Source organism: Dipteris shenzhenensis, chromosome 26 (assembly GCF_047967505.1).
Source record: "Dipteris shenzhenensis isolate YYH24624 ecotype China chromosome 26, Dip_SZ_1.0, whole genome shotgun sequence".
Lineage (NCBI taxonomy): Eukaryota > Viridiplantae > Streptophyta > Polypodiopsida > Gleicheniales > Dipteridaceae > Dipteris > Dipteris shenzhenensis.
Window position 1 is genome coordinate 3,731,858 of NC_141621.1, and position 72,089 is coordinate 3,803,946.

The 72,089-nt window shown below is 43.6% G+C and overlaps 1 protein-coding gene across 2 annotated transcripts; it reads left to right on the plus strand.

The window, feature by feature from the left end:
• Window positions 1-2,515: 2,515 nt before the first annotated feature.
• On the plus strand, window positions 2,516-49,917 carry LOC147884550 (coatomer subunit beta-1-like). Of its 2 annotated transcripts, none has more exons than XR_015543533.1 (5): window positions 2,516-4,766; window positions 27,742-28,251; window positions 47,996-48,081; window positions 48,176-48,463; window positions 49,580-49,917. XR_015543533.1 is itself a non-coding variant. In XM_087397160.1 (5 exons), exons 1-5 carry the CDS (start codon window positions 2,691-2,693, stop codon window positions 49,597-49,599), a joined length of 2,886 nt encoding a protein of 961 aa, XP_087253286.1. In that variant the 5' UTR covers window positions 2,516-2,690; the 3' UTR covers window positions 49,600-49,917. The 2 variants fall into 2 exon arrangements, 1 of the variants encoding a protein (XP_087253286.1); XM_087397160.1 differs by having other exon boundaries at window positions 48,176-48,369.
• Window positions 49,918-72,089: the final 22,172 nt, after the last annotated feature.

The following is a 72,089-nucleotide window of genomic DNA, read 5'->3' on the forward strand; positions in this document are numbered from 1 at the left end:
GACAAGCAGTTGGTCCAGTTTTTGGGCCCAGTTTGTTGGCAATGCCAGATGCTCAGGTACCTTGCAAATGTAGCTGCACCCCTTAATGACCAAGTTAATATAAAGCCCTTGATGTGCAATGAACAATGTGACCATGCATTTTGGTACTTGAAGCTCATGCTCACAAAAGCATCGATCATTCAACCCCCTGATTGGAAGTTGCCATTCCACATGCTTGTCAACACATTCGACATAGCCAATAGTGCAGTATTGATGTAGCAAAAGATGAAAAGGGTGTTAATGAACTCTCTACTATGCAAGGCTTGACAATTGTCCAATGCCAGATTTTCTATTAAGTTCACATCCCTCTTAGCCCCCCTTTACCCACCCATTCTCTTAGGCATCGACCAACCCAAAAAATTAGATAAGAATCAATCACCTTCAATTGAAAAAGGGAGCATAACCTGTCATACCAATCCATATATCACCAAGTACCCACTTTTCTTCCCTTCCCACGTTTTATAAACCCTTTCGTCACCTCAATCAATGGGCCTGCCATTCAAATAGTTTGGGAAACCATTTAGTTATTAGGGAATCATTTTTGATGCCCACATGTAGAAGCACCTAGCCACCCTTGCTTTTCGGGATCTTCAAGTCCTCCCATGTCCCAGTGTGTAACATGCATCCCACGAAAACCTCCTTAACATGCATCCCATGAAAACCTCGTTAGCATTTTTTCTGTCTCCAACCCAATGGGACTTTTTGAAGCATTGTATTCGGGCCGTTGAGAAACATGGTTGATGATCAAAATTTGGGCATTCCACCCTAAACACATACCCTACTAGCGATGCAAGTTCTCTCTTTGAACCACTCATAGCGTTGTTTCAAAGTAATACCCAAACCAAGGGAGACACCCAAATATCTAACAATCACACCCCTCCTTATCCATTTGATGGGGAGAACCTAAGCCTAATGTGGATTGCTACTCACTTCCATTTGCAATGCGAATGTCTTCTCCTAGCTACATACTAAGCTTGATATTTACAAAAAAAGTGCAGCACATTCCCCAAATTACTTACCATATCCTGTTCTCCACTAACATGGCCACAACGTTGTTAGCAAATAGTTGAGAGCAGGACCAGTTCCCGGAGTGCATAATCACACCATGAATTCTCCCCTCTTCAAGTCCTTTCTTTATTAGAGACATCAAAGGAACAATACGTAGTGCAAACAACAATGGAGCTAATGGGCATCCCTACCTCACACATAGGTCAAACCTACCCACTATACCACCATTTAAACACAAAATTGTTGAGGCATTACGCAAAAACGCATGCTCAACATCTTTACAAATCAGCTAGCAAATCCCAATGCTCCAACACTCCACATAGGTAGTCTCACCGGACTTTATCATACACCTTATCAAGATCAAAGCCAAATAGAATACATTTCTCTCTCGAGGCACAAGAAAAATCCAACATACTCTCAAAAGTATCCTATGCTCTAATGAAATCATTTTGTTCTCTATCCAAAACTGACATACAGAGTTCACGAATTCTTAAAGCCAAAGCCTTGGCCAGCACCTTATAGGACGTATTCAACACATTAATAGGGCACCGATCTCTTGCTTTCATCCTATTCTAATGCTATAGGAAAAGCTTCATCAATCCAACATTTACATGTTCAGATAATGACCCTTACAAGGACAACTACATTTGATAGCTTAATGTCCATATGTTTAGGGACCTCCTAAGGCCGAACCCCAAAAGGGGTCTGCATAAAAGGGGGGATGAGTAACAATTTGGCCAATGTGCATGCAAGATATTCCTAAGAGTCTCCAAGCCACATCGGAAGGTTAGGAAATACAACCCAAGTGAAATAATAACTTGTCAATTGTTGAGAAAAATGGATTCTAAGAGATGACTAGCATAGTCGCATTGGCAATGCCCCACAAGCTCATTGTGGACAGCTTGAGATATACACAACATTAAAAAAACCCTTATAAAAAAAAACCATCACCATAAGCATTTGGCAGAACTCACATCAGTATTTCAAGCTCTGCATATATAAGAACCCTACCAGTAAAGAAAAGATACGCCCCCCCCTTTGCAATCTTTCCCAGCTTTGGTTTGATCTTTTCCATAGGAAATGGAGTTGGAGGATGGTTGCTGGGTGTCATGGTTCACAACATATGGTGGTCATCCAGGTTGTTAATTGATGTCACCAATCTATGATGGGTATACCGATTGGAGGAAATGGGATTTGGCCAATCATGTAGCAGGTTGGCCATGGAGTTGGGGTGGCTTTCATGGGCGAGGCACAAATGTGTGGGAGATCGACAAGTTGGCCATGGAGTTGGGGTGGCTTTCATGGGTGAGGCACAAATGTCTGGGAGTGTAGATCGATCCTGCGGTGCGAACCCAAGGTGTGGCTCCATGGAGAGAGGGGGTATAACTGGGGCGAGGTAAAAGTGAGGGTGGTTAGGTCAAGGAAAGGTTGAATGGTGTGGTCAAATAGCTCAAATGCAGAAGCAGGCATAAGCAGAGAGAGCTGAGCTTCTGAAGAAGAAGAAGCAGAAGCAGCAGAAGCTCCTCCTCTCCATAGATCAAGCTCCGCCATGCTCCTCCTTGTAGCCTCCCCCTTCTGACCTCAGATCTGCCCTCCCTTCTCCTCCCTCCCTCCCTTTCCTCGCCAGATCCACCCCTCCTCCCATGGAGAAGTCCTGTAGCCTCCTCATTCACTTCGATAAAGGCACCCCCGCCCTCGCTAACGAGATCAAGGAGTCCCTCGAAGGCAACGATGTCGGTCGTAAGGTGGATGCATTGAAGAAGGCCATCATGCTGCTCTTGAACGGTGAAAGTGTCCCCCACCTCTTCATCTCCATCGTTCGATATGTTCTTCCGTCTGAGGATCACACTATCCAGAAATTGCTGCTTCTCTACCTAGAGATCATTGACAAGACGGATTCTCACGGTAAGATCCTCCCGGAGATGATACTCATCTGTAACAATCTCAGGAACAACTTGCAACACCCTAACGAGTACATTCGAGGGGTGACTCTGCGCTTTCTGTCCAGACTGAACGAAGCCGAGCTGATAGAGCCTCTTATTCCCTCGGTTCTGGCAAATCTGGAGCATCGCCATGCTTTCGTCAGAAGAAACGCCATTCTAGCGATCATGTCCATTTACAAGCTCCCTCAGGGTGAACAATTGTTGGCGGACGCGCCGGAACTAATTGAGAAAACTCTTTCGTCGGAGCAGGATCTGTCCTCTCGAAGGAATGCCTTTTTGATGCTCTTCACATGCTCTCAAGATAGAGCTGTGAATTACTTGTTGACTCATCTGGACAATGTCTCTAACTGGGGTGATCTATTACAGATGGTAGTACTCGAGCTCATCAGAAAGGTTTGCAGATCTAACCCTGCGGAGAAGGGGAAGTACATCAAGATTATTATCTCTCTTTTGAATTCTTCTTCCACTGCAGTCATGTACGAATGTGCAGGGACCTTAGTATCGCTATCATCGGCGCCCACGGCGATCAGGGCAGCTGCTAATACGTACTGTCAGCTGCTTCTTTCTCAGAGTGACAACAATGTGAAGCTCATAATCTTGGATAGGTTGCAAGAGCTGAAAGCCTCTCATAGAGAAGTTATGGTTGACATGATCATGGATGTTTTAAGGGCCTTGTCAAGCCCAAATCTTGACATCAAGAGGAAGACTTTGGACATTGCTCTTGATCTTATCACTCCAAGAAACATAGACGAGGTCGTGATGACCCTGAAGAAAGAGGTCGTCAAGACACAGAATAAAGAGTTGGAGAAAAATGGAGAATATCGCCAGATGCTTGTACAGGCAATACATTCTTGTGCTTTGAAGTTTCCTGAAGTTGCCAGCAGCGTCGCTCATCTGCTGATGGACTTTTTAGGGGATACTAATGTTGCATCAGCAATGGATGTCATATTCTTTGTCAGAGAAATAATTGAGACAAACCCAAAGCTCAGAGAGTCCATCATTTCAAAGCTTTTGGAGACTTTCTACCAAATTCGATCATCCAGAGTCTGTTCATGTGCGCTTTGGATCATTGGAGAATACTGTATCTCCTTGAAAGAAGTTCAAAGTGGGATCTCTACCATTAAACAATCACTCGGGGAGTTACCTTTTTATACAGTGACTGAAGATGGGGAAGTGGTGGATCCAACTTTCTCAAAGGCACAAGGACAGGTAAGCAGCAGGTCAATTCCATTTGCTGCTGCAACTGCTTCATCGAAGCGGCCAGCTGTACTTCCAGATGGAACATATGCAAGTCAAAGTGCTACTTCAGAAAGTGCGATGTCAGCTCCCACTCTTACGATGGGAGGTGCTGGAGCAAGTGCGAACTTGAGGGCCATTATTCTAACTGGTGATTTCTTCCTGGGGGCAGTCGTTGCTTGTACCCTCACAAAACTTGTCCTTAGATACGAGGATGTGGAGAGTTCCAGTGCACTAGTCAACAAAGCAGTTGCAGATGCTCTTCTGATTATGGTTTCCATGTTGAGTCTCGGTCAGTCGAATGCACTCCCTCATCCAATTGATGATGATTCTTTTGATCGCATAACTCTTTGCATACGAATTCTTTCAAGTCCAAGTGACATGATGCGGAAAGTATGGGTACATAGTTGCCGTGAAAGTTTTGTGAAGATGATTACGGACAAGCAGCATCGGGAAACGGAGGAGACAAAGGCAAAGGCACAAATCACACATGCTCAACCAGATGACTTGATTGATTTCTATCACTTAAAGAGTAGAAAGGTATGCATTGAAACTTGACTGCATATATTCACTCTTCTGAACTTGTAATCATCTTCTATTTTAATTATATTTTTGGATTCACCAAAACTTTCCTTCTATATGACTGAGAGTACATATTATGATTTACACTTATTTCTTAATCGGCTTATGCTGGATGCTATCTTCACGTTTGAGACAGCCAGATGACTTGATTGATTTCCATGACTTAAAAGAGAGAAAGGTATACATTGGAACTTGACTGCATATGGGTATTCACTCTTCTGAACTTGTGGTCACAGGGCGTTATCTTTTGTTTGAATTAGTTTTTCAGATTTGCCAAAAGTTTCCTTCTATATGGTCACCTGAAATCATACTTGGATCGTTGACTGAGCTGCCAGAACTTTTAAGTTTGTTTTATGGACTCTTCCACTTTTCCCTCCATCGTGACTACTGTCTTTAGATGTTGTTTTCTTATTTAAAGCACAACATGCTCCTTATCCTCAAAATAATCGTCCTTGCATGAAAAACTGATGTTGAATAATGGATTGGTAGATCTCATTGATGATTGTCGTAGGTCTTGCAGGGTGCTCTTTGACTATTGCTTCAAAGACAAGTGAACAAGAATGTATGGGCTGAATTTGAATTGAGGGAGGTTGGCTGTAATCTTGATGTTGATTCGTGATCCAATTACTTTACTGATTTGCAGTCTCCTTCCCCGCCTTATGCTGTAGACTGTTGCATTGCTTGTAGCTTTGGCTCTTGCATGCTACCAGACTCTTTTCACTAGTCTGATCTGCGGCTGCTCACTGGACTGGATACATGATTCTGAATGACTGCCTGCTGTTCCTGAATTCAGACTTAGGCTGAACCAGCGTTTGACAAGTTCACAGACTGGGCCACCTGTGTTTTGGTTTGGCCTGCTTGTGACTGGCTGAGTGATTCAAATTGGTTGCCCCTGTGATGGTGGCCTGACTGGCTGGTTTTTCCCTCTTGTTGGTTGATTGTGTGTGTGGGTTTCTAGCATAAATGTCCAACTAAACTAACGATGCCTACCTCCGACATGAGTCAGCAGTTCTGGCTTATTGCCTGACCAGATCACATGCGTCACAGTCTTCCCGACGCCCCTCCCGCCCCCCCTCCCTCTCCCTCTCCCCTCTGCCCAACAAAAAAAAAGGGCAAATTTGCCCCAAAACTTTGAGCTCCACGTTTTGTAATTTTGTCATTTATTATTCAGGGTGCAGAGGTTCGCAGTCCTAACTTCAAGGCTTTAGCCTTATGCTACATATATATATTTTGACAAAGCTGTTTGAACTTTGAAGCTATTGTAGACTAGACTGGAGAGAGTGTTTTCAAGCTCATTTTCTGCATATCAGCATGTGATCCCTCCTCTTCGCCTCTCTACTAGCAGTATTGTGTGTGGGTGCTTCCTATCAATTCAGATAACGGATTTTGCAGAGGCGTTTGAATGAAATGATTGCGAGTTGTCAAACACATATTGGAATTAAGACTTATACAGCTTAAACACAAAGTGACATCATTGGAAATTGCAATATGATTGAGGGGCCAAGATCGCCCCCCCCCCCTTATCCAGGCTCACTTTATTCTTGAAAATGGAGATACAAGACCAAGGTGCAATGCACCTTCCAAACTGATGAACTCAGTGAAAGCCTAGAACCTAGATACAAGACTCAAGAGCATATGTACAAGGTAGACAACAAAAAGGAGGACTCCAAGCTCAGGTTTCAACTCTTGGCTTGCCCAATCCACAAGGAAGAAGCCTGCAACAATCACCACTTACATCCAACATTAGAGGCAAGCACTAGTTTCTAGAAAGATAGTAGAAACAACATGAAATAGTGTTGTAAATGAGATAAACTTGACAATACAAACTCCCTTCATGACTTGACCCTTTTGTAGATGAAGTCCTTGATGCCTCTGAAGCTACCTTGGGTGAGGAGAGTGTGGAAATGGGGTTGGAATGAAAACAGCTTAGAAAAAACAGCCTGTAGGCTAGAGAGAGAAAGCTATTATGGAGTGATAGCTGTAGAGAGAGAGTGCCAATGCTGATTCCAAGGGAGTGGATGTAAGAGAGGAGCTGCTGCTGTTCCAGAGGTGCAGAGAAAGGCAGATTTCTGCAAGGGGAAGGGGCTGGAACAGTAGAGAGAGAAATTCTGCAGTAGAGAGGGAAAGACTGCAGCAAGAGAGAGAAAGGGGCTGTGGCTGCTCCAGGCTAGGAGAAGGAGAGAGGATGATGCTGCTGTTCTAGAAGAGCTGAGAGGGGGCAGATTTTTGGAGAGGTGGGGCTGGAACTGTAGAGAGAGAGTGTGCTGCTGTAGAGAGAGAAAGTGCTACTGAGGTGAGAGAATGGCCTGGGGAGAAGCTGGTTGCACCCAAGGAGTTGGAGAGGTTTTGTTGCATCAACCAAAAGGAGGGAGAAAAAAAGTGACGAATTTTTCATGTAGGGAATGAAGGGGAGAGGCCTTCTTTTATAGGCTCAGCCCCCCCCCCCCAAGGCTTAGAGTGGAAGGTAGACATTTGTCCCAGATTTTTGGTGGGCTGTAGTCCCAAAGAGAACAGCCCACAACCTGTCCCAAATCTACCAGATTTGGGGCCAGACACTTGGCCTGCATGCCTTGCCACTTGCCATGCATGCTGCCATATGTGTGGGACAAGTGGACTGACCTGCCAGCTTAGATTCCATGTGGCAGTTTGCCACGTCTCACTCCCAAAAACCCTAAAATTTCAAAGTTGTCAGAATTCAATTCTGATCGAACCCACGGGTTCCTAACAGCTTGGACTATCTATTGACGTACTCTAAGGTCATAATTGAGCCATATTGAGCTCATTTGTTTGTCGTCTTATCTTGTATCTCCATTACTCTTGGCATGCTGCCATGCCCACACCCAAAGCTCAGGGAACATTCTCTTGAATGATTCCTAGGTCAATATGCAATCTGTGCATTTGATTGGTCCCATGTTTGGGTACTCAGGTGGGGTGTGGTTTCCAGATGTCCCTCTCAAAGAGAGGCCATTACTCTTGTGGGTCACTAATGCTCATAATCCCAAGCAAGGGGGTCCACCCTTAAATGCTAGACCTAGTCCTCATTGTCCGTAACTGAACAGTAGGAAAACATTTCATTTCTTAATAAGCATACTATTGAAAAATAAAAAGAAATAGTACCAAGCAAGTGGATACATGTTGAAGCAGGATGACATTCCCTCCGTCTTTCATTCGGTTGGCCTCAACTGAAATGCTTCCTCATAAGCATCCAGGATTTCAGGACACTCTTGAAATGTAGCTCTGTCCACCCATTGGGCATCGGTGGATTTGCAGTAGAGAGGGAAAGACTGCAGTAGGAGAGAGAAAGGGGCTGTGGCTGCTCCAGGCTAGGAGAAGGAGAGAGGATGATGCTGCTGTTCCAGAAGAGCTGACAGGGGACAGATTTTTGGAGAGGTGGGGCTGGAACTGTAGAGAGAGAGTGTGCTGCTGTAGAGAGAGAAAGCTGAGGTGAGAGAATTGCTTGGGGAGAAGCTGGCTGCACCCAAGGAGTTGGAGAGGTTCTGCTGCATCAACCAAAAGGAGAGAGAAGAAAAGTGACGAATTTTTCATGTAGGGAATGAAGGGGAGAGGCCTTCTTTTATAGCCTTAGCCCCCCCTCTAGGCTTAGAGTGGAAGGTGGACACTTGTCCCAGATTTTTGGTGGGCTGCAGTCCCAAAGAGGACAGCCCACAACCTGCCCCAAATCTACCAGATTTGGGGCCAAACACTTGGCCTGCATGCCCTGCCACTTGCCATGCATGCTGCCACATGTGTGGGACAGGTGGACTAACCTGCAAGTTCAGATTCCATGTGGCAGTCTGCCACGTGTCACTCCCAAAAACCCTAAAATTTGAAAGTTGTCAGAATTCAATTCTGATCGCACCCACGGGTTCCTAACAACTTGGACTATCTGTTGACGTACTCTAAGGTCATAATTGAGCCATACTGAGCTCATTTGTTTATCGTCTTATCTTGTATCTCCATTACTCTTGGCATGCCACCAGGCCCACACCCAAAGCTCAGGGAACATTCTCTTGAATGATTCCTAGGTCAGTATGCAATTTGTGCAGTGTGACGAGTGGGTTGGATTTGAGCAATTGCGTGGTCATGACGCTAGCATGCATGGTCTGAGGGATGAGGTGTACTCCACATCCTGGCTGAGTTTGTAGTTAGATCCATGCACACAAACATGTCAATCTAGATCATCTCGTATCCCAACAGGGTTAGGGAGTACAGCAAGGCAAACAGGCAGGGAGAAGCACGTATGGCTCTCTCATCATCCATGTAGTTTGCAGTGTATTCCCTAGATGCACCCTCTTTATGTCTGACACAACAGGAGATTCATCAGACCATCCGAGGTGACCTATGGCACTTGTACATTAGTAGCAGATTTGGTGTTGGAGTTGTTACAGGCATGCAATCTAACTAAACTCTCACTACCTTGTCACTACTGAGCTGAAGCAGAAGCATGTGCTGAAATAAGATAGGTAATCACATGTGCTTTGTTTGCAAGTGAATTAATGTGGTAGACAAGGGTACAAATCCCCTTGTATTCCTGTACTGTAAGAACAGCCAATGTGGCTTTTCAATGACCACCTTGTAGGGTGGAGTGGTGTACCATGCATGAAAACTACTACGTTCTCCTGCTTGTGCAGTGTGAAAGCGTGAGTGCTAAATCGAAAATGAGAGAGAAGCTCTTTGAACTTGCATCAGATCCATTATCATGTACATACATTTGAAATGCAGTGGAAGACTTGGATTATGCTATGTACTTATTACTTGTGGCCGTTGAGCTTGAAGAGGCTGAACACATCATGTCTCTATTCCTCAATGAAAAGGCTGGCTATGGCTGGTGGAAACTGTAGGGAGGCTGGGTCCCTTGTGGCTAGGGCTGTAGAGGCTGAAGGAAGGGGCTGCTGCCAAGTTATGGAGGAAGGGCGTAGGAGTTACTCAAGAATGATGGATGGGAGGGCCTTTCATTGGCTGAAAACCACCTTAGAGCCTAGCCAGCCTGATAAATGGTTGCTGCTGACCAGATCGGCCAAAAGTCAATAGTGACAAGTCATCGCATTCCAAATTCTCAAGTCTGTTCACCTCCCTTGTTGTCTGCCGCCTCTGCAGGGCCGACTGATGCATGCTGCTGTCCAAATCTGCGTGCTTCTGTTCTCCTTTGCACGGTCTAGATCTAGACATGGCTGAGACTGAACTGCCGCTAGGCTGTATGGTAGCTCTTGTCCTTATTGTTACCCTGAACCTTGACTTGCTTGTTGAAGTTGTGAGAAGTGCAGCGGATCTGAACAGAAATGGAGAGAGGGGGGCTATGTATAGGCAGCCATCCCCTCCCTAGTCTGCTGGTCTACTAGGCCGACCAGTGGCCGACCCACCACCTCCTAGGGTAGACCCCCCTACAGCCTATGGGGCTGGCACACAGACCTATAACAGTACTCCCCTCCTGCCTAAGGAGCCAACTCAGCAGCTCCTCAGCCCTATATTTAGGGGCTGCCACGCAGCCCTAGAGGGGCCTCTACCCTAGGCTCTGGAGCGGACTGGCCTGTGCCCAACAGGGCCGACCAGGCTGGCACAGCCTCCTGCCCTATAAGGGCTGCTGCACACAGCTTATACGGGCTGACCCCCCACCCTCCATGGTCCGACTAGTAGGTCTAGGTGGCTGACCAGCAGGTCGGCCCACCTCAGCCTAGAAAAGGCTTCCAAGGGGCGGGTCAACTGTTTTACGAGTAGCCACGAAGGCCCCCACACCTGACCACCATGAGGCGCCTCATCAGAGGCTGCCACGTGGCATCCAACAGGCCTAGATGGAACCCCAAATGGGGCCTCCACAGTTCTGCCCTCAGCCCTACCCTACTCTACCCTCACGGGGGGCCCTCACTCAACCTAACCGAACCTCTCACGGGCTGGGCACACCCACAAGCAAGGCCCTCCTCCCTGACCTAACCTAGCCATGTGACATTAGGAGATGTTAACATACAACACCCCCTCTCAGCTCCTGGATGGAACATGATCTCCAAGGAGCTGGGCGTGCCGTTAGAACAACTGGAGGGATCTGTCTTTGTGATGCTTCGTTGTGGAAGACCGCCGCAGATTTCGTCAAAGAAGCCCTTATGAGAAGTACAACGGAAATTAACAGAAAAAGAGAGAGAGCACACCTCACACACACACCACACTAAGAGGGAGAGAAGGAAACAAGAGAACTGCAAGTGATCTCTGGCGAAAGCCCTGCTACACCTGGGGAAAAACCTCTGCACAACGGGCTGCTCAAGAGCCAGGAGCACTGCTCAACAACCTCCACAGCTGAGTTGAACAAGGATGGAAGAACCTCTCCATCCCAAGGCTGGAAGGAAAGACACCTGGAAGAACTGCTCGAGGTGATGCACAAGGGGCTGGTCCATGTGTGGAAGAACTGCTCCACCGGAAAATAAAACCAAAGAGGAAAGGGGGGCCCATTTATAGGCAGCCTCCCCCTCCCTAGTCAGTTGATGTAGAAGGGGCCGACCCCTTGCTATAGGGGACGACCAGCCTAGGTGGGCCTACCCATCTCTAGGGCTGTCCACAGCCCTATAAAGAGGGCTCACCCCCAGCCTATGGGGGGGATTGCTCTCCAGCCAAGGTGGCCGACCTGCATGTCAGCCCACCCCCAGCTCCAAAGCCTGCACGTAGGGCCTATAAGAGGCGCCTCCAAGAGCTATCCTGTGGCTGCACAACAGACCTGACATACCCGCACAAATCCGCACCCCTCCCGGGATCTTACATGGCCGTTGTGGTAGCAGATGGATCAGCAAGAGGCACTGGATAGCCACATAGTCTGCCCTCTATCCTACTTTGTCCTCACGGTGGGACGGGGACACCCACAAGGAGGCCCTCTATCTGGACTGACCTATCCTCACACTAGGCGGGCATACCCACAAGCATTGGCTCTCTCCATAGGTGACATCGAGAGATCTTGACCTCTAACACCCCCTCTCAGTTCTTGGATGGAACACAAATGCCAAGGGGTTGGGTGTGCCGTTGGAACAATTGGAGAAATCCATTGTGTGGCACTCCATCGTTGAAGACTGCCACATGTATTGTCCAAGAAGCCCCCTTTTGGGAAGAACATGATCACTAGAAACCTGGTACTATTGCTTCCAAGCCATGTGCTCGATACACTCCTCTAGTCCGGTACTGGTACATTTGGTCATCTGGTACAATAATCCAAGTGTTGGAACTGGTACATCACGCTAAGAGAAGGTATTGGAACAATAATCCAACGGATACTGCCCCTGGTGCAAGGTCTCTGCTTCCCTACATGGGAACTATATCTTAGAGCTAGATAGCCCCTTGTGAAGCCCCCTCTCAAGTCCAAACTGGTACAATGTTGTTAAATAGATGAACTTCAGTGCTCCAATGACAACGGGCACATAACAGCTCACACGGATCAATTAGCTGTGCCTAGGTTCCCGCACTGGCAATCTGTTGACCCATCCGGATTCCAGTCTCTAGCAGCTCATCTAACAATAGCTGCAGTAGAACATTAGGAGACCCCCTCTCGATCTGGCAAGTCATAACGTCAAAAAAAAAAAACATATTGGTAACATATTGCCACCTGAGTCAGTGGGAACAACTCCTCGTGGCTGGAGGTCCTACCTAAAAGACTGCCTCGATCAATGACTCCCTTCCTATGCACTTGATTGGCAGGTCCCGTTGCCACAAACAAACAAGCATTCCTCCATCTAGATTTGGAAAGCCTACTGTTAGTAATAAAGATATGCACACACGTGTCTAGGTCCTAGGGGCAATAGGAAAGGGAAAGGGTGCATTAGAGTGCATTGAATGGTAGGTGTATGGGTCATAGGATAAGGGTAGGTGTAAATGGAAAGATGGAACTTGAGTGACCTCAAGGGACTTTAATGAAAGGTTATCACCCTTTCATTGTGAATCTCACGTAGCATTCTCTCTACCACATTGCATTCATCCGCCATCTCTCTCTCACCTTGCATGTAGGTCGAAATAGAAACAAGTACTCTCACGAGAGTGCTCTTCCCCATTGGAGGGCCAATTGACATTCAAATTCTGCATGCATTGCACACATTTGCATTCTCAAAAAGTCTGGTTTTTCACAGAGCCCATTGCGGTATAGGCTCATTCAGGCTCAGCAAAGCAGAGATTTGGAGCATTGCCTGATGCTTGAGAGGGGGGTAGCACCTCCGCTCCCTCATGATACAGACAGCTCACCGGATATCTAGAGGTTGCATGGTGACACTGCAGGTCTTACTCGAGATATTGGTTGCTGACATTATTTCTACCATGGAACCTCTACGATGAGTGTACTAGTCACTCCACACAGGTGTGCATTGATGTATGGATGGAATCATTGATGTATGGATGGAATCGCGCTCCTAGACCATATCATCAATGCTCGTTGTATCCTATAGATCATGTATTATCTGGTATGGGCTATTTATGGCTCTTTCATTGTTGTTTCTTGCCATGGAATTTTAGCCCTTCTTCGCTCGCCCAAGCCTCTGCACCCGTGAGCCTTGCTCTTCTTTCTGTTTCAGCTCTCAGAATCTGTATCTCACTTCCTCTCTCTTTCCTCTTGGTTGGAAGTCTTTTCTACACCCCTGGGGGCCTGGGCAAAGGATAGGTGTAGCAAAAAATCTTGCCCCTCTCCCATGGACAGCGGGCTGTAAGCAGATACTCAGTCACAGAGGGTATGCCTGGTTGGTGCCAGAGGATCAAATTGGTTGCAGTTTCATGCCTTGAGGCAATTTGAGCATGTCTAGGGATTGGAATTGATGCCTTGACATAGTTAGGTGACACAGTTGATGAGAAATGCCTTAGTTTTGACCCTAGCACTTGGGTACTAGTGGTGCATTGGAATTGGATGCTGGCAGAGGCCAAGTACTGGCTCTGGTAGTGGAAAATGCAAGCATAACAGTATAAGGGTGCGCCGTTGTTGTAAAGCGGAGTTCCACTTTTTGAGGAATTAAAGAAGTACCGAAAGGGGAACCAAGATATTTGGGGCAAGTGTGGTGTCTCATGTAATGTTTCTTTGAGCAGGGGCATTCTAGCCTCCATCTAGTTGATTGGCATGAAGCAATGTGGCTTTGATTGGGATGAAGCAATGTGGCTGTGAAAGGAATGAATGCTACGATAGTTACGGTTTACTGCCCTTTAGGTAACTGAAGGCTGGTTTCAGTCCAATTTTTCTTCATAAACTGTCCTGTTAGGAGATCGTAGATGACTTAGTTGCTCTAAACTTTCCAAACTTTAAAGATTTTATGTACAAAGATCCAAATTCTTTCGATGGAGGGAGAGTTATGTGAATTTAGTGGAAGCTGTTTTGTGGATGCTAGCATTACTTAATTTTCTTTAGGTTTAGAAATTGAGGTCTATGATAGACAACTTGAGTATGCTGTATCATACGAATGCCTCACATCGATTCAAACATCTCTGATATGGCTAAATTGTTAGAATTATAGATATAATTCAGCAGTGACCAATGTAATTTAATAAGCTAGTTAGGGGCACTTTTCCCTCTTTAAGAGGTTTCCCCCCCTAACCGCAGTTAGTTCACTAACTATGGTTAGTGACTACTAAGGTTTTGTCACTAGGACAAAACCTTATCTCTCACTCTTTGAGTTGTACTCTTTACACTCTTCTATTGCAACTCATAGTATGCTGTATCATACGAATGCCTCACATCGATTCAAACATCTCTGATATGGCTAAATTGTTAGAATTATAGATATAATTCAGCAGTGACCAATGTAATTTAATAAGCTAGTTAGGGGCACTTTTCCCTCTTTAAGAGGTTTCCCCCCCTAACCGCAGTTAGTTCACTAACTATGGTTAGTGACTACTAAGGTTTTGTCACTAGGACAAAACCTTATCTCTCACTCTTTGAGTTGTACTCTTTACACTCTTCTATTGCAACTCAGCTCTCAAGCTTTCAGCTCTCAAGCTCTCTCTCTCTCTCTCTCTCTCTCTCTCTCTCTCTCTCTCTAATCTCTCACATTTGGTATTAGAGCAATTGATCCTGCTCCCTGCTTCTTCCCCGTTCAGCTCCAGCCTACAGCCCACGCTCCTGCTGCTACCTTTCGTACCTTCAGTACCTTGTCGTACCTGCTACCTGTCGTACCGTACCTTGCCGTACTGCTCCTGTTGCGTCCGTACCTTCAGTACATGCGTGGTCGTCGTACAGCTCGTCGTCCGTACAAGTGAAGTGACGTACAGTCTGCATTTCCATTCCGTACAGCAAATCTTCAGCCGTACAGTCCGTCGCCAGACTGTACGGTTCGTCGTACAGTTTCGTACAGCTCGTTGTCACCATTCGCACCTACGCGTACCTGCTTCCGTACTTGCTGTACGGTTCGTTGTCACCATTCGTACTTGCGCGTACAAGCCGTACAGCAGGTCATTGTCCATGCTTCCGTACAGCTTCCGTACAGGTCTTGATTCCGTACAGCCTGCGTCATCGCCGTACGGTTCTGTGTAACTGTCCGTACAATCTGTACTCTGTCGTACATCCGCACGTGTGGCAGATCTACACCTGCTTTTCTGTACTCAGTCGTACATTCGTACTTGGTCGACTGTACTCACTGTACCAACAGACACTTGGAGTTCTTTGCTGTCATTTGGGTATTTTCAGGTTCACAGTTACTTGCGAAGCAAACATTGCAGACAGATCTACAGATTTGGTCTGAAATTTGGGGCTTTTGATCAGAAATTGCAAATTTGGGGCTTTTAGTAAATTTGCCCTTTCCTGATTGCAATTTCAAGCTCGAAATTTGGGGCTTTCAGTTTTGCAGTACAATTTCTTGAAGAAATTCGGAGATTTTGTGATTACACTGCAATTTTGCAGTAAAATTTGGGGCTTTTGCAGACAGAGGGCAATTCTTGCAACATTTGAGGCTTTTGATCAATTTGCCCCTTTCTGGTTGCAATTTCGGGCCTATTTTGGGGCTTTTGTGTTGGGAGAGCAATTTCTGGAGATTTCAGTTCATATTGCCTTTCTTGAAGTGTTTTGCAGCACTTTTGGCAGATTTTGGAGAGTTTTTGATGCTTGGACAGATTTCTGACAGTGCAAGTACAGAAATCTGAGTTGCATTTACAGCCAGTGCTTGGCTGTGTTTTTCGGGAGTTGTGCATTTCATTCCCAGTAAGGGAATTCAGTTTTGTATCTGCTTAAATCTCTCTCTCAGATATGGCCCAGCAAAATCAGAATGACTTCCAGTTCGGTGGTCTTTCACAGGAAGACAAGTTGGATGGTACCAACTACTCCCTCTGGAGTTTTATGGTACGCAATATTCTGATTTCTCGCAATTTATGGGATTATGTGAATGGGGGTGAGATCTGACCAGCAGGTATGGCACCTAATACCCCTCCTCAGCAAGGAGGTGGAAGAGGTCATGCACAGGGTGCAGCTGCAGAACAAGTTGTTGGTGCAGCTATAGCCACTACTCCAGAGCAGAAGAGATGGGATTCACGGGATGCCTTAGCTTTGTCATGCATCTCTCTTTCAGTGAAAAGATTTATCATTCCGCATATCCGGTCGTGTAAGACTCGAAGGCTGCGTGGGATATTTTAGAAAGCATGTATGCAGCCCGGAATGATGCAAGGGTATCTTTCTTGAAAAGAGAGTTAAGTAATACACATATGGAAGAGGGTGACTCCATGTCAGTCCACCTCACAAAGCTACAGGATCTCATAGAGCAATTATTAAACATAGATGAGATTATTCCTGATTCAGATATGATTACTACCACTCTGAATTCTCTTCCTGAGTCTTATCTCAGCTTTCATACCTCGCTGAACTTATCATTGAGGGGGGGTGAAAATCCTCTCACTTTTCATGAGTTGATAGGACTTCTGCTTCAGGAAGAGCAGACCAGGAAAAACTTGGCTTCACGTGCAGGTGAACAAGCTATACTCTCAAAGTTCAAGTTAAAAGGAAAGGGACAGGCAAAGACATCAGTAAATCAGCCTTCCAGTGGGTCAGGACAGCCTTCACAAAAGGCTAAGAATGATGCAAGTAAGCCCAAGAAGAAGGGTTTTCGTCATTACTGCAAAAAGCCAGGTCATCACATTGCAGAATGCAGGAAAAGGCTTGCAAAAGAGAAGAAAAACAGCTCCGGTATGGCTGTTTCAGATTCAGCTCCTCATGCATCTGACAGTGGGGATGCTGCAGCCAACTTTGTTGGACAGGATTATGCCTTTTTATCTTGCATTTCAGATTCTAGGCTGGCTGCTCCAGATGCTCGGGATAGTACAGCCACTTGTAATGATGATGAAGGGCCAGAAGGGGGAAGAAGAGCAAGAGGGAGAGAGTGTGAGAGAGAGAAGACTCAAGTGTGCGGGTGTGAAGTGATGAGCCACACCACAAACTCATTAGTTTTATTAGGATTAGGTTTTACCCTATGACTGTCTTAAGACAGTCATAGGTGTCCTATCTTTAATAAAGGGGTGGCAATGTGCATTTACCCCAACAACCTCCCACCTAAAGGCCAATGTGCCTAAAGGGGAGAAAAGAATAAAAATTACAGCAATATACAGTTATTGTATACAAGACCATAAAATAAGAATGGTCTCATCCTAATCCCATGATGTGGCGGCAATGTGCAAACCGCTCTGTAGGCAAGCTCTTAGTGAGCAAATCTGCAGGATTATCATCAGTATGCACCTTCACAAGCTCAAGTCGCTTGTCTTCCAGTACCTCTCTGATGAAATGATATTTCACATCTATGTGCTTGGTCTTCTGATGAAAGACCGGATTCTTTGCCAACATGATAGCACTCTGACTATCACAATGCAAAACTGGCATATCTCCTGTAATGCCCAAGTCTCCCACCAGCCGAGTAAGCCATATTGCTTCCTTGCAAGCCTCAGTGGCTGCAACATATTCAGCTTCAGTAGTTGACAGTGCAATGCATTTCTGCAACCGAGACACCCATGATATAGCACCTCCTGCAAATGTGAAAATATAACCGGTAGTAGACTTCCGGTTATCTGCATTCCCTGCATAGTCTGAATCTGTAAAACCATGCACCAATGCATCCTGCCTACCATAGCATATGCACAAGTCTTTGGTACCCTTGAGATACCTCAAGACACCTTTCACTGCTTCCCAGTGCCGCTTGCCTGGATTTGCCATATACCTGCTGATGACTCCCACCGCAAAAGCAATATCCGGACGAGTGGCAACCATGGCATACATCAAAGAACCAACTGCAGATGCATACGGAACCTTGGCCATTTCAGCCTTATCATCATCTGATCTGGGGCTGTCCTTACTGCTAAGTTTTAAATGTGGACGGACGAGTGGCAACCATGGCATACATCAAAGAACCAACTGCAGATGCATACGGAACCTTGGCCATTTCAGCCTTATCATCATCTGATCTGGGGCTGTCCTTACTGCTGAGTTTTAAATGTGGAGGCAACGGGGTACTAATAGACTTCCCCCCCTCCATTTTAAAGCGCTGCAGTACTTTGTCAATGTACTCTTTCTGTGACAGAAACAAAAGTCCCTTGGACCTGTCACGAGTAATCCGCATGCCAAGAATATGATTTGCATCACCCAAGTCTTTCATGTCAAAAGACTTATGCAGTTGTTTCTTCAAAGCACTAATCTCATGCTGAGATTTACTGGCAATAAGCATGTCATCCACATATAGAATGAGTAGCATCAAACTGCCATCCTTTGTCCGTTTGGTGTACAAGCAATGATCGGTCTCACACCTATGATACCCTTGGGACTGCATGAAGGCATCAAACTTTTTGTACCATTCTCTTGGCGCCTGCTTGAGTCCATACAAGCTTCTCTTGAGCTTACACACAAGCTGCTTTTTCCCTTTAACAGCATATCCCTCTGGCTGACTCATATAGATCTCATCATGGAGATCTCCGTGAAGAAAGGCTGTCTTCACATCCATCTGACATAAATCCATGTCGTCATGAGCAACAAGAGCCAACACTGCTCTCAAAGTAGTCATCTTGACTACAGGGGAAAAGATCTCATCAAAGTCAATGCCCTTCTCCTGCTTAAATCCCTTGGCAACCAATCTGGCCTTATACCTCGGTAAAGCATTTGAATCCACTTTGACTTTGTAAACCCACTTGCATGGCAAAACCTTTTTGCCTGCAGGTAGCTGCACCAAGTCCCATGTATCATTTTGAAGTAGGGAGTCCATTTCTGACTGCATGGCTTTCTCCCACTTCTTTTTCTCTGTTCTTCCCATAGCTTCCTTGAAGCTGGAAGGCTCACCACAATCTGTCAGCATGATAAAATCAGCCACATTATTGGCTCCTGGAACAAACCTGGCAGGAGGCCGTTGTACACGGGTGGTCCTCCTAACAAAATGTTCCGGATTAGGCTGCTGTCCAGCCTGTTCGTCATGCATGACGGGTGGCTGTACCACCATATCTGGCTGTTCTACAGCCCCATCTGCTGGCATATCCAGTGGTGCATCATTGGCAAAATTATCTGGCTGATTTTCAGCCTGTATACCCTCTTGAACAGGGTTATCTGCAGCAGCCTGCTGCTGCATATAAATGGGCATTCTTTGCTGTCCAACATCATCATAAATAACCCTCCTGTATTCCACAGGTTGCACGGGTTCCTTGTGTACACTATCCTCTTTAAAGATGACATCATTGCTGCGTATAATCTTCCGTTTAACGGGATCCCATAACCTGTACCCCAATTCACCTTCATCACCATAACCCATAAAGATGCATCTGATAGACTTTGGATCCAGTTTGGTGCGCAGTTCTTTGCGTACATGAGCAAAGCACTCGCAGCCAAATACACGTAAGTGCTTATATGAAGGTGGCTTGCCAGACCACACCTCCTCTGGCACTTTCAACTCCAAAGCCTTGTTTGGCGACCTGTTAATAATGTGAACTGCTGTTTGCACGGCTTCTGCCCAAAAGCCATGGGGTAATATGCAGCATAAGACAACATACATCGAACCTTCTCCTGAATAGTTCGATTCATCCGCTCACTTGCACCATTTTGAGATGCATTATGAGGGGCTGTGAGTTCCTGTTTGATGCCCTTAGCTTGGCAAAACTGCACAAAAGCATGTGACACATACTCACCCCCATTATCGGATCTGAGGCATTTCAGCCTATGACTTGTCCGATTCTCAACCTGAGCGACAAACCTCTTGAAAGCATCTAAGGCATCGCCCTTATGCTTCAAGAAATAGACCCACACTTTGCGTGTGGCATCATCAATGAAAGTAATAAAATATTTTGCACCCCCTAGTGATAACTGTGGCATCTCACACAAATCAGTGTGCACTAGATCAAGCGGTGCTCTATTCTGGGGAGTTCTCCTCTTATGAGGAGTCACAGAATGCTTGCCAAATATGCAATGATCACAAGTAGGCAAATCTGAAAAAGAAAGAGACGGCAGATAACCCAAACGTGACAGTTCTTGCATTCCTTTAACAGACATGTGTCCCAACCGGCTATGCCACAATGAAACCTTTGGCAGCTCGGTTATGGCAACAACATGATTACCCACACTGGAAACATAAAGAGGGTACAAGGTATCACTCTTAAAACCCTCAGCCACTACAGCCTGGCCATCAGTAATCACCCATTTGGAACCCCCAAATGTGGTGTGGTAACCACTGTCATCCAACAAGCCAGTGCTAATCAGATTTTTCTTGATTTGCGGCACATGGCGGACACCATCAAGCATGAATATGCGTCCATCAGGAAATACTATCTGTATATTGCCAATCCCTGCAATCTGACATGCATAGTTGTTCCCAAGATGAACAACTCCATAAGTACCTGTGTAGGAAGTAAACCACTCCCTATGAGGAGTAACATGAAAAGAAGCATCTGAGTCCAAGAGCCAGGTGTGCATGTCATGGCCATCAATAACCAAAGCAATGCTATTACAGCAGAAGAGCATAAAACATCATGTATGTCACTGTCACTGTCCTCTGCTGCAACATTCACTGCATCCAAGTCATCTGCCTTGGCCTTGCCTTTGCCTTTGCTTCCATTGCCTGCATCCTTTGTTTCAGCCTTCTTGGCTTTCTGATCCCGTATGAACTTGAAGCACTTAGACTTTACATGTCCCTTCTTGCCACAATAAAAGCATTCAATATCCTTTTTGCCACGGGACTGACTGCGGGTTTGTGACTTACTAGCAGATCCCCTTCTGCTGAGTCCTGCCTCTATCCTGTACCTGCAAGGCATTTGAAGACTTGCTGCTCGCATTATTCTTCCTGCTCATCTCCTCCATAAGGAGAGAGCTCTCTACATCAGCATACATAAGAGTGACATTCGAATTTGACAGGGTGGTCTTGAAAGTGTCCCAACTCTCAGGGAGGGTACACAGCAAGAAAGTAGCCTTGAACTCCTCATCAAGGTTCAATCCCTGTGCAATCAGCTGTGTAAAGATAGCATTGAACTCACTCAAGTGTGAGGTCATAGCTGTACCTTCCTTCATGCGAAGATCAACCAGCTTCTTCGACCAATAAACCTTACTGGCTGAGCTCTTTTGGGCATACAATTCTTCTAGCCTTTGCCATAGGCCATAAGAGGTCTTTTCAGCCTGAACATTGAACACACGAGTGTCAAAAATAGTGAGCATGATAGCTGCCCTTGCGGACAAATCAAGCTCTTCCCAGTCATCAGCTGCCATGTCAGATGGCTTGACACCCTTCACCCTTATGGGCTTAGAAATCTTCTTTAACAGAAGTACATTTAAGCACTGTTCTGCCCATAATGCATAATTGTGTGCTCCTTCCAGTTTCTTTATGTTCAGAATTGAAGAGTCACTTCCCCCTGATGCCATATCAGATAAGGAAAGTGTCTGACTCCCTGGAAGTAAAAAAGACTGAATAAAAATTCTGATTTCTCAGAAAAAACCTGCTCTATCAAGAGCCAGGAGCACTCACAATAGTGCTGTTTTTTACTGTCAGGAAAATCTGCAGCAAAACAGTAAATGTCCCTGCAATCACTGTACCTTCTGACACACTGTACCGTGCTCAAATAGGCATAAACAGTAAATCCAGAATGCTGCAGCTGTTCTACAAGTGCTTTAACAGTGCATCATCAGCTGACAAAACACAAAACACTGCTGTAAACACTGCTGTACTGGCTGTACTGATCACTTCTCCCACCTCAGATGAGGTATTGCACTGAGTTAATATGCATAAACCACTTGGCAAACACCCAAAAAAAAAATGACACTTCAGCCTGTCACAAAACCTGCAACAGAAAATGGGATAAATCCCAAGCAATCACCCTTCTGCCAAGGGGATAAAATGCATCTGAAGATCTCTGTCGGTAACCCAAGTGCTATCAAACAAAATCTGGGCAAAAGCCCCTTGATCTGACACCTGAACCAAGTGAAGAACACCTCAACACTGAGGTAGCATGCAATGTGAAAATCTCTCTCTGACAGAATCAACCAACAGTATCAACCAACAGTGTAATGCATATACTGCCCTGTGTAGAAATGACATACACAGATCCCAACGTACAAACACTCAATGAGGAACCTTTTGAGCACTGTTAACGATGGACAGTTAGGGATCGAGTAAACTCGATGCGCCCTGGCCAAGCGTGGCTCAACTGAGGTTCTCTGAGTGTTGCATAAGAAATGTGACCTGCAAGAAAATGTCACCTCGACACTGCGAAAATGGAGGCAAATGTGTGCTCTCTGGCACCACACTACCTCAAGGCATACAAAGCATCAACTGCCAGGCAAAAGCCCTATGATCTGCTTACTCGGAAACTGAGATTCAAGCCCAGTAAAAGCATAAAAGTCCTCTGCAAAATCAAGGCATTTCCTTCACGAAAACAGATAACTGTGCAATCAACCACACACTGGTACTCTGTTGCGTGGGCTTTTTCAGCTTGATCTTCTTGAGAAAAGAGCAGCCCATGCTCTTGCAGTTTCTACCCCTACTGCTGCCATGCAAAATGCAGAGTTATGGCATGCCAGATATGGCCACATGCATTACAACAGCTTGATGACACTTCAGAAGCACTCTATGGTTGATGCATTGCCACCTCTTGAGATACCTCCTCCACATGCCTGTGAAGGGTGCATTTTAAGCAAGATGCACAGATTCCCCTTCAAAAAGGATGGTTCAGTTAAAGCTGTCCGCAAATTACAGCTTATACATAGTGATGTCCGTGGTCCCATGAGGACTCCATCATTGGGTGGTCATCTCTACTTTGTTACCTTTATTGATGATTACTCCAATTTCACTTGGGTCTTTGGGCTGAAGCGCAAATCAGAAGTGTTCATGGTGTTTAAACACTTTTCAGCCATGGTTGAAAATGAATCTGGACTCAAGATACAGACATTGCGCACAGATAGAGGTGGGGAATACTTGTCTGCAGATTTTGATGCTTTTCTGAAAGGCAAGGGTATTGTGCATCAGCTCACAGTGAGGCTGACCCCTCAGCAAAATGGCAAAGCTGAGAGGAAAAATAGAACTCTCATGGAGATGGACAGATGTATGCTGAAAGGCAAACACATGCCTCACAAATTCTGGCTTGAGGGTCTGATGTGTGCCAATTACATTTTGAATCGGGCTCCCACTAAGGCTTTAAAAACAAAAACTCCCTATGAGGTCTGGAATGGGAGAAAGCCTTCAGTGGATCATTTCCGAGTCTTTGGATGCCTTGCTCATGCTCATGTGCTAGTTGAATTTAGGCACAAGTTGTCAGATAAAGCCATTAAGTGCATATTTGTTGGGTACAGTGCAGAAAGCAAGGGGTACCGTCTCTACAATCCTGCTACACGCAAGATCATTGTTAGTAGAGATGTGATATTTGCAGAAAATTCAGCTCACACTCAGGATGAATTTCAAATGCCTTCTTCTTCAGAGGATGTCTTTGAGGGGTTGCTACCCATTGCCTTGGGTTCCCCTGCTGATATTTCTGATGCAAATCAGAATTTACAGCCACCTCCCGATGCTTTAGTTCCGCAACAGGATGTCTTGCCACCTCCACAGGCAGTGGAACAGGTGGTGCAACAAGAAATTGCAGACATACATGCAGCAAAAACAGTCCCAAACTGGCTGTTACAGACTCTCAGGGAGAGTAAAATTGATGCTCCGTTACCTGGCAGGACTCGCAGTGCAGCAAGGCACATGGAAGGTGCTAATTCAGTGGAATTAGCATATGCAGGTACTCTTCTTGATGAGGAGGAGTCTGCCACATTCGAAGACGCAAAGGACAATGTGCATTGAATGAATGCCATGCGCGATGAGTTGCAGTCCATTGAAAAAAATCAGACTTGGGATGTTGTCGACTTGCCTCCAGCTAAACATGCCATTGGCACACGATGGGTTTTCAAGGTCAAACGGAAGCCAGATGGCTCCATTGACAGATACAAGGCAAGGCTGGTTGCTAAAGGCTATGCTCAGAAAAAGGGCATAGATTATGAGGAGACATTCGCTCCTATATCCCGGATGACCACCATCCGATCTGTTATTGCAATGGCTGCACATTTTGAGTGGAATGTTCATCAGTTGGACATAAAAACAGCCTTCTTAAATGGAGACTTGCTGGAAGAGGTGTATGTCAAACAACCTCCAGGCTTTGAAATTACAGCAAATGCACTTCAGGTATGCAAGCTACACAAAGCTTTGTATGGGCTGAAACAGGCCCCTCGTGCATGGTATGCTAAGATTCATGCCTTTTTGACCAGCAAGGGGCTGCACAATAGTCCTACTGAGAGCACCCTCTACATCAAGATGGATGGGGGGGAAATTTTAGTCATCCTTCTTTATGTCGATGACTTACTGCTCACAGGGTCCAATAAAGACAAAATTGCAGATTTCAAAGCTGATTTGCAGACCAACTTTGACATGTCAGATTTGGGGCTGCTTCACTTTTATTTGGGGATCCAGTTCTATCATGAGAGACGTGGCACTGTTATGTCTCAGTCCAAGTATGTGCAGAAACTCTTGGACAGATTTAACATGCATGATTGTAAGCCCATAGCCACTCCCATGAAGCCGGGGCTGAAACTCACAATGCATGATGTAGGAGAATTAGTTGATGCCACACTTTACAGTCAGGCTGTTGGATGCCTCATATATCTCTGCAACACTAGACCTGATATTCAGTTTGCAGTATCTCAGGTGAGCAGGTACATGCACAGTCCAAAAATTATGCATTGGCAGGAAGTTAAGCGCATCTTCCGTTATTTGCAGGGCACGAAGTCTTTTGGCTTGCTATTTTCCAGGGGGGGTGACTTGCAGATGCATGCCTACAGTGATTCAGATTGGGTTGGTGATTATGACACTAGGCAGTCCACTAGTGGCAATTGTTTCTTTTTGGGTAAATCTTGCATTTCCTGGTTGAGCAAGAAACAATCTACAGTGGCTACCTCATCATGTGAAGCTGAGTACAGGGCAGCTTTCACAGCAACAGTTGAATGGGTCCGGCTGCGACGTCTATTTGCTGATCTTCATCTGTCTTTGGAGGGTCCTTCTCCAATTCTCACTGATAGTCAGAGTGCCATTGCAGTGGCAAAGAATCCAGTGTTTCATGCTCGCACGAAGCACATTGAGGTTCACTATCACTACGTCAGAGAGAAGTTGCATGTAGGAGAGATCAGTGTGATCTTTGTGTCCACACATGACAACGTTGCAGATATTTTCACCAAAGCACTACCACGTGAAAAGTTTGAGGCATTTCGCAGTGCCCTGAACTTATATTCGTTTGGTGATTGATCAGCCTTGTACATGACATTGGCACTGGAGGGGTTGTTAGAATTATAGATATAATTCAGCAGTGACCAATGTAATTTAATAAGCTAGTTAGGGCGCTTTTCCCTCTTTAAGAGGTTTTTCCCCCTAACCGCAGTTAGTTCACTAACTATGGTTAGTGACTACTAAGGTTTTGTCACTAGGACAAAACCTTATCTCTCACTCTTTGAGTTGTACTCTTTACACTCTTCTATTGCAACTCAGCTCTCAAGCTCTCACTCTCTTGCTCTCTCTCTCTCTCTAATCTCTCACATAAATATTGAGTGATTGCTTCCCAATTCTATAGGTTCTCTCCTCTTTGCACAAGTAAGAGTGCCTTTATCGCTCAATTTAGTAATTTAATCCTATTACTTCTCAGAAAGGGCTATAATAGAGGAAAATTAATGAAGAAAGTCCCTTTTGTCCTACATTGTAGTTGTTATGTCTTTGGAATTTCAGCTTTTGGGTATCTTTAGGATTCTTGAACGTAGAATAAAATTCTACAGTGAGGAGCTTTAGAGTCCTTTTTCTTTTTATTCTTAGGTTTGATCTCGTTTTGGAGGTTATCTCCTCTTAGGTACTTGTTTTAGTTATATATATATATATATGTACATATATATATAACTAGCTCATGAAAAGATAATGATAATAATTGCTTCCTTGTCTTGGCCTTGTTGTTTCATTTGTTTTCTTTTATGTGAGCGGGCTTATCTTTTTTTAACTTGTGTTAGCATTACTGTTTCTTTTTTTGGGGGGGGGGGGATATTTAACTGAATTGAATTTTAGAATATTGCAACTAAGTACTTGGTCTAGCACACAGGCTAGCACAACAAGTACTCACTGCATAGCACATTTATGCTATTTTATTTCAATGGATGTAAACAATCACTACTTGTCGATAGTGATCTCTGTGCCATAGATCTTGAAGGGTCTCACGAGGACGTTCATACAATCATATCATCTCTCTCTCTCTTTCTCTTTCTCATGGATGGGTCCCATGGGTCATTTTTGGCCCCCCGAGGACGCTAATAAACTCTCTTTCTCTTTCTTTTCTCTCTCTCTCTCTGTCTCTCTCATTTCTTTTTCTTCTTTTTTGCTTTGTTTATTCAGTTTTGCCATTGAAGTTTTGTTGTTTGAGGTTTGGATTTCATAACTTTGTAAGCGGAATCTTTTAAACCTAGATGGCAGCTTATGCTTGGGTACTGATGGGAACATAGTATATTTTTATACTATGGTCTGCACCCACTGTTGGGCGTTGATGACGTCAGTGGGGATGTCATAGTAGCTAGTCCCTACTATGAATGATGGAGTTTATGGTTTTCAACCTTGTGAGTGACTATCATGAGATTGAAACTGCACTATGTTGTGTTTTTAGAGGATGAGTTTGGGAATGTTCCTGGATTCATCTAGGTATATGCTTTTGTCGTATTAGCGGACATGCAAATTTCACCTTGTGAAGTTTTCGTCCAAGTTGCGGCTTGCTGGTATTGTGATAATTCTTTCTATCTTAAATGGTGTGTTGCCCTATCAGCTAGATTTAGATTTAGATTTAGATGCTTGTTGGGGAGAGACTCAAATGAAAATATTTAGACTTCATAAGCAGTTGTAGCTTGAATGAAGAGATTTTGGACTACCTTTTGATTAGCCTTTTCCTGTAGTGCTAGCCTTTGTCATGGCTGAGTCAGCCCTTCACCTCCGGAGTGCCGACAGAAACTCAGTACAAAGACTTTGTATAAATGGATGCTCAAGTATGTGTGGGTGTGTGCATTTGTATGTGTGAGAGCATATTTTTATACTATGGTCTACACCCATTGTTGGGTGCTGATGACGTCAGTGGGGATGTCATAGTAGCTAGTCCCTACTATGCATGATGGAGTTTATGGTTTTCAACCTTGTGAGTGACTATCATGAGATTGAAACTGCACTATGTTGTGTTTTTAGAGGATGAGTTTGGGAATGTTCTTGGATTCATCTAGGTATATATGTTTAGTGATTTTTATTTTTTATTTTTCTCATTTACTCATAGTTTAATCAAAGTCTCTTACAAACTTCCTTTGCTCTTTCACTTCCTTAATAAAATTTTTAATGTGTGGGATTGGATATATTGTAGTATTATAAAGATATATTCAATCTTGTCCAACAAATGCAGGCATACACACCTATTATTTTGAATTGCTAAATGTGACTGAAGCTTTGCTGTGTTGTATATTGTTTTCCAGGGCATGAGCCAGCTTGAATTGGAGGATGAGGTCCAGGATGACCTCAAACGAGCTACAGGGGAATTTACAAAGGATGGTGATAACATCAGGAAACTTAACAGAGTATTGCAGCTCACTGGATTTAGTGACCCAGTCTACGCAGAGGCTTATGTGACTGTTCACCAGTATGATATAGTACTTGATGTCACTGTCATCAATAGAACACATGAGACTCTCCAGAATCTCTGTCTCGAGTTGGCCACAATGGGGGATTTGAAACTTGTTGAGCGCCCTCAGAATTATACTTTAGCTCCTGATGTGAGCAAGCAGATTCGTGCAAATATCAAGGTGTCCTCAACTGAGACTGGAGTGATTTTTGGCAACATTGTGTATGAGACCACTAGTGTTGTTGACAGAAATGTGGTGGTTTTGAATGACATACACATTGATATCATGGATTATATCTCACCAGCAACCTGTGCAGATGTTGCTTTCAGAAATATGTGGGCTGAGTTTGAATGGGAGAACAAGGTAAAGTGTTTGATATGTTTTTGGTTTTCTATCCTTTAAAAAGATGGGATAACCTGTTCTGCTAGAGTTTGTTGTTGAAGGTCATGTTTGGTATTGCTGTTTCAGGATAAAGATTGCATGCCCAGGATAGGTAGGAAAGTCTAGACAATTCCTTTGATGCACGTCTCTCTCTCTCTCCTGACCACGGATAGCAGTCTCTCTCTATTTCTCTCTCTCTCTATATATATATATATGTGTGTGTGTGTGTGTGTGCACGCGCGCCGATCAAGGTATTGCTGTTTGTTGTTGAAGGTCATGTTTGGTATTGCTGTTTCAGGATAAAGATTGCATGCTAGAGTTTGTTGTTGAAGGTCATGTTTGGTATTGCTGTTTCAGGATAAAGATTGCATGCCCAGGATAGGTAGGAAAGTCTAGACAATTCCTTTGATGCACGTCTCTCTCTCTCTCCTGACCATGGATAGCAGTCTCTCTCTATTTCTCTCTCTCTCTCTATATATATATATATGTGTGTGTGTGTGTGTGTGTGTGTGTGTGTGTGCACGCGCGCCGATCAAGGCCCCTCTGCCTGAAAACTGCCCTGTGCCCATGGCTGCGTCAAACTGCTCCAACACTCTGACCTTGGGCTGCATGCTCAATCCTCATGTGCTGCCCCCTTATGCTGCAGTCCTACTAGCTGCTTGCTGCTGATACGGGAAGGGGTTGGCTTCTATAGGCCAAACCCAAAGGCATCATGTATGGCCTTGAACTGGCAGACCAGCACGCTGAGGTGGCCTGCTGCATACATCTGTCTGTCCTCAAGAGGGAAGTAGCATACTGCAACAAACAGATCTGGCTGTTTATGTGTCGGATCCGGATCCAAAGAAACCTGGAATGCGCATCTCTCTGCTCTACTGAAATGGTCCCCAAAAGGGTGGATCTATAAAGGACTGCCACTCCTCCTGACCCTCATACTCCCCTTGTATCCCTTGTCTCATCTCTGTAAGCAGACTCCCATGTGTAGCCGCTGACTATTGGTAGTGGGCGCTCTGGACTCTGATGTGTGTCTGTGTTAAAGACTGACTATGTCGTGTCCTGTATAGGATTTCAAGTTCCCTGGTTCTGACCATAAGATACCATTACGGTTCCAAATGGTGCAAGATAGGGTCTCAGATATCTGAGTCTCATAGACCTCGCCTCCCTATGTAGGGGAGGGGACTGGTGTGTAGGGGAGGGGACTAGTGCCTGGCGAGGGCCTGTAAGAAGTCTTCCATCTCGTACCATTGCCCACTTCCCATCCTTGCGCCCCCTAAGGTCTTTATTGCAATAGAATAAGGCTTTGTACAATTGGCTCTAACAAGAGCATGGATTGAGTACAATCTGTGTGATCTAGAGCCTTGAGGCTCTTCTTTTATAATTTTAGCCTCCACCTGAAAGAAAGAGCTTTTTAATAAGCAGGGGCTAGCTTTTAGCTTTTTCCTAAGCCTAATTTAGGCATTCTTTTCTCAGATGTAATGACGGAGAAAAAGAGGCGACTTAGAGGTCCTTTAGGTGGAAAATGTGGAGGGACTATATAAGTCTCCTTCCACCCCCTACTATGTACTTTTTGATGTGATATCTAATCCTATCTACTCTCCCTTCCTCCTTGCCTACGCTCACTCACTTTCTCGCTCTCTCTCTCTTCCCTACTCCCTCTCAATCTCTCCCTCTCTTTCCTATCTCATTCTCTCTCTCCTACCCTTTCCTCTCCCTCTTCCCCTCTCTCTCTTCTTACAGAGATCACTTCTTACATATCACAGCGGAGGGTTTCATTGATCCACCAGGATTCACGCAGATTCACCTACCCCACTCGCTGAGGATTTCCCTCGGGCAGTTCCGGGTCTCTTCACACAGACTTCATATCAAGAGCGGCCGAGCAGAGCGGTTATCTAGGGAGAGGCGCATATGCACACTGTGTGACATGGAGAAGGTTGACTATCGTGGGATTGAAACAGCACTATGTTGTGTTTTTAGAGGATGAGTTTGGGAATGTTCCTGGATTCATCTAGGTATATGCAGGAGGTTGAGACAGAGGGGCATTTCATCTTCAGATGTCCAATTTACTATGAGATCCGAGGGCGTTTCTATTGCCTCTTCAGAGATAGTTATGGGATGTTGGCTGTGTTCTCTCCTACCCAGACCAACGATGTTTGGTTGGTTTCATTCATGAGATGCTCAGACACCGAGAGAGGATACTCCGAGCACGGAGATAGGAGCAGACTTCTCCCTTGACTGATACCTCCCAGAGCTCTATCACGGAGTTCTTTTAGCCAGATCACAGAGACCCCCATGAGGCGAGACCTCGACATGTCCGCGATCCGAAGCCCGTGACCCGACAACTCAGACAGAGGATTGACTCACAGATCACACTTGGGGACATCCCCTCCTTGTTTAGGGTCGGAGCCCGACCAACGGGGGTCACAATGGCCACGGTTAGACGCAAAGCTACGACCAAGAGACGTACCAGGACTGCACCCTTGAGGGGGCGACAACGCTCTATTGCTGATCTCATGCCTCCGCTTCCATAGCGTCATCCATCCTGATGTTCTGTTGCTGACGATGATGATGATGGTTATGATGGTGATGCCGACGATGATGCTGATATATATACATACATATATATATATATACATATAGTCGGGATATGGCTATGCTGTACTTACGATTTAGTACTGCCATTTTGCATTTTATTGCATTGTTTATATATATATATATATATATATCACAGTTACGCTGAAACGCGTTTCAGAGCCCAGCCAGGCCTGAAACGCCGTTTCAGAGAAGCCCCGTTTCCTGAAACGCATTTCAGGGTCTGAAACGTTTCAGGGTCTGAAACGTTTCAGGGTCCTGAAACGGCTGGCTGAAACGTTTCAGCCAGTCTGAAACGCGTTTCAGAGCCTTGAAACGCGTTTCAGAGCCCTGTAACGTGCCGTTTCAGACAACACAGGCTGCTAGGTCTCCAAAATCACATTTTTTGTCTTTTTGCTTTTGATTTTGGTCTCCAGGCTCCTTCCACTCCTTCAGCCTCATACTCTCTCCATCCTCAAGGTTTTCCAGCCCTCCTTCAGCCCCATTCACTCCTTTCCTCTCCTTTCTCTCCTGCAGCCTGCTTCAGCCCTCCATCATCATCTACTCCCCTCCCTTGCTGACGTGGCGTTTCCCCGTTTCAGCCCTCCCAAAAATCCCGAAACGTTTCCGTTTCCCGTTTCCCCGTTTCCGTTTCCCCTAACTATGATATATATATATATATATATATATAGTCGGGATATGACTATGCTGTACTTACGATTTAGTACTGCCATTTTGCATTTATTGCATTCTGCATTGGTGTGGATGCTCGGTTAGTAGCTTCACTACCACAGCTCATTGTATTCAGGTTTTTTCGCAGTCTCATAGACCCATCGGTCTTCCGAAGACTTTAATAAACTTTCTTTCTTTCTTTTCCTTCTCCCTTCTGCTCCTCTATTCCCCTTTCTTCAAATCTGTCCCTACCCCCTTCTCTACATTGGTATCAGAGCCTTGACCCTGGCACCATTCATCCTTCATCCTAGTTACGGGAGATGCTAGCGCCAACGCGAACGACTTAATGCTTGCAGTTCAACCTAATTCAACCAACGTCAAACCTTGAATGTCGTCAAAATAGAGCAGAGCAACTCGTGTATCTTAATAAACTTTCAGCTCTCGAAAATTTTGCAAGCTCCAATATGTGCAGCAGACCAATAGGCACTGGCTTCAACGACAAGCCTATCCAAGCAGTCATCAACAACAGCTGATTTTGGGTCATCGGTAGTCGTCCATTGAAACCAGTACCAGGAGGCGCTTGGTCCTTAATCCACTCGGTCGCTCACGCTCTCAGCCCGTCAGCCGCCATAGCCTCCCATCCACGTCTGTCAACATTACCCTACCCGCGTCCCTGCTCCCCCGTCGTCCCATGTCTTGTCTCGTCTAGTCCCGCCTCGTCATCGTCACCGCGTTGCGTTGCGCCGTCGCCATTTACGCATGCAAAAAAAAACCTTAGCTTCCTAAGGTTCGGTTAGCTAGGGTTAGTTTGGTTGGGCTAGGTTAGTTAGTTAGTTAGGTTAGTTTAGGTTTGGTTAGGTTAGGTCTAGCTAGTTAGTGGGTTGAGTTACTTTGTTTAGGTTTAGTTAGTTTGGTTGGGTTTAGGTTCAGTTAGTTGGCTAAGTTAGATTAGTGCTAACTAGGGTTAAATGGTCTAGTTAGGTTACCTTAGGTCAATGTCCTGATTGTCTTACCAGTCATAGGTTAGGAGGCCTAACTGTGTTAGGTGACTCAAGGATCTCCTCTCCCTGGTGTCCCATACCACCAGGTGGCGCTGTGAAGCGTGGGATCTGCTGTTGGGCCTTGGGCTACACTATGATGCATGCGCGCGTCCGCGACTCAATCTAGGATTAGACCTAGCACTTGGGAACGAGACTTGCTCCCATCGGCTCCCTGAGAACTGAATCTCTGGGTCCCTTATATAGACTTGGGTCCCAAGCGCCAAAAATAGCGAAGACCTCTAATTGGTTCGTACCCTTGCCACTTAACTTGAGAATCAAGCCTGCCTAGCTCTAAGCCTCCGTAGGCTACCTGAGCTAGTCTTGTGTACCTAGTACACGTCGGATACCAATCCGTGCACATGACATACTTGCCCCTTTCTAATAACTCACTCTTGAGTTCGCTAAAAAACCCGGGAATGTCCTCTGGAGGTTCTGTAATGTCTCCCATGCTGCATCCTCCTCAACACGATCCTTCCACTTGATCTTGTATTCCGTGATAGTTCTATTACGAATCTGTCTTTCACGAAATTCAAGAATACTCACATTCGTGTGGAATAAAACTCAAATCTGTAACTTCTATTATTTCTTGAGGAGAAACAAGTTGATCATGGCACCGAGTTACTCTTTCAGTCTACTAACATGAAATATTGGATATACTTTAACATCAGGAGGCAATTCTAGTCTGTATGTAACTGGTGTATTTCTTTTAATAACCTTGAATGGACCACAGTATCTGGGGGATAACTTCGGAACCAAACCAGTCCTTAGGCTCTTGGATTCCTTGGGAATACGCAAATATACCATTGTTCCTTCAGAGAACTCTCTAGGTGAATGATGTCTATTAGCATAAAATCTGTCCCGATCTTGGACACTTCTAAGTCCATGAGCCTTCAATATGTTTGTCAGGGGTGCCGTGATGTGTGAATAATCACGCACAGACTCCTGTAGAAATACTGTGAATCCTAGGAAAGAACGAAGTTGTTTCATAGTGTGAGGGATAGGCCATTCTAAAACCTTCTAGATACGATCGAGATCAATGTTAATAACTTCAGAAGAAATCTTGTGTCCTAAGTAGATGATCTCCTTCATAAAGAAGTTACATTTACTCATCTTGGCATAGAGCTTATGGTGTCTTAGAATAACTAAGACAATCCGGAATCTGGAGATATCCTATGTGATCCTCTAGCGTTCGGCTACATACCAAGATATCATCTAAGAACACAACGAATTTGCTCAAAAAATCTCGGAACAAATCGTTCATCATTTGCTGGAAGGTGGCAGAAGCATTGGTCAAACCAAAAGGTAATATGAGAAACCCGTAATGGCCATACCTAGTTCGGAATGCGGTTCTATCTATGTGTTTAGCATACATACGGATTTGGTGATAACTCGTACGCAAATCAATCTTAGTGAAATACTTCGCTCCGGCCAAACGGTCTATCAAATCATCGGAACGAGGAAGAGGTTATTGATTCTTAATTGTCACTTTATTCAATTGTTTATAATCTATACACATTCTCCACGAATTATCTTTCTTCTTTCTTAAGAGGACAGGTGCTCTCGAAGGTGATTTACTTGGGCGGATATAACCCATATTCAGATAATCTTGTAGCTGTGAAGCTAACTCATCCTCCTCAAGCTGGCTCATCCTATAAGGTGGAACACTAATAGATTGAGCCCCAGGTTCTAAATCTATGCGATGGTCTACTATCCATTTTGGAGGTAAACCTTCCGACAGTTGAGCAGGGAATACATCTATGAAATCATCCAACAACGTTCTCAATTCACAGTGTTCAGACTGTTAGAATTATAGATATAATTCAGCAGCGACCAATGTAATTTAATAAGCTAGTTAGGGGCACTTTTTCCTCTTTAAGAGGTTTTTTTCCCTAACCGCAGTTAGTCCACTAACTATGGTTAGTGACTACTAAGGTTTTGTCACTAGGACAAAACCTTATCTCACTCCTTCGGTTGTATCTCTCTTATACTCATCTATTTTGCAACTAAGCTTTTTGCTCTCACTCTCTCTTGCTTCTTGCTCTCATTTGCTCTCTCTCTCTCATTCTCACATTTGGTATCAGAGCAGGTTCAAGAGCTCTGTGCTCCCTGCTCCCTTCAGCTCCTGCTCTCAGCCTCTAGCTCCCACGAGCTTCCATCGCAAGATCCGTACTAAACTGGCCGTACACTCCCGTTCGCTGCAGCCGTACAACAGGCCCGCATTCGCGTCGTACAATCAACTCGTCCGTACGGATTTGCATTCCGCGTACAGATTCGTCGTCCGTACAATTGTACTGACAGACTTGCATCTTTCGTACCTCGTCGTATGGTTGTGCGTAAGCTTTCGTCTGTACATAACTCGATCTGCGTCGTACGCTTGTACTTCGTCGTACATCTCGGGTACTTGCTTGTCCGTACACGCATTTCGTCGTACAGTATCGTACTGGTACGGTCTTCCGCCGTACAGCAACGCAAGCAACCGTACACATACGTACCTACAGATATGTATTTGCAGATCCGTACCTGCTACCTCGATCTGTGCATTTTGCCGTACTGTAGATCCGTACATACTCACCATCCAGCCGTACCTGTCTGTGCCGTACTTTCGTACTGCACACTTGCATCAACCATTCCGTACAGTTGTAATGCAGGTGTACGGATTCCGTACAGGGTTTATTGTGCAAGCTCCTTCATATACCGGTGATCCTTGGTAGGCATTCTTGCAATTCTTCTGCAACATTTGCAGATCTGGTGGTATTTGTGCAGACATTTGTAGTCTTTTGCAGTCATTTGGGTATTTTCGGGTTCGTAGTTGCTTGTGAAGCAGACATTGCAGGCAGATTCAGAGGTTTAGCCCAAAAATTTGGGGCTTTCTGCTGAAATTGCAAAATTTGGGGCTTTTTGTGCTTTTGCCTCTTTCTGGTTGCAATTTCAAGCTTGAAATTTGGGGCTTTCAGTTTCGCAGTACAATTTCTTGCATAAATTTGGGGATTTTGTGATTACACTGCAATTTCGCAGTGAAATTTGGGGCTTTTGCAGACAGAGCGCAATTTTTACAACATTTGGGGCTTTTGGTCAATTTGCCCCTTTCTGGTTGCAATTTCAGGCCTATTTTGGGGCTTTTGTGTTGGAGAAGCAATTTTGGAGATTTCACACTGCCTTTCTTGAAGTGTTTTGCAGCACTTTTGGCAGATTTTGGAGAGTTTTTGATGCTTGGACAGATTTCTGACAATGCAAGTGCAGAAATCTGAGTTGCATTTACAGCCAGTGCTTGGCTGTGTTTTTTGGGAGTTGTGCATTTCATTCCGAGTAAGGGAATTCAGTTTTGCATTTGCTGTATTTTCTTTCTCAGACATGGCCCAGCAAAATCAGAATGATTTCGGTTTTAGTGGTCTCTCACAAGAGGACAAGCTGGATGGTACCAACTACTCCCTCAGGAGTTTTATGGTACGCAATATTCTGATTTCTCGTAATTTGTGGGACTATGTAAGTGGGGATGACTTCCGGTCAGCAAATGTGGCACCTAATACCCCTCCCCAACAAGGAGGAGGCAGAGGTCGTGCACAGGGTACAGCTGCAGCACAAGTTATTGGTGCAGTTATACCTACCACTCCAGAGCAGAAGAGATGGGATTCACGTGATGCTTTAGCTTTGTCGTATATTTCTCTTTCAGTGAAAAGATTCATCAATCCGCATATCCGGTTGTATAAGACCTCGAAGGCAACGTGGGATATCTTAGAAAGCATGTATGCAGCCCGGAATGATGCAAGGGTATCTTTCTTGAAAAGAGAGTTAAGTAATACACATATGGAAGAGGGTGACTCCATGTCAGTCCACCGCACAAAGCTATAGGATCTCAGAGAGCAATTATTGAACATTGATGAGATTATTCCTGATTCAGAGATGATTACCACCACTCTGAATTCTCTTCCGGAGACTTATCTCAGCTTTCATACCTCGCTGAACTTATCATTGAGGGGGGGTGCAAATCCTCTCACTTTTCATGAGTTGATAGGACTTCTGCTTCAGGAAGAGCAGACCAGGAAAAACTTGGCTTCACGTGCAGGTGAACAAGCTATGCTCTCAAAGTTCAAGTCAAAAGGAAAGGGACAGGCAAAGACATCAGTAAATCAGCCTTCCAGTGGGTCAGGACAGCTTTCACAAAAGACTAAGAATGATGCAAGTAAGCCCAAGAAGAAGGGTTTTTGTCATTACTGTAAAAAGCCAGGTCATCACATTGCAGAATGCAGGAAAAGGCTTGCAAAAGAGAAGAAAAACAGCTCCGGTATGGCTGTTTCAGATTCAGCTCCTCATGCATCTGACAGTGGGGATGCTGCAGCCAACTTTGTTGGACAGGATTATGCCTTTTTATCTTGCATTTCAGATTCTAGGCTGGCTGCTCCAGATGCTCGGGATAGTACAGCCACTTGTAATGATGATACATATGCCTTTTTGACTTGCAGTTATGATCCTTCCACGGATGCATCAGCTTTCAGTGTCAATGAAACACTGAACACTTGGTATTTTGACAGCGGTGCCTACAAGCATCTCACTTCTAGGAAGTGTCTCTTCACTTCCTTGCATCCACCTCCCGTTGGTAAGAAAGTCACTTATGCCAACAACTCGTCATATTCACTACGTGGTACAGGAGAAGTTGAGCTTACCGCCATTGATGGCTCAGTTTTCAGACTTTCAGATGTCTTGTATGTGCCTGGTATCACCAGGAATCTCCTTTCAGTGTCCACTCTTAACAGGGCTGGATTTCAGGTCATCTTTGAGGATGACAAATGTGCTGTCCGAGACAGAGAAAATAATTATGCCTTGAGATTATCTGGTACTCTGTTGCGTGGGCTTTTTCAGCTTGATCTTTTTGAGAAAAGAGCAGCCCATGCTCTTGCAGTTTCTACTCCTACTGTTGCCATGCAGAATGCAGAGTTATGGCATGCCAGATATGGCCACATGCATTACAACAGCTTGATGACACTTCAGAAGCACTCTATGGTTGATGCATTGCCACCTCTTGAGATACCTCCTCCACATGCCTGTGAAGGGTGCATTTTAAGCAAGATGCACAGATTCTCCTTCAAAAAGGATGGTTCAGTTAAAACTGTCCGAAAATTACAGCTTATACATAGTGATGTCCGTGGTCCCATGAGGACTCCACATCATTGGGTGGTCATCTCTACTTTGTTACTTTTATTGATGATTACTCCAATTTCACTTGGGTCTTTGGGCTGAAGCGCAAATCAGAAGTGTTCATGGTGTTTAAACACTTTTCAGCCATGGTTGAAAATGAATCTGGACTCAAGATACAGACATTGCGCACAGATAGAGGTGGGGAATACTTGTCTGCAGATTTTGATGCTTTTCTAAAAGGCAAGGGTATTGTGCATCAGCTCACAGTGAGGCTGACCCCTCAGCAAAATGGCAAAGCTGAGAGGAAAAATAGAACTCTCATGGAGATGGACAGATGTATGCTGAAAGGCAAACGCATGCCTCACAAATTCTGGCTTGAGGGTCTGATGTGTGCCAATTACATTTTGAATCGGGCTCCCACTAAGGCTTTAAAAACAAAAACTCCCTATGAGGTCTGGAATGGGAGAAAGCCTTCAGTGGATCATTTCCGAGTCTTTGGATGCCTTGCTCATGCTCATGTGCTAGTTGAATTTAGGCACAAGTTGTCAGATAAAGCCATTAAGTGCATATTTGTTGGGTACAGTGCAGAAAGCAAGGGGTACTGTCTCTACAATCCTGCTACACGCAAGATCATTGTTAGTAGAGATGTGATATTTGCAGAAAATTCAGCTCACACTCAGGCTGAATTTCAAATGCCTTCTTCTTCAGAGGATGTCTTTGAGGGGTTGCTACCCATTGCCTTGGGTTCCCCTGCTGATATTTCTGATGCAAATCAGAATTTACAGCCACCTCCCGATGCTTTAGTTCCGCAACAGGATGTCTTGCCACCTCCACAGGCAGTGGAACAGGTGGTGCAACAAGAAATTGCAGACATACATGCAGCAAAAACAGTCCCAAACTGGCTGTTACAGACTCTCAGGGAGAGTAAAATTGATGCTCCGTTACCTGGCAGGACTCGCAGTGCAGCAAGGCACATGGAAGGTGCTAATTCAGTGGAATCAGCACATGCAGGTACTCTTCTTGATGAGGAGGAGCCTGCCACATTCGAAGACGCAAAGGACAATGTGCATTGGATGAATGCCATGTGCGATGAGTTGCAGTCCATTGGAAAAAATCAGTTGGGATGTTGTCGACTTGCCACCAGGTAAACATGCCATTGGCACACGATGGGTTTTCAAGGTCAAACGGAAGCCAGATGGCTCCATTGACAGATACAAGGCAAGGCTGGTTGCTAAAGGCTATGCTCAGAAAAAGGGCATAGATTATGAGGAGACATTCGCTCGTATATCCCGGATGACCACCATCCGATCTGTTATTGCAATGGCTGCACATTTTGAGTGGAATGTTCATCAGTTGGACATAAAAACAGCCTTCTTAAATGGAGACTTGTTGGAAGAGGTGTATGTCAAACAACCTCCAGGCTTTGAAATTACAGCAAATGCACTTCAGGTATGCAAGCTACACAAAGCTTTGTATGGGCTGAAACAGGCCCCTCGTGCATGGTATGCCAAGATTCATGCCTTTTTGACCAGCAAGGGGCTGCACAATAGTCCTACTGAGAGCACCCTCTACATCAAGATGGATGGGGGGGAAATTTTAGTCATCCTTCTTTATGTCGATGACTTACTGCTCACAGGGTCCAATAAAGACAAAATTGCAGATTTCAAAGCTGATTTGCAGACCAACTTTGACATGTCAGATTTGGGGCTGCTTCACTTTTATTTGGGGATCCAGTTCTATCATGAGAGACGTGGCACTGTTATGTCTCAGTCCAAGTATGTGCAGAAACTCTTGGACAGATTTAACATGCATGATTGTAAGCCCATAGCCACTCCCATGGAGCCGGGGCTGAAACTCACAATGCATGATGTAGGAGAATTAGTTGATGCCACACTTTACAGTTAGGCTGTTGGATGCCTCATATATCTCTACAACACTAGACCTGATATTTAGTTTGCAGTATCTCAGGTGAGCAGGTATATGCACAGCCTAAAAACTATGCATTGGCAGGCAGTTTAGCGCATCTTTCGTTATTTGCAGGGCACGAAATCTTTTGGCTTGTTATTTCCCAGGGGGGTGACTTGCAGATGCATGCCTACAGTGATTCAGATTGGGCTGGTGATTATGACACTAGGCAGTCCACTAGTGGCAATTGTTTCTTTTTGGGTAAAGCTTGCATTTCCTGGCTGAGCAAGAAACAATCTACAGTGGCTACCTCATCATGTGAAGCTATGCTCAGAAAAAGGGCATAGATTATGAGGAGACATTTGCTCCTACATCCCGGATGACCATCATCTGATGTGTTATTGCAATGGCTGCACATTTTGAGTGGAATGTTCATCAGTTGGACATTAAAACAGCCTTCCTAAATGGAGACTTGTTGGAAGAGGTTTATGTCAAAGAACCTCCAGGCTTTGAAATTTCAAGAAATGCACTTCAGGTATGCAAGCTACACAAAGCTTTGTATGGGCTGAAACAGGCCCCTCGTGCATGGTATGCCAAGATTCATGCCTTTTTGACCAGCAAGGGGCTGCACAATAGTCCTACTGAGAGCACCCTCTACATCAAGAAGGATGGGGGGGAAATTTTAGTCATCATTCTTTATGTCGATGATTTACTGCTCACAGGGTCCAATGAAGATAATATTGCAACATGTCAGATTTGGGGCTGCTTCACTTTTATTTGGGGTCCAGTTCTCTCAAGAGAGACGTGGCACTGTTATGTCTCAGTCCAAGTATGTGCAGAAACTCTTGGACAGATTTAACATGCATGATTGTAAGCCCATAGCCACTCCCATGGAGCCGGGTTGAAACTCACAATGCATGATGCAGGAGAATCAGTTGATGCCACATTTTAGAGTCAGGCTGTTGGATGCCTCATTTATCTCTGCAACACTAGACCTGATATTTAGTTTGCAGTATCTCAGGTGAGCAGGTATATGCACAGCCCAAAAACTATGTATTGGCAGGCAGTTAAGCGCATCTTTCGTTATTTGCAGGGCACGAAATCGTTTGGCTTGTTATTTCCCAGGGGGGTGACTTGCAGATGCATGCCTACAGTGATTCAGATTGGGCTGGTGATTATGACACTAGGCAGTCCACTAGTGGCAATTGTTTCTTTTTGGGTAAAGCTTGCATTTCCTGGCTGAGCAAGAAACAATCTACAGTGGCTACCTCATCATGTGAAGCTGAGTACAGGGCAGCTTTCACAGCAACAGTTGAATGTGTCTGGCTGCGTCGTCTATTTGCTGATCTTCATCTGTCATTGGAGGGTTCTTCTCCAATTCTCACTGATGGTCAGAGTGCCATTGCAGTGGCAAAGAATCCAGTGTTTCATGCTCGCACGAAGCACATTGAGGTTCACTATCACTACGTCAGAGAGAAGTTGCATGTAGGAGAGATCAGTATGATCTTTGTGTCCACACATGACAATGTTGCAGATATTTTCACCAAAGCACTTCCACGTGAAAAGTTTGAGGCATTTCGCAGTGCCCTGAACTTATATCCGTTTGGTGATTAATCATCCTTGTACATGAAATTGGCACTGCAGGGGGGTGTTAGAATTATAGATATAATTCAGCAGTGACCAATGTAATTTAGTAGGCTAGTTAGGGGCACTTTTCCCTCTTTAAGAGGTTTTTTTCCCCTAACCGCAGTTAGTCCACTAACTATGGTTAGTGACTACTAAGGTTTTGTCACTAGGACAAAACCTTATCTCACTCCTTCAGTTGTATCTCTCTTACACTCATCTATTTTGCAACTAAGCTTTCAGCTCTCTCTCTCATGCTTCTTGCTCTCATTTTCTCTCTCTCTACCATTCTCACACAAACACACTTAAATCATTTTTGTTATTAACAGAAACAACAAATGAAGAAAGCGGAATCAAAACACACTGATACACATCATAATCAGAAGTGTTTATTATATTCCGAAGTTGCATCGCAGATACAATAGGTCCTTGAGAAGAGGGAATATTATCACACTGAATACAAAATTGGGCGAAGGGTTTGTTCCTTCCATCCAATCCGAACATCGTGGGTTTTAAACAACTCTATTCCGATTAACAAGTCCACATGCTCCAAGTGCATGACATAGCACGTAAGAGCAGCTGTGTAGTCTTGAATCCGAATAGAAAGCGCTTCAATCTTGCGATTCCAAAATTGCTTTCCAGTTGGAAGCTGCACCTCGTAGGTGTGATCGCTAGGTATCGTGGACAGCCCCATCTTTTGCACAAGTTTGTAATTAACAAAGTTGTGAGAGCTGCTCGCGTCAAAGAGAATGTGAACTCTTTGGTCCCTAACTTCTCCTTAAACTCAGAAAAGATCATGGGAACCAAATAACGAATTATTAAAAGTGCAATTACAAGAAAGTGGGTAGGTAATGACATTTACAGAAATGCCTGTCAGCGAAACTTGATTAGCTCCTTTAACTTGGCACCTGGACCCGCATGGAGCTTCGGTCTTGACGCTTGCTTTTGGTTCTTGCGCTTAGGACAATCATACCTAGCGTGGCCCCGCTCCTCGCATATGAAGCAACGTCCTTCTTTCTTTAGCTTAAACGTATGAAGGAAACGGGCACGACTATTCTTCGCCTGAGTCGAATGTTTCTTGGAGGCGTTGTCTAAAGACTTTGACTCCCCGGTACCAGTGGTAGATTGGAAGAAATTCTCTTTTTTTTCCCACCCGTTTCGGCAACTGTGGTTCCCTTTGCGCTGGCCATGGTATCATCATAGATGCGCGCGTAATTCATGGCCTCTTGCAAAGTGCTACACTTGTTCTTGATCTGTAACTTGTACGAGTCGGGCAAACCATCCACAAAGAAGCCTAACAAAGTCACTGGATCCATCTTTGTAGCTCTGGTCTGCAAATCCTGAAACCTCTGAAGATAAACCTCAAAAGTCAGATTCAGCTTGGATAGATCGAGGGCTTTGAGCTTGCCTACGATATCGTAATCTCCCTCCTTCTTTAGAAACTCTTTCCTGAAGAGTCCTTCGATATTCTATCCATGTTGTTTCTTCCACCACAATGAAGGCTTTCCTGACATAAACCCTGCTGCAAGCTGTATTTTCTTGTCATGCGGGTAAGAGTGAAACTGGAAGTGTACTTGCCACTTGTGCAACCAAGTGTCAACAGCCTCCTTCGTACGAGACTTCTTATCTCCGGGAAAAAGATCTGGAGTGATGTTTAGACCTAACACTGAGGCCATGGCATCCACATGTGTGAGCGCTTGAACAGTGCTAGTCAAAAGTGTGAGTGTACTCTGAATCCCTTGGAGTTGCTGTGCAAACCCCGTTTGATTCGTGTTAACCTGCTCAAACTTTTCATCGAGAGCAGTGGTGAATTCACTGAAGGTTGTCTTCGTAATCAAATCATCGTAGAGACCTTGGTCATCCTCCGCATGGTAGTTCATATCTTGGTCTCCCATCGCAAGCTCGGGGTCTACGGAATCAGCCATGACTGAAATCTGATCTGAAAAGAAGACATGCTAGAGAAGAGAAGGAACAGGTGGTCTCGAAACTGGGAGGCTGCAACAGAGAGAAAAGCTGACGAAACAGAGGTGATGAAGAAAGAGGGCTGGCTGGACGAAAGGAAAAGGGGCTGGTTGAGGCTATCAATCACTGAACCCAGCTCCTGGCTGTGCCGTACGGATATATGCAGCCGGCGGTACCTGAGATTGGAATCGCCAAGAGGGGCCTAGAAGTAGAGACTTGCGCACAGGTCACGAGAAGGGGAGGAGCTGCCGCTGAGCTATGCTCTAGAATGGGTGGGCGAAGCTTTTAGATAGCTCAGCTTTCTAAAAAGCCCACCCTCCTAAGTCGGAGGGGTGGTGCTTTTTTTAGCGTCCAGGCCCCCCGAATTAGCTCAGCCTTGCCTGCGACCTGCTCCAACCCATGGCACACCCCACTACTCACCCCTTGGCTGCGAATTGCTCCAGTGAACTTCTCTAGCCTATGGCGCTCTCCTGGTCTCTGCTCAGCCTGACCGTACGTGGGTTCAATTGAAGCTCCGCCTCAGCCCATCGCTTACCAATGATCAGCCCATCGCTTCTCTCCTACAATCACTTCTCTCTTGGAATCTCTCTCCCTTGCAATCGTTCTCTGCCCCTCTAAGCTACACCTCGCTCTCTCTCTCTCTCTCACCTAACGCCTCAGTTCAACTTCGAATTCACTCACTCTCTGCCTTCTCCTACCTTCTTTTCCTAAATTAAACCACTTCCCTTAACTAATGAATTAATCAAGCACTGGGAGAGTAATGAACATGAATTTCGAAATTAGGGCATACCTGGAGAAAAAATCGTCTAAAATTCTCGCAACAGAATTTCCTACCTTAGGAGTTGGCTCTGATACCAACTGACACGACCCCAGTACTCCTGAAACCTCTGACCTGCAAGCAAACACAAGAACACACCAAACGTGAGGAAACTGAGCAGGTTGCTCACCACCCAACCATGACATCTACTGGATGCGATCCCGAATCAGGAGCTGTCCCCTCCGAGCCACGAGCTGAGCTACTGGCATGAACTCCCATCCAGATCCTAACCAGCTTGGTGTCCCATACCACCAGGTGGCGCTGTGAAGCTTGGGATCTACTGCTGGGCCTTGGGCTATGCTATGATGCAGACATGCGTCGGTGACTCAATCCAGGATCAGACCTAGCACTTGGGAATGAGACTTGCTCCCATCGGCTACCTGAGAACTGAACCTCTGGGCCCCTTATATAGACCTCTAACTGGTTCGTACCCTTGCCACTCAACACGAGAATCAAGCCTGCCTAGCTCTAAGCCTCCTCAGGCTACCTGAGCTAGTCTTGTGTACCCAGTACACGTCGGATACCAATCTGTGCACATTACACTTGTGGCGAGATGTAGTTAAATTTGTCAGTGAATGTTTGCCCTGCAAGCAACCAAGCCAAGCAGCAGAAGTACGCGGATGAACACAGGAGGTATCTGTCTTTTGAAGAAGGGGATTATGTGCACTTACGCCTCCATAAGAACCATTATGCCTCGCTGAAGGGTAACACCAGCACGAAGCTTGGTCACAGGTATAACGGTCCCTACAGGATCATCCGCAAAGTTGGTGAGCTGGCGTATGAGTTGGAGCTACCCAAGACCTCCAGGATTCATAATGTTTTCCATGTGTCCTTGCTGAAGCCACATGTCGGACAGCATGTCCAAGTCCTTTCTGAGCTACCATCTATGGATGAGGAGGGCCACATACTCTATGTTCCGGAGTGCATCATGGGTTTCAGGGATCACGTACTTCGAAACAAAGTCTACACCGAGTATCTTATGATGGCAGGGACTCCCTGAGGATGAGAACTCATGGCAGCCAGAGAGCATTGTCCAAGACAACCCCTATCTCTTACCGGGCTGATTATTATTTGCTGTTGGCTGCACCTATTTAACAGCTCGCATATGAAATTTTGAGGGCAAAATTCTATGGGAAGGGATGGCTGTAATGAAGGGGAAAAAGAGGCCAAGTTAGAGAGGCCCTTTAGGTGGAAAATGTGGAGGGACTATATAAGTCTCCATCCACCCCCTACTATGTACTTTTTGATGTGACATCTAATCCTATCTACTCTCCCTTCCTCCTCCATGCCTACGCTCACTCACTCTCTCTCTCTATTCCCTACTCCCTCTCAATCTCTTTCCCTCTTTCCTACCTCATTCTCTCTCTCCTACCCTTTCCTCTCCCTCTTCCCCTCTCTCTCCCTCCCTTTTGCTCCTCCATCCCCCTTTCTCCAAATCTGTCCCTACCCCCTTCTCTACATCAAAAAGCTGAGCTTTCCCTAAAATCAGCTTTAGGAAGCTTTTATTACAAAGTGCGCTGGATTTTCTTGTTGATTTTGACTTGTGGGGTCCTCCATAATGTAGGCGTCCACATTCTTAGTGCTTTTTGCTTTGCAAGACCTTCTTTTTGCACTTTCCCTTAATTCTAGGGCCTTTTTGCACTCCTCTTGCTCCTACACAATACCACAAACAAATACCAACACTTTAACCCATTAGAGGTTGGTCAAATCCATGCATTCTAGTTCTTGGACTATTTCTAGTCACAGTTCTCTTTTTACCAATGCAAGGCAAAAATAAAAACAATAAGCTTAAACCGACTTCACCATTCTTTGACCGGAGTCAATTCTAATAAAGATTACTTCTTATTTTCTTAGGAGAAGTACCAAATGGTGACACTGGTCCACATATACCTCCTCCTTTAGGTTCCCGTTCAGAAAAGAAAATTTGACTCCCATTTGGAGAATGGACCACCCATGTGGACAGCCAAGGCTATTACCATCTCTCAAAGATCACCATCTATGTTGTAGGAGCAAAGGTCTTATCAAAGTTGAGACCCTTTTTCGTTCGTGAGCATACTATTTACCACCAGTGTGGCTTTGTATTTGTCAAAGCTCCCATCGGATGTAAACTTAACCTTGTACACCCACTTAGTACCAATCACCTTCCTTTAGCAAGGTGTGTCCACCAAGTCCCATGTGTCATTCTTCAAAATGGCATCCATTTCAGCCTTCATGGTTGCTTGCCATTCTGGTATATCTTTTGCTTCTTCAAAAGATCTTGGCTCATCGATTTGAGCCATGTTTGTACAGTTTGTTGGTAGTTTTTGTACTTGATATCTACCATGATATATGTTCTATTTTTGGCTGTACATCTATGTTCTCTTCCTTGAGTTGTCTTCTATTATTGTTGTGTACAGCAGATAGAGTTCAGTTGTGCATCTTGCATTCTTGGAGTAATTTTCTGTTGTGTGGGAGTCGGCATTTAGCAAGCAAAATCTCTCTATTTTCTATAAGTATGCTGATAACAAAGCCCTATGTGTGCCTAAGCAAGCCCTATGTGTGCTCTAAACAGTTTGGGAGAGTATCATAACAAAAGATAGGTGGAAATGGTAGCTCTTGGCATGAGGGGGTGTACTGTGAGATGAAGGCTGGGATCCCATGACGTAGTCAAGCCTCATTTGGGGGCTTAAACAGGTGGGGCATTGACCCTATACTTCCAACAAATATTACCAATACAACTTTGACCATGTCTTAGTTTCACATCTATGGTAGCTATCTTGCCACTCTCTTAGAGTGCATAGATGAGCAACCATCGATGTTTAGTGCGAAGGAAGGAATGATGGTTTCTCAGCCACCATTCTTAAGTATCGCAGTAAGTCTTTGGAAAGTTCATACGGACACACTCTATTACATTCTTGACCAGCCTATGTCTGTTTTAGAAGACATCCTTTGTCCCACCACCTCTACGCTCTTCACCACAGCCTGCCTCAAAGAGGCCATCAAGAATTTATAGCACAGAAAAGCCAAATTCTTGCACAGAAAAGCCAAGGATCAAGAGCACTTTGCTTACTAAATTATTTTTATTTTTTCTCATTTACTCATAAATTTATCTAAAGTCGCTTATAAACTGCCTTCTTGCCTTTGTTCTCTCTCTTGCTCTATAAAAAATTTAATTGTAAGATTGTATTTTTTCTTGTCTTATGAAGGCATATATGTATATATCAAGAGTGGCCCACAAGTCAAAACTGAGCAATAGGATAGACTCTAGTCTCATGAAGGTACCAGAGCTCCAAGTACATGTGCAGGCTCTATATAACCCGGCTCCCTGATGGCCCTCTGATGTGATGCAAAGGGCTCATGTATCTGTGTCTGCCGGGCTGTCTCCCAGAGTGGGGGGCACGCTGTCCTGGATCTCTGTATCCGATGGATGGGCTACATTGAGAGTAATGCCTGGTCTCTGGTGGTCCCCTCTGAGGAGGGCTGAGATATGTTGGACCTCAATCGTGCGTGATGTATATATCTTTGCAAGGTAGTGTATGTGTAGGCATGTTTGCAGTCCTGTTAAGGTAGGCGGATATGTTGGTGTTTAACACTCCTTGCGATGTCAGCGTGCCTGTTTTAACCACCCTAGTCCAACTGGAATGTTGCCATCAACAAGTATAGCATTGAAGGATGCACTTATTGCAATATGGACCAAATGATGCGTGGTATGTTGATAGTGCTGCTTCTAAGTAGGTGAAATATATAATAGGAAATGAAGATGGTACAATAGGAAACATATAATAGGAAATGGTACGAGAGAGACAGTATCATGCAGACTATGGTGCAAGTCTCAACCCACCCGTTTATGTATATTTTCAAAAAGTTGTAATTGTGCCTGCATTGAAGTTGGATCATGACAGTTCATTTAAGTTTCAAGGCTACAGGAGTTATTGTTTGACACAATAGCTTTCCATTCTAAATAGCAGTCTCTCTAAACAGTGACTGTTACTGGCGCTTCATGCTAACATGTTTTCACACCTTGTTACAGGTTGCAGTTAACACAACAATTCAAGATGAAAAAGAGTTTCTCAATCATATTGTAACCTCCACAAATATGAAGTGCCTCACTCCTCCGTAAGTCTTTGTATGGATTTTGCAGTAATGTTGGCAGTCTGACCATTATTCACATTCTTATTAACTACTGTATCATTTCATATTTGTGCTGCAGTTCTGCCCTAGAGGGAGATTGTGGGTTTTTGGCAGCCAATCTATACGCTAAAAGTGTTTTTGGTGAGGATGCCCTTGTGAATATTAGTATCGAAAAGCAACCAGATGGGAAGCTGACTGGCTACATCAGAATCCGCAGCAAAACTCAAGGCATTGCTTTGAGTCTGGGTGATAAAATTACCCTCAAACAGAAAGGTTAAGATCTATTTTGTTTGCTGCCAAAACACTGCCTCGATTCTATCATAGGGTGTGGGGGGTTTCACCTAGTTTAACTTGGGACCTGCTACAGGTTTGCTCTCTAGCATTTACATAGTTGTCTTGCAAAGTTCCGATTTTGTCTAGCACATACCTGAGGCTCTTCAATGATCTTGTTAGAGAATTTGTGTATGAGGCACATTCTTTGCATTGAAATTTGAGTTCTATTTCTTCTTGACATGGCATACAGTGGCTGTTTCTAAGGCTGTTGTCAAATTAAGACAGTTTTTCATGGTGGCTAAATAGGACCATACATTTTTAGGTCTGAGGAATTGCTTAGTAACTACTTTTGTGCTTCGTGATTGTAAGTTAATAACTCTGTTATCCAACTTTTAACATAGTTACTCAAGCAAACCCTGGCAGGTTTGTTCTACTTTTGTCGTGGCTGTAAATGAGAGGTTCTTTGGTCAGGTCAATAGTGAATATAATGATAGTATTATTGTTTTTAATTTTGGACGAGGCAAACGAAAGGCTTCTGCTCCTAATGTTTAGTTTGATTGATTAATTGTATCTTCCTTGTGTTTGTGTTGAATTGTAGTCTTGATTGACTTTTGCAACCTTGAGAGTTCAGAGTACACTGCCTCCCTCGTTTCGTTTTCTTTTCTGATTGGTTTGCTTGGTTGGGCCTATTGTGGTAAACCATTGTACTGCGGCGTACTTATTTACTGAACAATAGTAACGTCTGTGGGCATAGTTCCAAATATACATTTGTAATATCAGACTTTTGCGAGTATGATACATTGGCAAATGCTTGCTATTCTCTACAGGTTGATAATATACGTGCCTCAAACCCTACCCCCTAACCTCCTCACCATAAGGTGCAAAAATATATAGAATGCATGTCTTGTTCGATGTCAAAGGACCCAAAAACATTAATGCACTCACACATGTGAGCTTAGGAGAGGCTGAAGCATGTCTAACCTAGTATTCGGTACAAATTGCCTCTACAAAATGACTGTAAAAGTCGAGATTGAATATTTCAATGGGTGAGTATGTTTGCATCATAAGAAACATCCATATTTTCCAATGTCTGCCCTACCAAGCATACTGTGTATTTGGAACTATGTAGGCAGTGGGTGTTGCGATTTGAAATCATGATTTTTGAGATTGAATGAATTCTCAAGTTGCTTTCTTGAACTTTTTGATGTAGGGGACTTGAAGAAGAGCTGAGTTCATTGTCTTGGCATGGTATGGAAGTTCCATTTATGTACTTTGAGTACATGTCTTGTAGAGAGACTGATTTATAAATCAAGAAGACTGGTAAATGAACAAACATATGTGCGGGTAAATGAACATACATACATGCAGCTGATGCCTCTGCCTAAATCATTCACGTCTTGTGTGATATGGTTGCACGTGTGTGGTAGGGTTCTTAAGGTGTCCATTGTTACATCACTCTTGCCTGCACCTCGACTGTTGTTACTGTTGATATATTAGCCCTAGTGGAAATAAATTATGGGAAATGGTTGCATTTTCTTGGTTTTTACCAATTACCTCAATGTAGCGGATTTTGAATCCCATTGCTCGTAGAATTCTTGAGATTATAAGCTTTGTTCCTCAATGCTGAAAAAACAATTGCATTTGCTTTGTGTAGTGCTATATTTTAGAATTCTTGTAGTGTTCTCTCTTTAGAGTTGCTTTGCAATTTGATAGTGCTTACTTGGATTGTTTTTTAAGTTCCCAAAGCCTCATGCTAGAGTTTGGAGCATTTGTATCATTGTAGCTTCTTGTTAGCAAGGTGGATATATGCTTGCGCTAGGTATTCTTTGGTTTTTAGGTTATCTGGTCCAACCTCCTTGTTTCCCTATCCTCTACAATTCCTTGTTTTGTTTTCCTATTTAGTTGTGATTGGCTACTTGATCATTAATTATTGACACCTTTGCTTCTTTTATGAGGTGCGTTTGGGTTAGTGCTATATATGTGTGTAGGAGAGCCTATGGTGAGCTTCATCAAGGCAATGTAAGATGGGAGAGAAGGGGGTTGTAATAGTTGAGGGGACATTAGCAGCACAAGAGGGTGTGTAGGGGTTAGAAGCAGGCATTTATATGTATATGTTTGTGTGAGTGCGTGTGTCTATGTAAGAGTTCTATACATACATACATACATATATTTTGTGTGTGTAAAATATATGTATGGCGTGTGTGTGTGCGCGCGTGCGTGCATGTGTGTGTGTGTTCTTTAGTTCTTTAAAAAACAAGGACAATATTGTAAAATAGAAAGCAATTCAGTGTTCCCTCCACGTGACTTTTGTAGTCAACGGTTGAGCAAAAAAGGAGGTGCATACAAGTGGAAGAGCTCTTAGGAAAAGGGACATCAATAAGTTGTTCCACCTATTACATAGTATTAGAACCCAAAGCAACACAAAGTTAATGCAAATCAATGGGCGTATGAAAATCTCCAACACTAAAAGATGCCAATAACTTCGACAACATACATACATACATACAACCTATGTATGTATGTATGTATGTGTTTGTGTATCACCCCCAAAAAAATTGTCAATGTAAGAGTTTTGTAATTCTTTCAAATAGGACATACGGACAATATTATAAAACAAAAATCAATGCAATGTACACTCCAAGTGACTTTTGAAGGCAATAGTTGAACAGAAAAGGAATTGCACACAAACATTAGCGCTCTTAGGAAAAGGGGCATCAATAATTGTCTAGAACCCAAAGCAACATAAAGTTAGTACAAGGCAATAGATGTAGGAGAATCTCTAACACTAAACAATGCCAACACCTATAACATAATAAAAAATTATAGATGCAAGTCGAAGGGGCGAGTAAGCTATGGCATTTCTATCACCTAATTTATTCTTCTAGCTACACACAATCACTCACAAATTGCACATAATATGGGTCTACTCTAGTAACATATATCTAATTGTACATCATACTAATTTCTAAGAAAATTTCCAATGGTTTATTAGTTTCAAAAAAGAATTTGTAAGTAAAACCAAAACACAAAGACAATCAACCCAACCACACATAAGTGTTTGAAAATTAACGTAAGCACACACAAAGCCAATGCATAGCCAAAAGCTAATACAAAATGCAAAATCCTAACCCAACTCTGTGTGTGTGACCTACAGAGTTACATCTTTATTTTTCAAGAATATTCTCAAGTACTCAAGGTATTATGCTGAGGTCATCATCCTAATATATATTCCCCTTAAAGGTGTAACCAAGTAAAGGCATGTATATACTATTGTAAACTGGTAATACATCAACATTTGAAGCATTTAACCCTTATTGCTATTTATCCAAGCAGGTACTTAATCATGTTTCTACATAGACATTATAAGTGTGCAGTCCCTGCTATTTCAAGCGCGTTGTGTGTAATTATAATTTAATGGGTATACCCACAATGTGCGTAGGATTTATTCCTAAATTGGTGAGTACTATTGGAATACAAGGACCACAAGTCAAGTGGTCTAATGGACTCTTGTTTAAGTTTTTTTCTACCTAAGATGTCTATCATTTTTGTTTTGCTATGGACTGAATATGGATAGATTTTAAGAAGTGGATGACTCATATTTTATAATGAAAGGGCAATAGTGTAATTTTCACTCTAATGCACTTGAATATTGGGTTCAAACTTTGAATGAACTTGCCATTTAAAGTAGTTAGGAATTGAAAGGGCAATAGTGTAATTTTCACTCTAATGCACTTGAATATTGGGTTCAAACTTTGAATGAACTTGCCATTTAAAGTAGTTAGGAATGTAGTTACCTAGGCATAACACACACACACGCATGCACGCATGGAGAGAGAGAGAGAGAGAGAGAGAGAGAGAGAGAGAGAGAGAGATTAACGTCTGCAAGAGGCCTCGCGAGCTTATGAGACAAAGTGCGAATCCAAGAAGTACCTCATACAAGCCACTGAGGGATGAAGCAAAGGGTTCACTAAGACCCTTTGCTGAGAACTGAAAGCTGAAAAACTGAAAGCAAAAGCTAAAACGCTAACATGCTCAACTAGTGAACAAAATACTAGAGTAGCAAAGTAACAGAAGCGTGTTAGGCGCTCAGGGCTAGCACTCCTATTACATGCTCAAGTTCCATATATCCAGGTAACCTGGTGGCACTCTGATGAGATGTGAGAAGCTCTCTTATATGTGTCTGTCGAGTTGTCTCGCGACATGGGGGAGGGGGCGTGGTTTCCTCATTCTCTGGATCTGGTGGGCTATGTCAAGAGTGATGCCTCGTCTTTGGCGGTTGCCTCTGAGAAGGGATGAGATAGACCGGACCTCGATCATGCGTACTTTGGGCTCTCTGTGTCACACATGGAGTGTGTGTCCCTTGTCTAGCCACATTGTGGTGGGCACTCCTACCGCTGATACATGATGCTCTCATCTCATCAATCTCCTCTCCCTAGGCTACGCTGGCAGCAACTTACTTAGATGCATAAAAGTCTGTGATCTATCGATGGTGACGTGTGGCATCAGCCCATGCTGCTCTCTGGCCTGTCGCATCAGTGTGTCTCTTTGTTGGCGCATCTCAAGCAGGTAGAGCCCAACATAGACCTGATCGTGAAAATGTGTCAGCTGTGTGAGTGGGCCAAAGCCATGCCCGTCTTGAAAGAGGCAATGATATTGTCCTCGGATCTCATAGTACACTGGGCAGGCACATAGAAAATACTCCTCCATCTCGATCTCCCCCATCTGGCATAGTGTGCAAGTCCTCTCTGCTCTTTGGGTATGCCTGCAGCTCTCCCTGCCTCAATCTGCAAGAGCTAATGTGATGAGACTCATAACTGACCAATGGCGATCCTCAGTGCATGTGAAACTCTCCTGTCCTCAAGATACTGAGGCCTGATCAAGACCGTGCTCTAAGATCCTCAGGAAGTGATCATGGTAGAACTGGATCTTGGTGGAGAGCTCCTTTCCCCCCCAAGCCCTAGATGTATGGAGCTGGAGGAGGTCCAACCGTATGATACGGTTGATCTCATCTCGTGGGATCATCTCGGGTGGTGCATCCAGATTGTACTGAAAGGGAGGAAGTCTGTCCATCTGAATGCTGTGACTACCAAACCATGTGGATGTCCGTGCGTACCATGCCATATTGACACCACTCTCTGCTAGTCACCTGGAGGACTCTAATGCTAGCCTCGGTAGTCTCCACTGGACAAACTCTATGGAGGAATGTCATCGTATGAAAGATGGCATCAACTTGGAGGGGGTTCATGGCAAGCTCTGCTTGTATAATCTGATGAGGGATTGAGGGTTTACTCTGAATCATCCTAGATCCCATGGTCACCTGTAATCTCTCAAATCTCTTCCACTCCGTCTCGCTGAATATCACTTCCCCAAAAAGGTGTTGCGTACATGGCAGTCAGTCTCACCAGTGTGTCAAAGAGCCAGCTCTTCGTTGGGGGCTCCTGGAAGTGTGCCTGGAAGCATCGCTTCTCTAGTCGGGCCAGACTACCCCGTCCTCCTGTGAGTCGTGCCGTACCCACATGGATCAATGTGAAACCTAGTCCAGTGAACACTATCCCCATATATGTGTAGGACTACACTATCTCCACAGGCTTGCCCCGGTATGTGAAACTATGGTGATGGGATACTCGTGCTTGCGAGGTGTTGAAGATCATAACCTTGGTCTTCCCAAGGTTAATTGTTAAGTCTCTCTCCCTACAGAACATCTCCAGAGCCTCTAGATGTTTTTGCAGCCCCTCTGCTGAGGATGATATGAGGACTATGTAATCGGCATACAATAGTATCTGCAGCATTATGTCAGCTAGGAACGAGAACCCTCTCTACCTAGTTGATCGACGCCTGCTTCTTATGCCGTGTCACTTTGCGTGAGATCCGTTGTGCCTCTGGTGAAGTCACATGTCCCAGTGCTATCTCATGTGTAAGGTGGGTTTCATCTCTCTGCACTCATCATCAAACCAAGGACTTTGGGGCATCCTCCCATCTGGGACACATGTAGATTGTGTCATGGGAAAGGATCTGGCTGCAACATCATGTATCACCGATATAAGAGTGTCGGATGCATGTGCGAGGTCCATCCCATCACCAAGTAGTAGTGGAAGCTCAGACGCCAGGTGGCCCATGTACACTGGGTCAAGAGCATGGTCAAAATGAATCTGAACATGAGCGGGTAGTGGGGGGTCCTCCTCATGGCTGGTGTGGCGACCAATATACAAAAAGTGAGATATGGGTGGTCAGATCCGAGTGGAGGAGGTGGAACCATAAAATCATGTATCCGTGGGGCCAATGCTAGTGGACCAAGCAGGTAGTCTACCGTACTACTCCCCCCTCCATGTGGGAAACAGGTGAGTCCGCTAGATGATGGCCATCTGCGAAGACCACTATATATGATCAAGTCATGTATAGCACCCACCTTGAGTGAATGTCTCCCATACATTGTCAGTAGTGTATCTGCATTTGTCGACTGCCTCATGATCCCCAGTTTTGTTGCATCCATCTTCGGTATGATGAGGGAATCCTCATCAAAATCTAATAGGCCCACTTGTCTGTTCCCAATACATGCATTGAAGTCACCAAGGAGGAGAGTGTCCCCATGTCTGGAGAACTTTGTGATATCATCATGAATAGTCTCATATGGGCTGTGCCCATTAAAGGTGACCTCTCGTGCATAGGATGATGTATTTGGGGGAAAATAGCATACTGCAATGAAGGTCGGCTATGTTTCTGGTAACTCGATCCGAATCCACGTGTCATGCATGCTCCTCCCTTTGTATCATAGAGAGGAGTGGCCTTAGATGTGATTTGAAAAGGACAACCACACCTCCGGATCCTTGTACCCCACTATCCCTCCTCAGTTCCCTCCTGTGAGAGTAGACTCCCATGTGTATCTTGTCATTATGGGTAGCCCTCTCTCTGGGCTCTCATGTGTCTCGGTATAGAAGATCACATCTTTGTTATGGTATGTCTCCAAGAACCCCCCTGGGTTGGACCATAGGGTGCCATTACAATTCCACACTGCCATCCTCAATTTGTTTTGCATACTCGCCCCATCATTCAGACACTGTCATGTGCTGTCCCCTTCTCCTCATGCCACATCTCGTGCTTCTTTTTCTACCCTCTCTCGAATGATCACCCTACCATCTCTGTAAACTGCCCATTTCCCCTCTTGCCTTACAGCCATCACCCGTACCATTCCTTCCCTTCTATGCTCCTGCTGTAGGAGTGTGAGATCTTCATCTAGAAAGATCCTAGTCCCCTTCAGTGCTGCCCATGTACTCATAAGGGTGGATCTATCTATGGCTGTTCGCAGCTTTACCACCAAAGGCCTCGTTGGTGCATCTGTTTTACCCACTCTCCAGGCTGATTTCCAAGTGAGGTTTACTCCCATTTTGTCAAAGAGGATTTTGGTGTCTGCCATGGGGCTATCACCTACTGTTAGGCCTTTGACCAGCACATTTAAACTCTTGCTATCCCGTCGTATTTCTTCCTCAATTGTTTTAGAAATGATTTCCCTTTTCTTTGGTGTTGTGTCTTTCTTTAGTACATCTTTCCATGCAAGCATATCTGATTTCCCCTTCGTGATTTGTTGTGTGAACTCAGCATGTTTCCCTTGTACCGTTGTTTGTTGCCAAGCTGCCATTTCCTTTTTGAGTTGTTCATTCTCTGATTTCATCCTTCCTCTGATGTCCCCTTTGCATTGGTGAGCTGCTATGGTTGCTCTTTAATGGTGTTCAGCTCCTTGTTAAAAGGTGGCTAAAACTCCCCTTCTTCCCAATGTGCACTTGCCTTTAGTTTGTCATTCTCACTTTGGAGGGCAGCAATATGGGTTCTGAGTGTCTCAATTTTTGAGGTCAAATTAGTGTTTTTTTCATAGAGCACAAGTCATGTCCTGCATCATTTTACCTTTCTCACATGTCCATTTGTTTTGCATCTCGTCTTGCCATTTTTTAATTTCATCTTGCATTTGGGCTGGGAGGTTTGAGAGCTCCTCTTCTCTAGCCTCTCTCAGCTTCTTGCGTAGGCCTTTAAGGACAAATTGATGTAATGGGATCATATCTAGAGTCCTAAGGTCTAAGGTTGTGAGTGTGTGAACACGTGGTGTGCCTGGATAGGTGTTAGTAGGTGTGATTGAGAAAATCATGGAAATTGATTGAGAGATTTGTGGATCTAGATGCTCTATTGAGCTCATATGTGATGTCACTACTAGATGTAACTGGAGCCTATATATTGGGCCTGTCTCTCTTGAATAGAACTCTCTTTTGCTTCACTTGCTGAATATTTCTTGCTACTCCAACATGTGGTATCAGAGCCATGTTCACCCTCCTTGAGCCCTCTTTGAGTGCCATGACATCATCTTCTTCCAAAATGAAGGATTTCTTCCATCTCTTCCCATGCTTTTTCCTTAGGCTTGTTCTCCTCATTCTCTGAGCCATTGTCAATGCCCTTTGAGGTCAAGCATCTCCATGATGGGGTAAATCCCTGGCTAGGAGGAATTAGAGAATAGTTGCTTCCTCTGCCCGTGCCAACACATCTACAGTCTACACCATTTCATGCAATGCGACTTGCTGGAGCTGAATTTCGTCAATTCCTCTTAGGGGAGGCTGGATGACCTTATGAGCTAGCCACTGTTCAACTTTGAGGGCATTTGGTCCACAAAAGAAGGAGAAATAAAAGAAAAACCAGTTGAAAATGGAGCATCTATCTCTGATGTTCTGACGCGAAATTGCACCAACCCTCTGTTATCTGAGTAGTAATATATACAAGCTTCAATTTGGTTCAAAAATACCCTTATTTGGATCTATCGTTAGGGAGATATGAGTGCTCCAATTTAGGAACTTTTTTGTAACAGATTTTGAGAGATTTTAGAGTTTATGCTATTAGAATTGTAGCATTTGATGCTTATGCATATATGTTGACCAAGTTTGACGACTATAATGGTGCTTACTTGATGTTTGAAGTTAATTCAAAGATGATTACGGTACCTAGCATAATGAATGAAGTGTATTTACATTTGGATGATGGCATTATGCCATACATTCATGAGCTTCTATGTACAAGAGTAGACACTACCCTTGTTTTACTAACAAGTGGTAAGACCCTCTTCATATTTAATTTATGTGAAGGCATATGGGATGCATGTGATCATGTACTTGAAGTCAACTTGCTTGAAGCTACTCATTTGGTAGCATACCTCATTAAGAGAGAAGATATGAAGAAGAAGGATGCAAGAAAGATCAAAGGGCAAAGGAGTTACAAAAAGAGCTACACCAAGAACCTCTCCAATGACAATGTACCTCACACTATGGTAGCTTGGAACTTGGAAGAGAAGGAGGAAAAGGACAAGATATTTCATCAAGGGGGGGATGGTTCCCCATATCAAAATTTAGGTTCAACATACTAGGGTACTCTGCCCTTGCTATATGCATAAAATGAATGAAATAAAGTGTTGTGTGTGTGGTTAATAAGGGTTCTCTGGCTTGGGATGTCCCCCTCAAATGATTGTTAGTTTTATGTGTTACCTTGTTGGATCTAAGGGTATTCCCATGCATAGTCATTGTCTATCTCCCAATTGTAAACCAACAAACCAAAGTTAGTGTAGATCATTGCTGAGGCTAGGAGCATTAGATCTCACACTACAGTAAGTTTGAGAAGCTTTTATTCTAGGTCTGCCACCACAAGCTCTATCACTATGAGTGTAGGATTCAATGTTGGATACAAGAGCCACTTCATGATTCTGTTAGGCCTATGTTTTTGCCATTTTTCTTGCCAAAAGTTCTAGGAAACTTATGTTTAATAAGGGGAAAGTTATCTCCACATTCATGTTTTTTTTTTTTGCAAGTTCTATCACTTCATCTCTTTACAAAACTGGGAGACTACTTGTGACATTGATTAGCATGCACTATCATATTGCTTCATGGGATCCATGGGAAGATTTGGACAATTGGTTGTCCCCAATAGGTTTTTCCTTTTTGGCTTTGGATGATAGTGAGCCCAAAATTCAATTAACTTGCAAGAGTATTTATTGTTTTCTAAATCTCAGTTGGTCAATTGAAATAACGCCTTTATTTATACAATCCATAAAATGATGTAATGATTCATGAACAAAAAGGATATTGCTATTGAATTTTTTTTACATTGTTTCAGACTTAGGATATCCACGGGGGTATCCCCTTTATTTCTTATGGAATCTTTCTTTTCTTTGGAATTTTTCATGAGATGTTTTTATGAATTTTTTTACTAGTATTGGCAATAGGAAAATGATTCCTAGAGGATAAAATTGCATATCTCAGAGTTAAGGGGTAATATCAATAGGAGTCCAAAGTCTCCTTTGAAAATTTCTTTGGATTAGATTTTGTGATAGTTGGTACTTTGCCTTTGATTTAGAATTTGTCTCTAGAAACTAGTGTCGGGTTTGTAGCATTGGGGATCCAAGGGTCTCCACATCGAGAATATCTAAAGCATGAGAAATGTCATGGCTTTATTATAATCATTAGTTTCCTTGAGAGCTGTGATTGGCTCAACTTTATTGATTAAGTTAAAATTGATAAGGGTTGAGAGAGGCCTTCAAAGATTTAGTAGAACTTTTACGCTTTAAATTGTACTTGTTGGGATAAGTATGGTCAAGGGCTTGCTCTATGGTGCATGTGTGCATCTAGGGGAGTCACATGTGTGTGTGCGTGTTGTAGAAGGACATCTAGTGCTATGAGATGTCTCTAGTCTGTGACCTAAGTGATGATGTATCCACAAAGGCCCCCACATGGGAGGTTCCTTTAATTTAGGCTTGTCCCACTGATGTAGGGGATGATTGCCACTGATGTAGGGAAGGTGCCTTTGATCTAGGCCATCCTCTCCCCATTTCTATAAGAGAGAGTCACCTCTCTCACAATCTATGAAAACAAAACTTTTGGTTTGCATCTTGTGCTCTCACTCCTCTTCCAAGATGCATCTATTCTATCCTACTCACCTCTACATTTGGTATCAGAGCTTTAGGTTCTGGATCTAGCCTAGTCTAGCATTAGATGCTCTCTCTAGCATGAATTACTAGTTTTTCAAAAATTCCTCATCATCTCCATTTTCCCCTTTCCTTCCAAAATTTTGTGAGAGCTGGTTCTCTACTTGTAGTCAACCTTTGCGTGAGCCCTTTCTACTGGAGAATCATCTTGCCTAGGTGCCCATACACACCAAAGGAATTGGCAAAAATGTCACTATACCACCCGCATTTGTCACTCTCACACTCAGCACATCTTCTTCTAATTCTCTCCGTGGGCATAACCATTTCAAAATCCCTTTGAGCACAAGTTGGGTGGCGCTACAAGCAAGTTGCTGATGAAGTTTGAGCTCGTTTGGTCAAGTATTTGAGGAGAAACAAACAAAAAACTAGTCGATTTTGCTAAGCTTGGCTATGGCGACCTGGCACAACATTGCACTCTTTCTTGGTTGAGGACCTTCTCTTGTATACGGCCTTTATTTTTGCATAAAAATCCCCTTGGATAGAGCTACGAGTTGTGCGAATTTTAGTCTCCAACTTCCGTGTTTGCTATTTGAAGAATTTCGACAGTTTTTGTTGAAGAATCCATTGCATTGATTTTGAGCAAGTGTTGGAAGTTCAAGACTTTTATTCATTTGCAAGTGCTTGACTAGTTTGAAGTGATAGTTGAAGGGAATATGCCCAATTCTTGTTGTTATTGAATGAAACTCTAACTACTTCAAGAAGAAGAAAATAGTTTTTGAGAGGCTTGAAAATAAGTACAAATGTGTGTTGAGGTTGATGCATTGATAGGAGACTTTAGTTCTAAAAGCATTGAAGCATAACATGGTGGAGACATGCCAACATATATGGAGATGAGCAAGTATGGTATGCATATGGTGAGACAAACTTTGTTGAATTCTCCTCTACAATCATGAAGTCTATGATCGCTCATAGTGGTGAACAAATGGATGCAAATATTGATGACTATGTTTTGTACTTCTCAAGTACAACATTCTTGATGATGAGATATTCTTGGTGCTATCATTGAAAAAGGGAGATCTACTCTCTTCACATTTGAATTTCATGTCAACCTCTTTGGCAAATGGCATGGATGTCAAGATCAACATAGAAGGATTCCTCAAAGTTTTCAAGATGAAGAATGATACTCATATTTCTTGTGAGTCTTTTCAACAAGAGGCAGCACTTTTGGACACTGGAAAGCTTCAAGCTGATCAAGCATTTACTCAAAATGCCAAGGCAAATTTGATTGAGGAAAGTACTTCAACAAATGCACAATCAAACTTTGTGGCAGAAGACAAGGACTTAGCCTTTTGAGCAACTTGTCTTTGAATTTTTGTTTATCATCACTTGGTCAAATTTTGAGGTTCTCTGCCTGGAGTAGTAATCCAAAAAGAATGTAATGTGTTTTGTCTTTTTATAAATCACCTCTGGTCACCATATGATGTAGGCCATGTGATATGTGTTTGGTCTATCCTAGTTTTGTAAACCTTGACCCTTGGAAACCGTTGCAAGCATGAGATCCTAGGCATAGATTTATCCTTGACCACCATGAGATGGCATGAGAAACTATGTGACTAGATGAATCCTTGACATTGCAAGAGGCAAACCCTTGAGGGGGGGTATGTTGGGATAACTATGGTCAAGGGCTTGTTCTATGGTGCATGTGTGCATCTAGGGGAGTCACATGTGTGTGTGTGTGTGTTGTAGAAGCACATCTAGTGCTATGAGGTGTCTAGTGTGTGACCTAAGTGATGATGTATGCACAAAGGCCCCCACATGGGAGGTTCCTTTGATTTAGGCCAGTCCCAGTGATGTAGGGGCTGATTGCCACCACTGATGTAGGGAAGGTGCCTTTGATCTAGGCCATCCTCTCCCCATTTCTATAAGAGAGAGTCACCTCTCTCACAATCTATGAGAACAACACTTTTGGTTTGCATCTTGTGCTCTCACTCCTCTTCCAAGATGCATCTATTCTATCCTACTCACCTCTACAGTACTACACTTTTTCTTTTACATAATTGAATTGTGAACATTTTTGTCAATTGTGATAATGCTAAGGGTTGAATATTGATGATCTAAATAGAGGGACATGGATAACAATTGTGCTTCAGGATTGAGCCTAGCTTCCACAACATGTATGACATGTATTAACTATCATCTTGTTGTGATAGTGCTAGTTGAGTTGGTGTGCTTCTCAATCTGATTTGCAGTATGAATTCTTTGGCAAGGTTTGCGGTAAGGAAGCATGGGTGATGACAACCCTAACAAGTAATTTTTGGATGCATTTTGTAGCATTGTTTGCTTTATACTAGCTTTTTAAGATTACCCTTTACATATCCTTTATGTATCCTTTTTAAGATTACCCTTTATGTAGCACTGTTTACTTTATACTCGCTTTTTAAGATTACCCTTTATGCAAATAATTGAAGACGACTCTTTCTTTATGTATCTCTTCAACCTAATATTGTAGTTGTAATTAATTTTTTGGTAATAGCCTTTGAATTTTGAATATATAATATAAGAAAATTGAATGAATAGATGGATGAATCTCCTTGGCAAGTACTATTGAGGGCAATAGCACATGGTTTTAATTTGGGTCACTTGAGAATTTTATTGGAATGGAATTTTGTCACATATTGTTGTTAGCTGAGAAACACACACACGCATGCATGCATGCACATGCACACACACACACACACACACACAGAGGCATGTATAATTCCTCAACTATGAATTATTATTTTATGTACCCCCCATGAAATCTCCCCTTTACACTCTCTTTTTAACCACCCCACACACCAAGCACATTAATCCTCCCATACCTATACTAATCCCTTCTCAACCCCTTCTCAACCCATGCACTCATTTGCTTCTTACTCTACTTGTGACTTAGACTTCACTTGTGACTTAAACATTAAAAAAAAAAATATATCTAAGAATCCATATGGTTGTCTATATTCCTAGGTAAAGGAATAAAAAGCGGGGGAAACAGACATTACCCGTCTACCCAAGTGTAATTATCATGTTATAACACCTAGTTTTTTTGGATGGTGGCAGGTAAGTGGACCCTAACCTCGGAACCTAGGGTGCCTCTGGATTCGACATGTCTTTTCGATGTTATGTTTCTCAAACTCAATATTATTAAAAATTCTTAATTTTGGTGGAAATTTTTGTAAACTCTAGTTGTTGCATTTTTCAACTTAGATGTCTCAAAGATTTTTTCCTTATATGTTCCCCCTTTTTTTGTACTTTTATCCAATTGATGAAATTAATTGTATGGCTCAATTATTGATGATACTTTTTAATCTAAATGCACACTTTGATTTCCCAACTAGCCTTTGGTTGAGCTAGTGCCGTACCGTTAATTCATCCGCCTTATTTTTTACAAACCTCTATATCTATTTTGCACAAGTGGTTTATGCATTTACTATTGGCATCATTTTTTTTGGACACTTATCATACGGATCCACTTTTATTCAATTATTATCAGCAGGTGGGGAGTTAGTTCCCACATGGTGGGCTTACTCCCCACCATGTTGTATTACCCTTTGGGTTGGGGTGGGCCACACACACACACACACACACACACACACAATATATATAGTTTTGATAATAAGTAAATGTATCCCACACACATCGACACTTATTTCTTTACACACACACACACACACACACACACACACACACACACACACACACACACACACACACACACACACACACACACACACACACACACACACACACACACACACACACACACACACACACACATGTAAACTTCCCCAATTATGAATTATTGTTTTAAGTACCCCTCCCCTTTACATTCTCTTTTTAACCACCCTATACACAAAGCACACTAATCCTCCCTTACCTCCTCTAATCCCTTCTCAACTCATGCAACCATTCGCTCCTTACTCCACTTGTGACTTAAACGTTTTTTAATTATCTAAAAATGATGTTCTTACACCTAGTTTGTTTGGATGGTGGTGGTAGGTAAGTGGACCTAGACCTTGGAACTTGGACTACCTGAGGATTAGACATATTTTTTCAATATTGTGTTTGTCAAACTCAATATTATTACAAATTCTTTATTTTGGTGGAATTTTTTGTAAACTCTAAGTGTTGCAGTTTTCAACTTAGATGTCTTAAACATTTTTTCCCTTTTATAAATTTTTATCCAATTGATGGAATTAATTGTGTAGCTCAATTATTGATGGGACTTTTTAATCTAAACACACACTTTAATTTCCCAACTAGCCTTTGGTCGGGCTAGTGCCATAGAGTTAATTTACATCCATTGAATAATTCTTTAGCATAGATAATCCCTAGACTTTTTGTGATCCACCTTATTTTTTACTAACTTTTATATCTATTTGTAGAAGTGGTTTACATATTTACAATTGGCATCATTTTTTCATTTTGACACTTATCATCAAGCATTGCATATTCACATAATCGTGTGAATTTTCTTGTGATTACATGTCGTGATGACGTATTTCATGCATTCACGAATACAATCACGCCTTTATGCTATCAGGTGGCCTTGAATTGGAAATCGGATACATACCGGTGGTAGCAGGAACACTACCGATGGTATCCTGGTACTGACGGTAGTTCTAATAGTACCATCAATAGTTTTACACATTATTACCGGCAGTAGTAGTAACCATACTGTCGGTATTTTTACTACCTTCAATAGTTTATCACTGCCGGTAGTAGTAACACTACCAGCAGTATTGTAATTCTTACCGCCAGTGGTACTACTGCTATCGACAATAATCCTTAAACTACGGGCAGTAGTACTACCAGCTTAAAATATATGTCAACCGTCGGTTTGATTTTCACTAACAGTGGATTAAAAAGAGGTAAAAATTCTCCTCTCTCCAAGTCTTGGCTGAGGGGCCTAGTCGAGGAAGTAGTTCCTAGTCTCATGTCTTGAATAGAATGGGGGGCTAGTTGGAACCACGACCTAGAACTAGGTTTCCTTGGCCCTCCACATAAAGGGGGGGGCGGGGGGGTTTAGTGAAATTTTTTAAGAAATTATCTTGAATTTCTTGCATGCATGCATTGAAAGAATTATTTGTTGCATGCGTGCATTGAAAGAATCATTTGTTGCATGCGTGCGAATCATTTGTTACATGCGTGCAATGAAAGAATCATTTGTTGCATGCGTGCATTGAAAGACTCATTTGCATTTCATGTAATTAAAAAAATTAAGAATGCATAGGGTGGGAGTTATTGTCAGATGCCTGCCTGCTCACTATTGTGTGGCAATTGTAGCTATTTACTTGTGTCAAGCAATAAAGCTTTCTACACACACACACAGTAAGATCTAATCACAAGCATGGCTTCAACTGCCGGCACTAAGCGAAAAGTAGGGGAAGAGCTAAGTAAGGGCAAGCGCAATAAAGTGATGAGAAGCATTCGAGATGCCTTTTTTATTAGGGTGTGCAACATGGAGGCGAGTGAGATGAATCAACCTTATCTAGTTTAGAGGGAGTTAGCACTATGAAGAGGAGGATTCGTGATGATAGTTTGCAGTCTGAAGGTCATGATGACCTTTCAAGCCGGATGCAATAGGAGACAGATGCCATGCTTTGGGTTGATAGCTTTATTATTGGGAATGAAGAGACCCGGTTCAACAAAGCATGCAATGCAGACCCTACTCTTGCACAAGAGTTTGATGTCTTCAAATTAACACAATGGATGAGTGTACGGGCCAAACATAAGAGTAAGGTCATTGCATCAGATTGCCATGTCATAGTGGCTAAGAGCTGGGAAAAGAAGGCTGCAACAGCTTATGGGCGAGCTACATCCTTGGCTGTAGGTGAAGAGCAGCTAGCCTCTATACCATCTCAACCATTGAGAGGTGATGAGGTTCAAAGGGCAGAACACGTGGCTAGTAACATAGATAGAGTGCCAATCTTGGCCTATGTCACAGAGAGGGAGATCCAAGTTGGCAAGAAAATCGGCTCAGGATCCTATGGTACTATTTTTAAAGTGCGGTTGGTAGGAGCTGCAGGGTTGCCATATCACATGGAATATGCCGAAAAGAAGTACAAGGAAAATATTAGGACGCATACACAAGAAGAAAGGAGAGAACAACTCATGCAGATTTTACACCCAGTCCTTTTACGTGTGATCGCAAAAACCTAAGAAGAGCCATTGTGGACCATCATACCATACTTTAATGGCGGTAGCTTGTTGCAATTCCTTCAAATTGTGCCAATGGACTAGGGTAGGTTCACACACTACTTCCACCATGTTTTAAGAGGAGGAGCGGATCTGATGGTGGCCACAACAAGCAAAGAAGTCCAAGCTACATTGGAGAAGGAATATATTGTTTGAATCAATGTATTTTGTGAGAATATCCTCCATATCATCCATGCGCTCGTGGATGGTTTGGAAAGGATGCATGTAGGAAGGTGGATGCACATAGACCTGCATTAGGTAGCATCTTATTAGATTTTGTTGGAAAGTCTAGATGTCGAGTAGGCATCATAGACTGGGGGGACTTCTCAGAGAGTCAAAAGGCATTCAAGAATTTGAAGAAGCAGTCTTTGGAGATAGATGCCGACTTTGCTGAAAGAGATTACAGGAAAGAGGAAGAGCATGGGCAAAAAAAGTGGCTTGCACCTGAGCTACAAGAAGTAGCCTCAAGAGGCAGATATACATGCCATGCAGATACATATGCATTGGGTTGGATCATTGTTGAGATGATTCAATTTTTTGAAGATGCCTGGGGTTATCTTGAGAATGATCAAAAAATGCCTCCCTCTCATGTTATTAATGCCATTGTCATGCACATGAACAAATGATGCATCACATTGCCGATCAGAGAAAGCCACATGCAGAGACCAGTGATATCTTAAAGAGAGTAGAATGTGAGGGAGAATTGGCTATGATGCTTATGGAAGAGATGACTCTTGCCCTTAGGCTTGCATCATAAGCCACATTTTTTGCCTTGTAATATTTTTGGGACACCATGTGTGTCAAACTTATCGTAATAAACTTCTTGTTCAAAAATAAAATTATTGGGATTGAAAGCATTTATAATTCGAAAAGATGCCATTTATGTTGTGGATGTACAGCCATTTATACTATGGAAAGATTGCAACATTTGAAAGAATTTATCCAAGATTGCAACATGTACATTTTGCATAGCATATGTAATATCTTCATCTTTCATCAAGCATATTGCACATGACATTTGCATCTTGTGTCCTATCTCACACAAGATGAACTCACAAATGTTGAATTTAATGCATGAAGACTTTGCATACTACACTCCAAGCATTTATCTATACTGTGCTATCTGAACTATAGTATCCACACTACACTATCTAAAAATGTCACAAGGAGAGGATACTCCTCTGCATAGGGAGGAGGAACTCTCTAGAAAAGCAAGCAAGCATCCATTGATGCAAGAGGAGGCTCAACTTGCCGAGCATCAACGGTTATAGTTTGAGCGGCTATGCAAGGTTGCCAGCGTAGTGCCCGAGCATGTGCTAAATACTATTGCACGTACATCCATGTACGCTCAACTTGGACATCTGTATGTTTAATAATTCAAATTTTGTTTGAAGATATTGTCAATAAGTATCTGATTAGCAATCAACACCATGGGCGTTGGTTTTGTAGGCATGCAATGGAAAGAAGTAAATAAGCTAGTCTCCAAACAAGAGCTCTAGGTAATCTGGCCCTTAGAGGCAGATGAAGAGGTAGCCTTAGGTAGCTAGGCGAGGAGACACAGAAGAAAAGAGGGAGATAGAAGCACCCCAACCCAAGCTTTGGACCAGCACGGGAGGTGGAAGATAGCCAATTGCCGAGACGAACAGATTCGGTCAAATGCTAAGCAAATCTACATTGAGGTATATGGAAAGCCCCCACAACATAATGAAGTGGAGATGTACTTTGCCAAATTCTTGTACGCACACTTCATTACGGGTATATAGGTGAACTTCTCCTCTTACAAGGACAAGCGTATGCATGGTCATACAGAAGTGACGATCACCCAGTCACAATTGTCTAGGGCATTGGAGGGTGCATGTGGCCCACTAGAACAACAAGTTGCAACTCCGTGAAGAGCACGTGGCTCGATTCGAGCAGGTCTAATGCCTAGAAATTGAAAGACCACAAAGCAAACCAGAGTTGCAGATCGAGATTAGTGCTCTACGTGTGAAGAGAGTGGGAGAGAGGGAAGGAGTCTCACTTGCAGCTTTCTCACATACACAATGGGGGAATACACACAAAGGTGGAGGCTAAAAACAATTTTCCTCTTCTTAGTTGTGAAAGCCAAAAGAACTCTAGTACAAAGAAAGTACAAAGAAATAGAAGAACCCTATATGTGGGTCTCAAACCAAACTCAACTAACTAAGGTGGCATACTAACTGAGCCACAAACTAGAGTAGATAAGCATAGCTGTCATCCAGCTATTATTCGTGGGCGGTGTACCAACCGCATCTGTAGCTAACAAGTCGGTGACATAAATGCACAACGGTCACCCTGGCATATCGCGAGTGGAGCTCGATATCTCAACACTCCCCCTCGAGCTCAATCCCAATTCCTGCACACCAAGCAAGTCTCTGAACTTGCGCAGCTTCTCTGCGCCCAATGCTTTTGTGAATATGTCAGCTACCTGATCCTCTGTGCTGACATAAACTAGATCAATAAGACCTAGTAGAACCTTCTCCCGCACATAGTGATAATGCACCTCAATGTGCTTTGTTCTAGCATGATAGACTGGGTTATTTGCCAAGCGTATGCTGCTCATGTTGTCACAATAAATGACAACTGGCCCATCTGTAGACTGATGCATATCATAGAGTAGCTTATGCAACCAAGCTACCTCACATGCAGCCATTGCTGCACCCCTGTACTCAGCCTCTATGCTCGACAAGGCAATTGTAGGCTGTTTCTTGCTGCTCCAAGTGACTGCAGCACTCCCAAAAGAGAACACATATCCACTGGTAGATCGTCTATCAGAAATACTACCAGCCCAATTAGCATCAGTGTATCCATGCAACTGTATCTGAACCTGAGCCTCATAAAATAGTCCATACCGCAATGTGGACTTCACATACCTGAGTATGCGTCTAGCCGCATCCAAATGCGGTTTCCTTGGAGCCTGCATAAACTGACTTACCAATCCAACAGCATAGCTTAAATTTGGCCTGGTAATAGTCATATAAATTAAACTTCCTACTATGCGTCTGTACATAGTAGGGTCTTCCAGAAGCTCACCTGCATCCTTGCTCAGCTTCACATTCTGCTCCAAAGGAACTGAAATAGGCTTACAGCCTGTCATCCCATATTTGGACAGCATGTCCAATCCATACTGCCTCTGCAAGAGCTGTATCCCACTTGGTGATCTAATCACCTCAATGCCCAAGAAATAACGCAGCTCTCCCAAATCCTTCATCTCAAACTTCTGCTTCAATAGCATTTTCACATGAAGGATATCTTCATCACTATCACCTGTGATGATCAAATCATCAACATAGATGACAAGCAGCATAATACCTTTCTCTGTTTTTCTCACATAGAGTGAGAAATCTACCTTGGAAATCTGAAAGCCAATAGTGACAACATACTGTCCTATCTTGTCAGACCATGCTCTAGGTGCTTGCTTCAAGCCATACAAGGCTTTCCTCAACCTGCAAACAAACTCAGGATGAATAGCATGAACATAACCTGCTGGCTGCTCCATAAAGACCTCTTCTTGCAAATCACCATGCAAGAAGGCATTCTTTACATCCATCTGATGTAAAGACCATCCCTTTGATGCAGCCATAGCAATGACTGCTCTTACAGTTGTCATCCTTGCAACCGGACTGAATGTTTCTTCATAATCAATGCCGTATGTCTGTGCATACCCCTTGACAACTAATCTTGCCTTGTATCTGTTCACAGAACCATCTGCATTGTGCTTGATCTTATAAACCCACTTACAACCAATTGCATTCTTATCTTTAGGCAAAGGCACCAATTCCCATGTAGCATTTGCTTCCAAGGCATCCATTTCTTCATCCATGGCTTTCTCCCATTTTTCATTTCCCATGGCTTGCTCAAAACAAGTGGGTTCTGGTTCCTGTATCACTTTGACCATATAGGCATAGTGAATGGCTATAAATCCATCATATTTTAGCCTATCCATAGGATACCTAACCCTGGTAGGCCTGCGCAAAATAGGCTCACTTCCAGGTGCTCTCAAAACATCCCTGGTCTTCCTTACTCCACGTGTAACAACAGAAGGAATACCCAACTCATCATCAATGCTCTGTTCTGAGCCACTGGATTCACCATCCACATAAGAGTGACCTGCATTCACATCAAACATGGGCTGATCTACCTTCTCTTTTCCTTTTCGTGATACCTGCGTACCACTATCTGCATTGCTTTGAGGAGATTCTCCTGATCTCAATCTACCTGTCCATGGCGAAGTATGTGAACCACTGCTAGAGGACACTGTAGGTCCACTGATATTTTGTGATTGCTGCTGTGAATTTTGTGCAGCATTACCATTTTGTGCATCTACATCAATCATCACATTTACTGGTTTATACCAGCTGCTCATCTCATCAAAAACAACATCTGTGCTCACTGTGAACTTACGTGTAGAAGGGTTATAGCATCTATACCCTTTCTGCTGCAGAGAATAACCAATAAAGATGCACTTCTCAGCCTTTGGATCCAACTTGGACCTCAACTCATCTGGCACATGGACATAGGCAATGAAACCAAAAATTTTCAAATGAGAAATGTCTGGTTTCCTACCAGTATACATCTCCTCTGGCGTCATGCCATGTATTGCTACAGTGGGAGTCCTGTTCATTATATAAACTACTGTAGCAACTGCTTCAGCCCAATAATAATATGGTAGATCTTTTTCATTTAGCATGGCCCGAGATACCTCTCCGATATGCTTGTTTTTCCTTTCTGCAATTCCATTTTGCTGTGGGGTATGACTGCATGAATATTGTTGCTTTATGCCATGCTCCTGCAGGAACCTTGCAAACTCATTTGAGAGGTACTCTCCCCCTCCATCTGACCTTAGGCATTTTATTTGCAGGCCTGTTTCTTTTTCAACCATAGCTTTAAAAGCTTTGAAGTGCCCAAACACTTCACTTTTCTTTTTCATAAAATACACCCAAAGTTTTCTGCTGAAGTCATCAATAAATGTGACAAAATAGTGACACCCTCCAATGGATGCAGCTTTAGTAGTCCACACATCAGAGTGGATTAATTCCAATGGCTTTTTACTCTCTTGAACATGCCTAGGAAATGGTTTCCTTGCTTGTTTTCCAAATTGACAGGCTTCACAAATCTTATGCATTTCTGCAACCTTAAATTTAGGCAATCCTGCAACAATATTTTGGGCTTGCATTGATTTGAGTCGCTGTATATTAACACGACCAATGCGTTTATGCCAGATATCAATATTTGCAACAACGCTGGTCCCATGTGCAAACATTGCTGCACTCAATTCAGGCATGTCCGCATCCAACGTAAACATCCTTCCCTTCTTCTTTCCTTTTGCTATCAAGCGACCGTTATTTTTCATATCCTCAACAAAGCATCCATGAGGATTAAATCTGACCTGCAAGCCCTGCTCAACCATTTGACTAACAGAAACCAGGTTCTTGGTGATGTTCGGGACATGAAATACATCAGATAGGTATTTCTTTTTCCCATCCTGCATAGACAAAGGAATTTTACCAATCTACACAATAGGATGTGTAGTATCATCACCAATCTCCATAAATCCTGGTTTTTCCATTTTCCTTGCATCATCCTGCATCCACTCTGCATGACCTGTCATGTGGTTTGACGCACCTGAGTCAACATACCACACATCATTTCGATCTTCTGCACTTGTCACAGAATTGGTCATGTGCTGCACCATAAATAGATGCTCATTTCTGTCATTCCCCCATCTACTGGAAGATGCATAATTGCCTTGCTGCAATTTTCCATTCATAATGTCATTCTGCTTTTTGTAGCAGTCTTTAGCCATATGTCCCATTTTTCCACAGTAGTAGCATTCAACATTGATAAGGATAGCTGTCATCCAGCTATTATTCGTGGGCGGTGTACCAACCGCATCTGTAGCTAACAAGTCGATGACATAAATGCACAACGGTCACCCTGGCATATCGTGAGTGGAGCTCGATATCTCAACACTACGTGCCCAATTGAAGAGCTTGGAGGACCTCAACACATGGTTGTGGCAAGAGGCCCATGAAGCACATGCAGCACTAATCGGAGATGCAAGCGTGGAGGCGCCGTTAGCTATTTGTCACCATCCATCCTCACAACCATATGTCGTACAACCCCTTCCTCCAATAGCCTAGACAATTGCTTGTGCCCAATCTACCAATGTTTGTTTGATAATTGTACTGGCTATTACTCTCTACCTTGCGGCCATAAATTTCATCTTTATTGTCTAGTAGATTACTTGCCAACTAGATCAATTTGTCCACTTTGTGAAGCCCAACTATCAATGGCATTGTACATGGTGCCAGTTGTATCCAGGACCATGGCATTGAATGAAGTTATACATTCTCTTTATGATGGAAATATATGTATACATTCTCTATGATGGAAATACATGCCTTTGTTTTAAGTTCATTGAATTTCTATGACGGTGTACTATATGATCTAGTGGAATTCATTTATTTAAATGCTTAGGGATTAATTTATATGCATCCAATGTTCACAATCATTTTGCACT

Excerpts from the sequence above, each read along its gene's own strand:
- LOC147884550 (XM_087397160.1), top strand. The coding sequence starts at position 2,691 with ATGGAGAAGTCCTGTAGCCTCCTCATTCACTTCGATAAAGGCACCCCC. Across the intron at positions 4,767-27,741 it reads ATCACTTAAAGAGTAGAAAG|GGCATGAGCCAGCTTGAATT; the intron begins GTATGCATTGAA and ends ATTGTTTTCCAG. Across the intron at positions 48,370-49,579 it reads AATTACCCTCAAACAGAAAG|GGGACTTGAAGAAGAGCTGA; the intron begins GTTAAGATCTAT and ends TTTTTGATGTAG.